This window comes from Talpa europaea (assembly GCF_964194135.1).
Source record: "Talpa europaea genome assembly, chromosome: 4".
Taxonomy (NCBI): Eukaryota; Metazoa; Chordata; class Mammalia; order Eulipotyphla; family Talpidae; genus Talpa; species Talpa europaea.
The window spans coordinates 80853476-80925564 of NC_140070.1; the positions used below are offsets into that span (position 1 = coordinate 80853476).

At 35.8% G+C, this 72089-nt stretch overlaps 1 protein-coding gene across 1 annotated transcript; it reads left to right on the forward strand.

Annotated features, from left to right (window-relative positions):
- Window positions 1–47494: 47494 nt before the first annotated feature.
- Window positions 47495–48595, forward strand: HTR1F (5-hydroxytryptamine receptor 1F; the record flags this gene model as incomplete). Its single annotated transcript, XM_084230972.1, has 1 exon — window positions 47495–48595. The coding sequence occupies one exon, from the start codon at window positions 47495–47497 to the stop codon at window positions 48593–48595; it is 1101 nt and encodes a 366-aa protein (XP_084087098.1).
- Window positions 48596–72089: the final 23494 nt, after the last annotated feature.

Genomic DNA, 72089 nt, shown 5'->3' on the forward strand with positions numbered 1-72089 from the left:
TTCTAATTAACTTGAATTTGTCTTTATTAATCCCTTTTGATTTGTTCTTTTTTCTAAACTGTTCATTTTTCATCTTCTTTAATAATTAGGACAATAATGGCTATCTCTTTGTTTCTGGATATAACTTTTGTTGATTTCCACTCATTTTCCACTCAACTTTTCTTAAAATTTAGTACCAGTTTGATTTCCTCTTCTATTTATGGGTTTTGTTCAGTGGTACATCTTTATTTCTAAATAATAAAGATCTGGAGAGACATGGTTCTAGTATATGTTTTTATTTTTATGACTTATTATAAAAAATAAACATTTATTGGCAATGGATGAAATTGAATCTACTCATTATACTATATTCTTTAATTTTTGCTCTGTGGTTTGTTATTGTTATTGTTTGCTTCTTGTATATTTTAAGTAGTTGTTACCATTGTTGTTTTTTAATTAGCGTGTGTGTGTGTGTGTGTGTGTGTGTGTTAATATCTTTTTAAGCAGTTCTGTTTCCTTAGGATGTTTTCCTGATTGATTCATTCTCTCTCTCTCTCTCTCTCTCTCTCTCTTTCCCTCTCCCCCTCCTCCCTGTTGCTCTTCCCCTTAGATATAGCATGCGGATGGCCCTACACTGTCTTTTCTTGTAGGCAGCACTCAGCCCTCAGCCTTTCAGTTTCCAGGACATCTGGAGAAGCTCTCCACTCCAGTTTCCATTATGTCTACAAACCTTAGGGGGTAGAGAGAATTCAGCTTATCTTGTCAGCTTTCACTGCTTCTGGCAATGCTTTCATAGAGTTACAGTCTGTATTACCCTTTTATTTCTCAAGATTCATTCATGTATTTTGTTTTGCTCTCTTCCTTTAAGTTATTGCTCTACCTGGAACTATTTTGTGAAGCTAAGAAATCATTTGATCTTATTCTCTTTTGCTGTATAATGCACACAGTTAGACAAAATGAAGACAAGAGGGGAAAACTGTCTTGATTTTTCAGAAATAAAACTTGTCAAATATTTTGATGTATCAAATTAAAGTATTTTCCAATAAACAGAGAAAATTCTAGGCAAACTTGTCTAGTTCTGGCAGGGAATCACTATAAATTACTACATCATTGTAATTTATAGTTCACATGCAGACTATGATGAATAGGAAGAATATAAATTACATTGTTTTTTTAAATTAATTTTCCTCTCTAAGTCCAGCCATAGATTTATAATATATGACAAATACTTACCAAAAGAAAGATCCTAGTGATTTTTCAGCCATAATAGCTAAACCAAAAGTAGAAAAATAGAGTAAAATTAATTTTGAAGGAGGTATCTTTCTACGTCTTTTAAATGCTCGTGATCTCCATGCTATTCAGAAGAAGGGAAAATCCCTATAGCTTTCCAAACTTATTCCTAAATGAGATAAAATAACTTGAATTTTGGACCTCAGAGTCTTTCAGATTTGGTTGTGATGTTGACTGTCGATAGTTCTGTAAATTTATCAATTTCTGGTCCACTATTCCATTTTCATTGGAATAGCTTTCCTTAGACTATTGTCACATACACTTTTCTTTTAGTATATTCTTTATTTTTTCCTTTTAATTGAGATAACATTATTTTACCACACTATTGGTTTTCAGTGTACAATTTCTCAACTCAGCAACTCTATGTATCACACAAAGCCTACCACTAAATGTCCAGTCATCATCCACCCCCAAGCAATAGGCTCACTCTACTTCTACCTATTTTCTCCCTCCTCTTTCTCTCTTACCTGCCATTCTATTGTCAGAGTCAACACTTTCTAGCTTATTCCATTCTAGATCTCATCTGGACATGATATCATTAAGAATTTTTCCAATCCTTAGACCCATATGAATTCTTTCTTAAATGTTATTTTCTTTATTTTGAAGTACTGTATTTGTGAATGTGGTTTCAGTTCTTTAAAGCACTCGCATTACCTTAATTTTTTATTTGAGAAAATTAGTTTTATCCAAGAAAAATAGATATTCTGTATTTTTGCAACAATGAGATATTTGTGTAGAGTGTCTCCTGTTTAGTAAAACCAAGTGTAATATCTTTACTAAGAATGACATAGTGATGCTTTACCATGAAAATCAACACTTTATAAAGGATCAAGCCACTTCTAGTCCCTTTGCCAATCCAGGCTACAAAAGTCACAGATCTGAGACAAGAGGTTACAACACTTACATTTCTGTGAATTTTCCTCTTCAAAAAAACATTTCCTTTGTTGAGTTTAAGAAGTTTTTCACAGGAATGTATTATTGCTATTGATTGTTCTAGCACATTAGCCTCACATAAATGGTCAGTCAGTCTAGAAAGGTACTGCATGTTAATTGGCTTGACTAAGGTTTCTGGAGATTAGCCAACCAGCCAGCTGATTTCTTGGTACACATTATGTCATTCCACAGACAACAGGAATGAAGTGCTAATAGAATTTTGCTTCTGTAGTAGAACCACATCTTTAGAGCCATATGGCACTGGTTGCATTTTAGAGCTATATAATCCCAAGGAATCACAGGGACAGCAAATTAAAGGAAGGAAATCTTTTTTTTCATATTCAGCAGCTAAAGAAGTGTATCATCTTTTGCTGTTGTATTTTTTTCCCTAAAATGTAAGGTCCTGCCTAAAACAATGCCATTGCTATCATGACAGGTAGCAATTTAACTTTCTCTGTGGGAGGAATAGGCTGGAATGGCATTGATATGTAAATTGCTCTAAAGTATGGTTTGTGGGCATCACCTGGGAGCATTATAAGCCCTGTAGAATCTCAGCTCTAAACCAGACCTGCAAAATCAAATTCTGTATTATAACAAGATCCTAAGGAGGTTGGTTCAGCACATTGAAATTTGACAAATATTGCTCTGGAAAGTATTGCTAGTTCTGCCATATATGTAGTCAGAGAAACCAGGCCTTTCTTCATGTGCATTTGTGTTACCTCTAGTTAAAACAGATATTTTAACATCAAGGACTCTTCTTTCTCCAAGCTCCTATAATCATTTCCTGCACAATTAATTTTGCAAATAAATCACATACTATTCTATGAGTGCTACTTACTTCATTTGTATATGATGGTCGTACCCAAAGTAGAATTTTACATATAGTTGATGAGATGATTGTACATTTAATTGACATAGTTTTCTTATATATAAATTCATTCTAATTTTAAAAATGTGCTATAACTAATGTCCCACTGTTACCTTGTATAGCAAGGCAGAAGCAGCTTGGGGATGGATACATCACTTTATCTTTCAGTATGCTTTGCCCATAATAAGTTAATATTTACCAAGCCAAATTTTATACAAATATCTATACAACAGAAGCATGTGAACTAGGCTATAACTGTTACTTTATTACCTGCATCCTCCACATGCTGCTTGTGGTCCAGCAGCGCTCAATAATTAAAAGTCGGCTGAAGATGTCACATCCAGCATGATTAGAATGCGAAAGCTCAGACTTATTGGGTAGAGCATATTTGCTATCCATAATGGCTCTGCCTTCTTCTTTCTGTCCTATTCCATTTACAAAGGCATATACCACTGTGTTTTAATTTATTTCTTTCAGCTGCAGCTTTTTCCTAATGAAAGTAAACAGATGCCAAATAAGCTCAACACCCATTCAAATTTCAAGTTTGGTCCTCAATGAAGCTGGAAAAAAAAGGGGGATAGGTATCTTACTGTGTTGTAAGATACCAGAGACCAAAATGAGTATTTATAATATCTTAGCCTAAATTAATAACTTACTAGAAAGTCAGTAGAGTCCGAAACAAATATGAAAACAACATAGAGAAATGTGGCCCTTTAATTTTCACTAAAAATGTGTTTCTGAAGAACTCAGTCTTTCACACTTGAGTATATCTGTGACACTGAAGATAATTTTAAAATGCACTGAATAACTATGGAACTTTGTTCAGATAATACATATAATGGGGGGCCTCCCCAGTGGCACAGCGGTTGAGCGCTGGGCTGCGAAACTGGGAGCGGCCTCTGCACCGGGGGAGGGTCCCACATGGTGTGCAGACCTCTCCTGCCGCTCACTGCTCCCCTCAGCAGTGTACTTCGGTCCTTCTGTCTGTTCTGCTCCCCGGTCTGGCTCTGGTGAATTCTCTCACCCTCCTGCGCTTCTGACTGTACCCAGTGCTTGCATAAATAAATAAATAAATAAATAAATAAATAAATAAATAAATAAATAAATCTTTAAAAAATACATATAATGGGAATTAATCTGAATTTATTATTCTGAATTGATACTATTTTAGGTAGTATGTCTTTTTTTTGAAGATTTATTTATGCATACAAGAACTGGGGTACAGGCCAGAGATAGGGGTGTGTGAAAGGATTCACCAGAGACAGAGCAGGGAGCAGAGCAGGCAGACTAAGTGAAATATACTGCTGAGGGGAGCAAGGGGTGAGTCATGAGAGGTCTGCTGCGCCATGTAGGTAGCTCCCTGGCCAGGGATTGAACTCATGCTGCAGTGGCTGCCAATAGCTTCGTAGGTTGCATCTGAACCCCTTGCGCCACCAGGGAGGCCCCAATAGTGTGCATTTTTTAAGTGAAAAATGGAAATATGTCTATGAAAGACAGGTAGTTGTGAAATCAACTCTCATCTAGATAAAAACTAGTCATTATACTTTTTAACTTATACCAATTTTAAGTACAAAGATACTTCTATAATACATAAATACATGGGTGCCATTAAAACCTGTGTGATAGATTTTGTAATTATCTAACTGAGGCATAACATATATCGGGTTGTAATTTTCAGAGAACATTAGGTTGAATTAGGAATTCTTCCATGTTTTTTCTCCTTGGAACGCCACCATCAGGCAACATCTGTACCAGACATTCCTCCTCCTTTGGCATCTGCCCTCCTCCCGTCTAGTGATTGTTATTATGTCCTAGATTTAGAGGCATTCTTCATTACTTCGAAATGGTACCCTGTAGATTGAATTTGATATTAAATTTTCTCATAATCTGTGATGTAATAAATATAGAGAAATACAGAGAATGAGATATTCATTTTTTTTCAGTTTTCTTAGAATCAGATCAGGATATTGAGTATGTCTCAATCACAATTCATTTGTTTGGTTGCATAAAGATATGGCATAAAATTATGATAAACTGTTATGCTTAGAAACATATAGATTCATAACAATATGAGACATTAAATAAATATCTAAAGAAAAGAAGCCAACGTAACTTATTTTGACATATAGGTAGAATGTTTGATTATCTGTTCAGAATCCATTGTACCGAAGGGTATGAATGTTTGGCTTTTGTTGTTGCGCAAAAATTTAGATGATAGATCCATTCATTTTACTAGGAATTAAGTTCATTTATTAAAAACATTTCTTAACTCTTTCCATCATTGTAAATAATAAATCTACTTTTAATGAAGGCTAAATATTTAAATTTTAAAATAAAGCCCCATATGTTAGGATGAAGATTTTTACCTCCTGGAAATAACATTAATTTTCAGTTAGAAGGAAAAACTCAAAATGATTGCCTTTATAAGGGCTGCATTTTCATTAAAATACCAGCAACTATTACTGGCTTTAACCTAAATAGTTACATAAGCCATTTTTTGTCCATTTTAGGAACAGCAATATTCAACATGCCTCACAGTCTTTATTATGCCAGATTTAAATTTCTCTTGCACATTTTAAGGCCATAGCACTCATAAATATTTTTAAGAATACAAAAATAGCTCTTTTCCATTACACTAGGAAAATTAGATGGTTTCTTTCCAAAGCTCTTCTTGATACATAAATTTGTGTTTTCCTAAGTCTTTTTTGGCATTCAAGTACACATTTTAGTTTGTCCGGTATACTTCTCTGAGTTGTTCTTATTTTCTTTACAACACTATATAATTTTGAGAGTATAGTTTCATACCTATGTATGTTTCACTCACCCACCACCAAAGTTCAAGTGCCTTTGTACAATCACATTAACCCCTTTTGCTCTTCCTTACCAACACCTTGCTCCTCCCCATATTTCTGAGTCTGAGTTATTTTTCCTGTATTTTGTCAGTTTGTTTTCTTTAGTCATTTATATAAGTTGTTTTCAGAAGAGTGTTCTGGGGATTACATATATTCCTTCCAGTATTTGTCTCCTTTTGAACACTTGTTAATTTTTTTTTTCAGAGAGAAAATATAGTTATCTTCAAGAAGGTTGGTATGAGGTTTAGTCTAAGCATTGATTTGAGCTCTCTAACCATACCAGAAGTATTGATATTCATTTTTTTAATTATTGATGACTTTATTTTTTATGTCAATATGTCAAATTCCAACAGAACAGTGATTCTTTATTTTAAATCATTACCTGTAATACTCATAAATATACTATTTCCTCATATCATCTACTATAAATAGTATACCTACAATATACTATTTCCTTGTATCTACTAATTCTTTCCTGCTGTCAGATACTTTCAAGAAAACATTTCCATTTAAATTCGACATATAATGAAAAATGCACATATCACAACTTACTGCTTGATGAATTTATATCAAAGTAAACATATTATGGTAACCAGATCAGGAAATAAAATCTGTTCTATAGAAAATAACTTTGTAGTAAAGCTAGTAATAATCTTGACTTCTGCCACCAATTGCTTTTGCTTGTTAGTCATAGAATTTTTCATAAATGGAAACACACAACATAAAGGAATTTTCTGTTTCTGTTTTTCACCCAACATTATATTTCTAAGAATCATCCATGTAACAGTAGCTCATTTATTTTTGTTATGTATTATATTCTCTTGTGTGAATAATTATAATTTATCAGTTTACTTTTGGTATATATTGTATTGTTTCCAGGCTACTTTGAACACTTGGGAGCATGACTTTAAGTTTTGATGTATATTAATTCTGGTTGCACATGTATCTAGGAATGGCACAGCTGGAACATGTGGTTTGTATATTTTCAAATTTCGTTGATGCTGACAAACAGTTTACCAAAATGTTGTTATCAATTACCAGCTGTGAATGAGAGTTTCCTTGCTCCATATACTTGCCAAAACTGATTCTTTTTATGATATAATCCAAGAAAATCTTTCTAATTAATATGTCTTATCCTAGCTTGTTCCATCTGGTAATTTTCTCACTATAATGAAGATGAAAACAGCTTTTTAAATGAATAAATCCAGGGCCTTGAAAATGGGTCAAATATTGTCTACTGTTTCTAACTAGACTATTCGAAATAGAGTCTCAAATGGAAAAACAGATATTTTGTATTGAGGTGTTATGAACATATATCCCATTTGAAACAAGGTTGAAATGTTTATGTATCTGGTAAAGATTTAAATCTGCTAGTTAGAACTTGATTTTGTACTTAAAGCCTTGCTGGGTAGACACTAGTCCAGGTAACTAATTTAGAATATACTATATCCATAAGCAAAAACATAAGTACTTTGAGCCAAAAAAAAAATCTTTAGAATGTCTTTTGAGCATATTAAAATATATCCTATCTGTAACAGAGGGCATGACCAGATTTTATCTGATACTATGATGTTCACATTATAAGGAATTTCAGAAGTTGACCTGAAATTTTGACTTCAAAAAACAAGGTATTTGCTAGTTTCATTGTTATTTCTACTATCTTGTTTCTTGTACTTAGTATTTCTCTCTGCACTTGTTTTTTAAAAAGCTTCCAGTTGTTTTATTGTAAAATATGAATCATTTCTTATAGGAACTGGTGTTCCTTTTATTTCCAAAGGGTGGTGAAATTGTTCTGATACACCAGAGGCATGGAATGTACACACTGTATGTTTGTGTGTCTGTCTATATGTGTGTATATGAGTGGTTTGTGTGTGTGTGTGTGGCTGTGTGGTCTCAGGGAGCAGGATTATTGAGGTGAAAGAATGGGGCCATAGTATGACTATTCTGAATTTCTTTACCCACATCCCACCCAATGTTTCTGTAAAGAACATTATCTGAACTCAAAGTCAAGTCAGTTTAGACATTTCATTTTATAAACAAAATATGGATGCAATATGATTGTTGTAAGAACTTGAACTGACTTAAGAGAAGTGTTTTAATATAAAAAATTGAATATACAATATTGAATATTATGTGCAATATAGAATGTTGAATACAAAGTGTTCTGATGCGAATATTGAAAACAATTTCAATACATGTCAAATATTTTTTCAAAAACTACATCTTGGACTCTTTTGTACTTCATAGGAAATTCATTTCTTTAAACTCAGTCTAAAGCTGCAAGCACGTTTGTGTGTGTGTGTGTATGTGTGTGTGTGTGTGTACTGGGGGCATAATATACTTTAACACATAACTTTAACACCTCATTCTCTCAAGAGAATGAGATCATAATAATATCAACTTCTTTGAGGACATAGAGCTATAAATTTTCTACCTCTGACTGCACATTAAAATGTTCTACCTTACTCTTTTCCTTTACATTTTCTCTCCTTTCATGCACTCTTGATAATAGTTAAAATAAGAGATAATGGTAATGGTAAAAATAAGAGATATTTTATTTGGCTACCATGGGACAAAACTTTTTAATGGGGAAAAAATGGAAAATGTTTATTCAAAAATCTGAAAGTAAAGTAGATACTATGGGAAGATGAAGCATGTACTCAATTTCAGAGTGACTCCTAAAAAACCAATATATATGTTCATTTTTCACTATAAGAAGTATGCATTATACACTTTAAGAAGTTAGAAATGTTTTATCCAATGAAAATCTGTTTATTCTTCTATGCAACATGGAGTTTCTTTGCTTAAATAATGTCAGATTGTTCTTTATTAATACTATCAGTGTCCTAGTTTTGTTCACTGGAAAAAATGCAGTATGGTTGAGATTAAAAATGGTGCAAATGTATAAAAAATAAGAGGGGTCTTGATTTAGTTTTATCAGAAAACATTTCCACATTTGGATTTTATTTCATAGCTTCTCTTTTGAGTGTGTGTGTGTGTGTGTAAATCACTAAACACATATTTCAATATTGGTTCTACTGCATAAATAGAAACTACAAGTCAGAGTATAGATATTTTGTTATGGTTTATGATCTGGTTTGCCTTAAAACTTTCATCAGTATTGTTTCCATTTGATATTTTCTTCTCTCTATTTCTGTAGCACTGCTAACATTTTTCTCTCCTTTTAACTACAAGGTTAACCAGCTACATCAATTTATCAAATAAAATATCTACAATTTCTGACACTTTCTTTAGAACATGATTTTGTTGCCATGGTGGCTTTTAGCTAGTAGATTTTTAACATTTGTTGTATTTTATTGTTTCTTCTAGCTCCTTTCACATTTTTTCATCTAAGTTTTGTTTAGATTAATATCAATAAATTCATGAATTTAATAGTCATATAAAACACTTGATAAATTTATAATTATAAAAACAAAATTCATAAAAAATAAATTTAATAAATTCATTTAATAAATAAAATTTGAAAAATTAATCAGATTGATTTTATAGTCTTTGATTAACATTTGGATTTACATGAATTTTTTTTTCATGTGTAACAGATTATACTCCTGTTAAAGAGTCTGCTTAGCAGAAATAGTTAACAAAGGATATGATTAGCTAGAAGTTAGTGCAACACAAACTTTGGTCAATTTTCTTAAAAATTTTTTAATCTTTGTCAACATTTGCTATTCTGATTATATGTTGTTTCCTTATGTGAAATATTATCTACCTTAATTATCATAAAGGGTTTAAATTTCTTAAAGCTTCAAAAATTGTGATATATACATTTTAGGTAATGATGAATAAAAAGAAATGCCAAAATAGATGGTGTTACCAGAGAATTAGAGAAAAACCACTGTCTGGTTTTAAGCCTATACTTACAAAGTTTGAACAAAGATTTTATTCTTTATGTTTTCTTTCAGTTTTGAAATTTTTGAAGTAAATAGTTGTAAAACTTAATCAGAGACTTATCAAATTTAACAAATTTGGCCACTGAAATTTTATTAACCTAGGACAAGGTAGCACTATGATTTCGAATGTATAATTTTGTAAGCAGGAAATTTTGCATAATTTTGGAAGCAGGAAATTATTAAATGCATTGAGAATGAGGGAAAGCACTGTGAAACAATGAGTATGGAGTTCGTGGCTTCCAAAAAATGTCCATCTACTCATAAAATTTTCTTAGGAACTCTGATTATTGAATTATTTTAGGTATAGTGTTACTAAGTAATTAATGGCTGTAAGTATAGCTATGCAACCTATTCTTTCTTGATCACTTACTAACTATATTACTTCCTTGAAAGAGAAAGAGAGTAAGTGAAAGGGAGAATAAAATTACCTCAAGAATGTAATTTATAGAGATTAAATGAAATAATAAACTAAGAATTTGGCCCAGTACTTAGTACAAATTAAGCCCTGAAGAAATATTAGCATCTATAATTACTATTATTTGAGAACTAAGGGAGATAAATTCAAAACTTTGTGAACGGCTAAATTTACAATACAAAAGAAATTCATATTTTCCATCCTACCATCTGTCATTCCCAATTATAATGGAAGACTACTTAATTTTTAGATTAAGTTGTTATAAGAAAACATTGAGGTTTCTAACATGCAAAAGATCTAATTATTCCAACGTAAAGCTAAAAAATCCTCTTTTTTCCCCCCCTCCAAATTAGGACAAGTTTTCTGACTGAGAAGATTTGGAGGAAAAAATGATGTCATATGGCTAGGATTGAAATAATACAAGAGAAATGTTAGGCAGTTAAACAGTTCTTTAAAAACAAGATTGTCCCATATAAAGATTTGAACTTTTTTCTTGTTTCCTTTAAATTAGCCCATGTTTGATCATTTGACATTTACCATTTGATTATTTAATAACTGGAAACCTATTGTGTTCAGTAATTGCCAGCCTGCTGAGTCTGACAAGTGAAATGCTGATATGAAAATAAGATTGATTTAACTGTGATTTAGACAGAATAGTCTTTGAATTTAGATCACAAGTTTTACACTAGGGACATCTGTTGAAAAATATAATTTGGTTTTTATTTAAGTAAAAGAAATATTTTTAAATTGCATTAAGATAGCTTATAATATTTCCCCTGTTTTCAAATTATCAAAGGACAACTACAACAAAAGCAATCTCAGCATTTTAACAAGAAGTGTAAAATGCTGTGGTATGTATGTGTGGTGGTGTGTGGCTGCAGGAAAGATATGATCCCCTAAACTAAGAAGGTAATTTGAATCCAAAGAATGAAGCAAGAATGTCCATTAATCACACTTAAAATTTATTCAAGACAACATATATATAATGTCCAGGGGAACATGACATGCTACAAGTGTCTTTGTTCTACTAAGATTAATAGAATTATTATAGGACATGAGTATGGGTGAATGCACATAAAAGAAGAGCTGAGTCATGGGCATAAGATACAAGATGGAGCCACTTTGGTTTCCTTGTTTCCTTACAACTTGTTATCTTATATGTACCCTGTAAATTGCCCAGCACAGGCCTGATATTCTACTGTAATCATAGCTAACAACTATGCAATATGCTCCTTTTGAAGAATTTGTGTCATCCAGCTGATAATTTAAATTCTGCCTGTCATGGATGAAGAGTTTGCTCTTTGTGGCAGCTCAAGGAACCAAAAATAATTCAATTTACTATAGCAGTTTCTTGAATAAGATCATTTGGTTCAATGTCATTTCGTAGGTTAATTTTGAAAAAAGGAAAAAAATCTCTGCTGCTGAATGAATAAAATTATTCAAGGACCTACTTTTGTTCTACACCTATTAAATGATGTCATGAGGACTTAGTGTACCTTAACACATTTAAATGAAATTTACTACTGTTTTAAAATATATACTTTATAACATGACCACAAAACATATATTCCATGAAATATAATTGCTTAAAACATTGCAGTTTCCTTAAAACTTCATATCTACTTCCTATGTCAATCCTCTCCATAATACTTTAAGGGACAAAGAACAAGTTATTTTATAGATTGGGGTTTTTAAGAGGTTAATAAATAAGTGGAGAGAAGAGATAAATTTTCCTTACAGGTTAACTCTAAATTAGATGGATGATACATAGATAGATAGATAGATAGATAGATAGATAGATAGATAGATAGATAGATAGATAGATACCTAGCCCCCTCCAGGAGGTAAAGCTTAGCCTCCCCCCCCCCCTTCCTTTTGAGTGTGTCCTGGGCAGATATTCATCTGGTTTTCAATTTATTATTAGCAAAACAGAAATTAAGGAACTGACTACCAAGAATAGATAAAGGTACACATTTTATAAGCTATGCTAACGAAAGCTGGTTTTTTGTTGTAGTCAAAGTAAAGTGAGCCTAAATATGGCATATTAATTAACTTAGGGTATTTTCTTCTTTGTGTCTGAGACTTAGAAAATAATTTATTTGGTTTTCTGAATGCATTATTTGACTTGAATAACATTGTTAAAGGGCAGTACTGATTCATATCATTTATGTTAATTTTGAGAAATGGAAAGTCATAAAGTAAAAGAGGGTCATAGAAGATAAAAATGAGTTCTGTAGCAGAAAATTAGTGTGCTTATTTCCTGGAGCATATTAAGTATATTCCACATTTTGTTTCTTATAGCAAAATCTTATTACAATAGCAGAACAAAGTTTCCTTATAAAGTGACTGATGGGAATTCTCAGATAGGGAAACACAAAGAGAAAATAAAATTTTTGCCATGAAATATACTGCTGAGTCAGGCTTTCAAGTATTCAAATAACGGTTGTTTTTTTTAAAGATTTATTTATTTATGCATCCAAGAGCTGGGGTACAGGCCAGAGATGCGGGGGATGAGAGGATTCACCAGACAGAGTGGGGAACAGAACAGGGAGATTGACCTAAGTACACTGATGAGGGGAGCAGCAGGCAGTCAGGAGAGGTCTGCAGCGCCATGTGGGTTGCTCCCTGGCCAGCTGGGGATCAAACTCATGCTGCAGAGGCTGCAAATTGCTTCATAGTGCGGTGCTTAACCACCAGGGAGGCTCTCAAATACCTGTTGTAAAATATTTTAATTTCTGTGAGTCATTAATAAGTAACATTTCTTATAAGAATAATTTCACCAGGTAAATAATTGTAACTCAGAGGAATAAATTAAAATATTCTGTTTACGTAAATCCAAAGTATTAAAAGAACAGGTGAAAGGAAATAACTCTCAAGAAAAAAAAATGGTGGTGAGCTATCATCTCAGTAGTTACACCATTCCAGCACATACTAGGTATTGATTTCATATTTTTAAATGAAAAAATAATTTCATCTTTCATATCAAATTAACATTTTTCTATTTAAACTATAATGTTAGAGAAGAACTGAATTGTGTTGAAATAACACCATTTTAATGGCACTAATAGCCTCCTGAGGCATGAATTATGATTTAACTTTGTGACATATACCAGCTTATTCCTGTTCCTCCAGTTCGTGCCAATAGGAAAAACTTCAGCATGAGCTGAGACTTATAAAGGTTAAGTGACTTACTCAAGGCCTCAAGTGATTTAATATACCTGGGCATCATTTTCTGTATCTTAAAATGAGAGGCTAGGACTAGAAGACCTAAGATGAATTCCAGGTGCTAGAATTCCACAATCCTAGAATACACAATTACCCCCTGGTATAGATTAGTATTAATCTCTCTCAAGGTTCTTATCACACTGTGTTGTAATTGGGGTTCTTTCACTTTTTATTTTATTTTTAGCACATCTGTTCCCTGGTAGGAATGCAAAGCAGCTTCTTTTGTCTAAATTCTCCTTGGGACTCTGAGTACCTGCAAGGACAGGACCACGTCTGACATGCATGTTTCTCCAGGGCTTGACCCACACCTAGTACATCAGAGGTATGTCATGTAGCAAAGTGTATTGGTTACTCTCTTAAATTGTTTATGCTTGGTTTTTCATTGTTTGCCTTAAGTATGGGAGATGTTACTAGAAAATTCTATTCCACTAGGTGTTTAAGGACAGATTCAATACTGCTGTGTGCATAGTACTGATGGGTGTATGGTAAATGCTGATCTACTGAAGTTTCTGCATTGGCATAAATAATTACTAATTCTGGAAACCCATTAGAATATAGATAATATTTATATATAATAATGCTGTTCTATGATATGATGTGATTATAATGAATATAGTATAATACAGTATAATATATAGTGATAGCATAATGGAAGTTATGAATACTGCATTTCCAGCATGTTTTTCCCTAATAAATGTACAAAACAGACTGCTACATATTTAATGATGCATATGATCATTTTTTCTTGAGTGATAATTAGATACAAGTATAAGCAGTTCATCTAAATGAATTCTCCAGGCATAAAATCGCCATGAATATTAACTTTTTTCTGATATTATTAAGCTTTTAGTGAATATGAAACTTCTACATGTTGCTTTGTATTTGGAGAGAAAGGCCTTGGAACTTATTAAATGGATGGGATTCCTTTGTCTCAGAGAGTTCCACTCTGTCTTTCTTATACCCACCAAGTTATGTATTTATTTCTTCATCTATCTATTCATTCAGTTCACTATGCACCATCATCTGTGTATTGATCTATCTCTTCATCAACTAATATGGAACATTTACTAGGCCAGATTTACAATAATGGAGACATATATTTGATCCAATTATAACATACTCAGCTAAGTATAATAAATAGATTGCTTATAACAATATGCATCACAAAGTTGGTTGAAGATAGGGAAAATTTCCAATGAGAGGTGCAAGTAAGAGCTTTAAGATGGTGTGGGATGATCAAATCAAAAAACAAATGGCATGATCAAATCAAAAAACAAATGGCATGCAGTAATGGAAAAGAACATGAAGAGAAGATACAGCAAATTTGTTGCTCCTGTGTGTCCATATGTGTGTGTTCTAGAGGAGGCAGGAAAAAGGAAGAGAACAGCAATTGAGACTATTCGAGGCTGTCAGATCACAAGAAGTTCTAGATGCCATAATGGGTACTAGTGAACTGAAGTAAATCTTTATAGGACAAGTGAATAAATGAGCTCAAAAGCTGCTATTTTTACAGGATCATTATGTCCATTACAAAATTGATTATGAATGCTTTGATAGAGGGTGTGGTGTGGTAACAAACATCTGATGAGATGTAAACCTATACTTCAAAATCGTATATAGTGTTGTAAACCAATGAAATATAATAGATTTTAAAAAATTAAAAGTGATTTTTCAATTTTATCTGAATAAGTCCCCTGACAAAGTTGAATTGATATGTGGTGTGTTAATTAAAGAAGTTATGTAAAATGGGGGAATTAAAGAAAAAAAGCTCACATATTAAGTTGAAAGATTTAACTAGCAAGAATAACCTGAGTATTGGGTCCAAAATACCAATTAACAATGATTATTTCTCTGGAAATAAATTAAAGGGGACTTTTAGATCCTATAATTCTTAATTGTACATCCCTATAGTATTTTTTTTTAAAGATTTATTTATTTATTTATTTATACAAGCACTGGGTACAGTCAGAAACGTGGGAGGGTGAGAGAATTCACCAGAGCCAGAGCGGGGAGCAGAGCAGGCAGAAGGACCGAAGTACACTGCTGAGGGGAGCAGCGGGCGGCAGGGGAGGTCTGTGCGCCATGCGGGACCCTCCTCCCGTGGCCGGGGAGCAGCCGGGGATCGAAATGCCGCTGCAGAGGTTGCAGGCAGCTTCGCAACCCAGCGCTCAACTGCTGCGCTACCGGGGAGGCCCATCTATCCCTATAGTATTAATAACTTTATACCAATGAAATAATAATGATTTAACAATTAAAAAGTGAAATTTTTGCTAATTTGAGATAAAGCTTGAAGCAAAATATTAAAATTGAAACAAACAAAAAAGAAAAATATTAATTACTATAGCAGGATAATCTAAACCTGATTCTTCGGGAACAGTTGAATTTGCTAATTTTTTTTTATTTGATGAAAGCTTTGTAGCCTTTATCAGTTTCAGCTGTGTTGCAATTATAAAGATGTCTCTTTGTAACAGAGCTATGAGCTTGATCATTTTGATTAAAGTTCATCTTAGAGAGCATTCAGTAATACTTGTTTTAGAAATAAGAACTTGGAAATCTAAAGGCACAACACAAATCCTTTCCTCAATTAAAATGATGATAGTAAACATCCACCAATATTATGAACTAGTGCAGGCAAACTAATTTAGATAACTCTTGTTAATGTCACAGAAAAAAATCAAAACTATTTTCAAGATCTCTTTCAAAAGAACAAACTGTTTCTGCAATATAATATTTTTAAATAAATGTGCAACAGATAGTGGAGAACAAATTTTAATATTACAAATTTGATGCCAAGAATTTTTATGTCATCTACAGAGTCCAGAAATTTAAGTTAAGTAGACTTGTTTTTAAATTTAAATCACTTAATGTTCTTTCATTGAATTGATTTGAATAAAGATGCAAGGGATGTTCTTTCTTAGACAACATGGAAAAGTGACGTCTAACATAGTGGTTGGCCCGCAACAGGCAATCAGACAAAATGACAGATGGACTGTAATCCTCTTCCTTGAGTCATGTTATGTTCAGGCCCCTCCTTATGCTTCAGGAGGATGCTCAGGCTGCTGCTAAGCAGGTTGAAACCCTGTTGGTTAATGGCTCTGGAGTGAAATGATCACCAGGTTAGTCCAAGAGGACCTAACTGAGCAGCACCAAGAGAAAGCAGCATTCAAAGACCAGTAAGCCATCCGTTACCCCCTAACGATGCCATTGTCCCAAAGTGAGGAAATCAATGATTCAAAAGTTCCTCTTTTCCATTCTTTCTTTTAAAGTATTTATAAGTTAGCAATAAGGTAATATTAAAGCACTCTGCTGATAAATACATCTTTTGGAAGCTCTTTAATGCATTGTTTCTCTACATTACTTACTCATATCCGCCAAAGTTTCTCTCCTTCACCCACCCAACTTTGTTGGTGCCAGGGCCATTAACTCTAATCTCACTTTTTTTTTAAACTTTTTTTTTTTTAGATTTATTTATTTGTTTATACAAGAACCGGGGTACAGGCCAGATTGTGCGGGAGGGTGAGAGGATTCACCAGAGACAGAGCGGGGAACAGAACAGGCAGACTGACGAAATACACTGCTGAGGGGAGCAGCGGGTGAGACAGGAAAGGTCTGCTGCGCCATGTGGGACCCTCCCCTGCCGGCCGGGATCGAACTGGCGTTGCAGAGTCTGCGAACAGCTTCACAGCGTTGCGCTCAACCGCCTGCGCCACCAGGGGAGGCCCAACCCTAATTTCACCTTAACCAAATTTTATGATCTGTTAGAAAAATGCAAAAATAATGTCTTCATTTTAAGGAATTTTAAAAAATGATGTTCTCACTAAATACAAAGATTTTAATCCACAAATAGGTTATATTCAACCACTGAATCTGGTAGATAACAAGAAATTTAAAGATCATAATTGAAAGCCAAGAGGAACAGAGAGTCTGGAAAGATATCCACACATATATAGTTCCCTGCAATCAATGCTACTGCAATATAAAAGAAGAAAATATTCTTTTCAACAATTTTTCTGAATCAAAATTATTTTCAAAAATGAATCATGAGCCCTGTCCCACAACTTTCACAAAAGTCAATTTCAAATGGGTCTATGTTCAAGGGACTCTGCTCCCAAGCTTAAGCCCAGGAAAGGGCTTTTGATACTCTTTATTTAAAGGGTAAAGAGGACTCTACTGACACTGTTGAGGGCAGGCAAGAAATCAGTGATTATTGACTGTAAAAGACAAGGAAAGAGAGTCCTGGGGAGATCTCTGTGGGCTCGAGAGATCTTCTGAGATGCTATATAAGGCTAGGGGCCTATATAGATTTTCAGGCTGGGGTTTTGAGAACAAATGAATCAAACTTTAATGACTGAGAAGACAAAGTCCTTTTGTCTTTCCAAGTGTGGTCCATTTATTGGTGCTAATTATAAACACTAATCAGCCAGCCACACCTTGGTGATCATGCAGGACTTTTGGCATCTCCAAAGTGAACATATCATGAAGGCAATATGCCTGTAGATCCAGTTTGAATGGGTCTGGCCTCAGGGTCTGTAACGCCTTTTTTATTTTCTTTTGCAACAGCCAACTTGATAAGTTATGAAAAGATAACTTAGGAAAATGCAGCCTGGGGGAAAATTAGTAATGAAACAAAGGACCAAGGAAATTTATGGCAGCCTGTACCTCTGCCAGATTTATTTAATCTCTTGGTTACCAGGCCAGTCAAAACAATTGGAGCACTAAAGTTCTGTCCTAGAGTCCTGTTCTGTTCCATCCCTGTCACATGACCTTCCTGTTTCAAGGAAGACTGTACTGCCCTATGCCTTGAAGTTAATCATGGCCACATAAATAGTTATGACAAATGGAATGTAAGGGGAGATGTATGTCACCATCAGTAAATCCTGTTGTTTAAGTGTCTAGCTTCGTCTTCCTTTTCTGTGCAAAGGGGATTTTATATGATGTGGGTGACTACATGGATGAGAGCGTCCCATCAACCTATGATGTGCATCATGAACCAGAAGTAAACCCTGTTGTTTAAAGCCACTGAAACATTGGTGGTGTTCATTGCCACAGTACAAGTTACTTCTTATACTTCAAGATATCTCTGGTTAATCTCTATATACAAAGACTTTTTTCAAAAGCACTCATACATTCACTGATAGTGAAAAAGAGTTGGTAAGTGCTCATATGTGTTATCTCCTTAATTTAAAAGTAGAGCAACTCATTGATACATGTTTTAAAAAGGTTCATTGCATCAAACCATAGGTTCCCTTTCTCTTCCCCTTTAGAAGCCTACTAATGGCATACATTTTTTAAAAGATTTATTTATTTATGTATACAAGAGCTGGGGTATAGGCCAGAGGTGTGGCGAGTGAGAGTATTCACCAGAGACAGGGTGGAGATTGACGGAAACACACTGCAGACTGATGGAAATACCCTGGCAGATTGATGGAAATACACTGCTGAGGGGAAAAGCGGGTGAGTCAGGAGAGGTCTGCTGAGCCATGTGGGTTGCTCCCTGGCCGGCCGGGGGATCGAACTCGTGCTACAGTGGCTGCGGATAGCTTCATAGGTTGTGTCTTAACCCCTTGCGCCACCAGGGAGGCTCTAATGGCATACATTTTGTAGAAATTCAAGGGCTTGGAGCTACAGAATCCGTCTTTATGAGAAGGATTAAGTTCAGCTGCATTTAACAGGAATGGGGGAAAAATTATTTCCTTAAACATGATAAAGTTTACTTTCTCTGTCATGTAAGAGAAGCTAAGTTCAAACTCTAGAGCTACTGTGGTAGATACACACACACACAGTGCCTTTAGAAATCTGGTTCCTATTTTTCTGTTCTACCTTCCTCAGTTCATAGTTTCATCTCTAAGTTCACCCTATTGGTCTAAGATAGCAACCATAGGTCCAGCCAGTGCACTGGCATCCAAATCTGCATCGAAGAAATGAAAATCCTATCCAGTTCTCTTTAGGCAGCCTTCATTTTTCTTCCTGGAAGTTTCCTACAACATATCCTTGTACACCTCACTTGCCAGATCTTGGTTACATTAACTCACCAACCTGGAAATGTGTCCTGGATATATAGTCACTCAGCTAAAATTGAGAGGAGGATGAATATTAGATGACAAGTATAATATGTTGTAGTGCTTACCAAGGAGTCTATCCTGGCTTGGCTATAATACTTTACTATAGAAATGTTCTTTTAACCCCTAAAAGCTAACTTCTCTCCCTGGTCTTCCTTCAAGTTGTAATGACATACTTCTTAAATTTTAAATATTTTTCTCCTCTCTGGATAAATTTAATTATCCTTTTTGTTCCAAATCCTTTTGGTAGCTGTTACAACTTGAAAATTTTCTAAAATGAAATAATGCTACTCCTCTCCTGCTTTTATGTCATCCCTTATATTTTCCTTGGGTTTTAATTTACTGTCTTATATGGTATCCTCCATAGCTCAAATATTTTGCCTTTGATGTAATTCTGCAAATTATATAAACAACTAAATTTTTCATGAAGCAGTACTCTTTTCTTTCATATTTGCAGAGATAACCATTCCTGAGGGTTTAGGGGAATCATAAAAATTAAGAATAAACCAATATATCAATATAATTCCATTTGTTATATTAATAGCCAATATCAAAATAGAAAATGGCAAAGCAGCTAGTGTGTCAATACATATTAATAGGATTTAAATGACACTCATGTAAAATTATAATTTATAGTGAGTTTGGTTTTTGTTGGAAATTTGCCACAAAGATAAGGCATAAAGTAGTATTTACTGTTTAATTTATTTACAAGGCAAATTCTAGAAGGTTGTGAACAGTTTAACTTGAAATATTTTTCTATTTCAAGAAGTAAATACATTCATTTTATATTTAAAGGCTTAAATATTTAAGCCTTTAAATATAAAATGAGTTTATATGATTTTCTTTCACAGCAATGGAATCATATTCTCATATTCACATTCCTTTGACATTACTGAGAGTGTGTAAGTGGATATAGTTGGCATCGATCATCCATTGGAGGTTCACCCATAGATGTTCTGTACAGAATTCCCTTAGAAGGTACTCTGTGCCGCCTCTCAAGTTTAATAGGGACTTCTGATTAACCAGATGCCATTGATTTCTCCTAGTAATGTACGTAATTAGCATTGTCACTTGGTATTGATATTACTAAGTTGTAGAAATAGAAAAAAGTTTGTGTCTCCTTGGAAAAGTATGGCTACCCATGCTTGTTTAACATTCAAGAAACAGGTGATAAAGTTATTTTCCTGGCATCTCCATCTCCACTTCTGAAGAATTCTCAGTAAAATATTTTTCCAAGATGTCTTCTAAGAAAAATGGGTTATTATCAATGATACAGACTTAAGTCCAACACAAAGATGCGAGGTGACAATTAGGTGACAGAGGAGAGGGGACAACTCTGACGATAACAGCAATTACTTCTATGTATTCTGCTTCTCATGCTTTTACTAGAAAATAAAAGAGAAATATGAGAGGAAGTGATGAAAATCCACCAGTTTAGGATTTTTTTAGAGAACACTTAGAAGTTCTCAAAGCCATTCTGATCTGTCAAACAGGAAACTGGTGCCAAAACAGAAAACTGGTGCCATGGTACAGCTCTCAACTCTAAGTGCAGTCATCATCAGTGAATCTGTAGAAGGTGTAGTTCGAGAAAATACTTGAAATAGAGCTGACAGATGAAAAGACAAATATCTCCTGCAACACAGCTAAGAGAAGATTATCAACACAAGATCCTTCATGTCTGTTGCAATAAAATATTTGCTCATCTTCGTTCTAAATGTGAAAATTCCTTACTGATAATTTTATTTTTTTACCTTACTGATAATTTTAAACTCTATATAATGACTAGAGTTCTTTTCGTGTATTTCAGTGAAAAGAATTGCATGTAAGTCATAGCTAGAGAATACTCACAGAAAACTCAGACTTTAAATCATCCCTGTGGTCACATTTGGATATACAAAATGATATGTTTTATTTGGAAATCTTAAATGCTATATTTTAGGGATACCATTCACTGGTGCAAAGTCAATCTGTTACAGGGCAGGGAGAGGGGCAGCCCAGACCCCGCAAACCTGCCTGTTTTAAATAGGTTCTGCCATCCGTCACATTAACACAAAACTTGAGACTTTAATGGGAAGGAACTTTAATACAGCTAGGAAACAATACAGGAAAGGCAACGAATTTGGTTTTTAAATCAAGCACCCAAAGTTACCCGTCCCCTCGTGGGTAAAACTCCATCCAAATGGGATTGGCCCAGAGCAAGGCCCCAAAGCCTGCCACAAGTCTAAAGCATATTCCAGTGGGGATCCAATGAAAAGGGTCAGAAACAACCAGACAAGCCCGGAAGGAAAAGAGCAAAATCAAAATCAAGATAAAAGCTGCCATTGTCACCTCCCCATGGGTCTCACCCACATTTGTGTCACCCAGTCCACGACCAAAAGGCAAGCGCAGTTTTTTCACGTGTCTCTAGGCTCCATGTGCCTCCTCCAAGTCTCCTTCTAGATCTCCATCCTGCTTCCTTCCTCAGTCTCCCCTGCAGCTTCTTCTCTCTGTTCAGCTCCACCCTCCATTTGGGTGGGGCAGGGAACCTGGAACCTCCCCCTTTCCTGGGGACCACCCTGTTACAAATCCATGTATCAAAACCAAGTTCTGCTGTTTGCCAGGGTGCATTGCATACGTCATCTTGCTACTCACTAGAAACATTGCTGCACTGTCTGCCTTCCATGAATTTCTTTTCCAGTTCTTCCATACACTTTGACTCCTCACTTTCTATTTATATTTCCATTTCAGTCCATTCCCTTTTCCATTTACCCATTTGTCTTTAATCAGCTGACTACATTCTACTAAAACAGGGCCTAGGCAGGAACAATGTTCAAGAGAAGGAAAGGAAAATACTAACTTGTAAAGAGGAAGAAGGAAATACACTTTTCGTGTATGAGATTACAACATATCAGTTCCAGGTGCCAAAAAAGCTATCAGTGAAAAAGAGCCATCTGAGTCTAACAGCTCTTCCAAGCAGCTCTATCGGTGATAATGTGGTGAAAACACATCTATTTTTATTTACAAGAATGCAATGTGTCAGTTCAGAGAAATGAGACGTGTTACTTTTTGTATTACCTTGTCAACAAGGTATACTGTGATAGGAGGCATGATAGATTTAGGTTCGAAGAATAAGAACTAGAGATTAATGGGAATCGGTTATGGTCTAGAAGCAAAGTTCAGGGATTAAGGTGTTTCTTGTTCAGATGATGTTGGTAGCTGCAATGAGTGCAGCAGTAACCAACAAGATTGGTAGAACGCACATGGCATGTAGCACTTTACAGGCAGAGGAAGTGGTATCCTCCACAACAAAACAGTGATAAAGCTCTGTAACAAGGCAGAGCTTCTTCCTGTTGCTAATTTTTTTTTTAAAGATAATAGATTTTTTTAGCAGATTTATTTATTTATTTATTTATTTATTTATTTATTTATTTATTTATACAAGCACTGGGTACAGTCAGAAGCACGGGAGGGTGAGAGAATTCACCAGAGCCAGAGTGGGGAACAGAGCAGGCAGAAGGACCGAAGTACACTGCTGAGGGGAGCAGCGGGCGGCAGGAGAGGTCTGTCGCGCCATGTGGGACCCTCACCTGGTGGCCAGGGATCAAACCGGCACTGCAGAGGCTGCGGGCAGCTTTGCAAGCCAGCGCTCAACCGCTGCACCACCGGGGAGGCCCCCTGTTGCTAATTTTGACTTGGCTGTGAAATGTGGTTCCAGGGACAGAAGGGGAGAGTCCCCCTGGTTGTCATTTGATTGGTCTTCCCAGCTCTTAAGGTCTTTCCAACATTTAGTGATACTCTATACTTGAACCAAGACATTCTGCTCACTCGGTATGCTTGCTCTTGCTCCAATATTCCATTGACTAAGGTTCTTTGGGTTTCAATTAGCAGAATCTAATTATAGCCATTTGACAATAAAGGCTATTTGGTTATTATGGAACTCAAGAATGACCACATCAGAAACTAAGACAGTCCTAGGGTCCTCATGAATCTATTCCCTAGAGCATTGCCATAAACAGGGTTCTGCTAGCAACCTGTTCTGGTCTCTGTATCCCTCATTTCAAATATTCAAATGTCCTGTAGAAGAGTATCTGATTCTGATTGGTGTGTCTTTTGTCATAAATCTGTCTCTAGACTATTCTGCTATCAGCCAGAGGGAAAATCAAGTATTATAAATATTGCTGCAGAAAGCTAATCCTTGTGAAAGGAGTGGTCAGTTTCCTATAGGTGTGCCCTACACAGAACTTACAGACTCTGATCTGAAATTTCAAATGAGCCATAGTCTTCAGCTAATATTATTATAATAGCCTATGAATATAAGCAGTTTTAGAGAGTCTCCTACCATAGGGATTATAAAATCTTGTTGGTACACTGACAATAAGGCTAGGTCCTGAAAATAAAAGTAGTCAGAAGCTTTTCCATAATGAAACTTAAAGTCAGTAAAGGTACAGAATCAGACATCTTGCTTTTTGAAGGTACTCAAAAATAAACTCATAAGCCAAAGATATTGCACTTACTAATTGTAGTAACTTAAGCAATTTATTTAACTTCCTTGAACCTCAGTTTCTTTTGATCTCTGTTTAAAACTGGTATTTCATCCATTTTTCTAAAATTCAAGTAAGATAACATATGAAAGAACATTGTAAACTACAAAGCATTGCAGTGATATCAATCATTAAAAGTCCTTTTATTTTGTAGTCCTACCTTATATTGACTTCAGACATCTCTAACCATCTGATAGATTGTGAGTTAATTCTTATGTGTGTCAAGTGTTTATTTCCAAAGTCCTCAGAAATCAGTGCTGTGTTTAATGAATTTTAGGATGACTGTTTTCATTGCTGCTTTCATTTTGCTAGGCCTGCTCCCAATTTTCAGAGCAACCTAGTTAATTATTATATCTTCTGTGAACTAAATGGATTTGAAAGACCAAAAGGCAACTACTCTTACTTAAAAAAGAAGAGGTCACTAGGGTAAAAAGCCTTCAAGCTACTGTAGTGTGTCTAAAAACTCATTTCTTTGTCCTTATAAAGTACTTCTTTATTAAATCCATTTATGTGTACGTTGTAAGTCCTAAGTAAAATGAAAACTTAAGGAAAGTCACATTTCAACTGGTATCTGTTTTTATATGCTGCTTTTTTTCATATTCCTACTTTAGTAAGTCCTCTTTTGTGAGGATTGAATTTTTAATGTTATGTTTTTTTGGTAACAGTATTGCTATTGATGTTTTAAAACATCCTTCAGAGGTACTTAATAAACCACAATAGTGACATTCTCAGTGTTGTTACAAGCGCTTCATTCTGAACATATTTTGTAAAGTCCTTAAAAGAGGAAATATATTTTTCAGATGAGTTACATAAACTATTTCATTTTCAACCAAAATTTGAGTGTCTTTAAAGTCAATCAGTGTTTACCTTAGAACTACTAATATTTTGGAAATAACATTTTTAAAAGATAATTTCCAAACCAGACTCCCAACTTTTTAAAGTATTCATGTGAATTTGTTACTCAGAGCCAAAGAGGTTGTGTACACGCAGACACACATGTCTGATAGATACTTTTTATCAGACAGAAAAAGTGTCCTTCTTCTGCTAATTTTCTGAGATTTTACCAAGAATGTGTGTTGAATTCTGTGTTTTTTCTTACTTCTTCAAAAATAGCTTGGTTTTCTCCTCTATTCCAATAATATTTTGAATTACATTAATTGATTTTTTAATGTTAATGTGACTTTTCATTCTTGAAATAAATCCCACTTGGTCATGATGTGTTATCATTTTTAATATTGTATGATTCAGTTAGTATTTAGATAAGAATGTTGATATCTCGGGGTCTCCCCGGTGGCGCAGCGGTTGAGCTCTGGGCTGCGAAGCTCTGCAACGCCAGATCGATCTCCTACCCCGGGGGAGGGTACCACATGGCGAGCAGACTTCTCCTGCCGCCCGCTGCTCCCCTCAGCAGTGTTCTTCGTCAGTCTGCCTGTTTTGCTCTCCTTTCTGGCTCTGGTGAATCCTCTTACCCTCCCGTGCTTCTGACTGTACCCAGTGCTTATATAAATAAATAAATAAATCTTTAAAAAAAAAAAAAGAATGTTGACATCTCGGTTAATGGGAATATTAAGGGTTTTTGTTTTTAACATTCTCCGTTTTGGGTGTCAGGATAATGTTGACTTCATGAAGCTGGTTGTAAATATACCTCCTGCCTCTTCTATTTATTGAAAGCACTTTTTTTAAAGATTTATTTATTTTTATATGATAGCTGGGGTATAGCGGGAGGCTGAGAGGATTCACCAAAGACAGAGCAGGGAGCAAAACAGGCAGATGACAGAAATACACTGCTGAGGGGAGCAGAGAGCAAGGCAGAAGAGGTCTGCTGCACCATGTGGACATCTCGCCCGCCAGCCAGGATCGAACTCGCATTACAGAGGCTGCGGACAGCTTCACAGCGCAGCGCTCAACCCTCTGCACTACAGGGGAGGCCCCAAAAGCATTTTTGTTGGGCTTTATAGGGTTGACATTTCGGGTTCTTCCTTGCCTGGCAGACACTAAGGTAAGGGAACTGAGAGTTACCCTGGGAAGCAGGCCCAGAGAGGCGAAGCAAATGATAGCTGCTGAAACAGGCCCATAACACCCACCGGTGGCCATTAAATGCTGCTGTGAATTTTAAAAAATAGAGGAACTAATCACAGTCTGGCACTTCAGTAGATAGCAGCCAGCACAGACCTGTATCCTAAATCTTAGATAGCCCAAAAAGTGTATCAAACTTCCGTGGCTGGGCAGATACTCGCCTTGCCCCCTATTTCTCTAGCAGCTTAATAGAAAAATATGCCATTTCTACTTTACATGAATTCTAGTGAATTCTTTCAGTGACCCACCACAATGACTCCCGCATCCCTTCATGGCCTTTTGATCTCCATCCCATGGCAATTTTTATTAAATTTACATTATTTCTTCTTTAAATATATAGTAAAATTCATTAGTTTTCCTTGTCAGAGGGTATTTAATGACTAATTAAATTACTTTCATTGAGACAGGGTTTATCAGGCTATTTTTTTCATGAAGGGGCTTTAATAACATGTATTTCAAGGGATTTGTCCATTTCACCTAAATTGTTTAGATTGCTGGCATTATTGTTCCTAATACTCTTTTACTATCTTTTTAATATCTGTCTGGTTTGTATGGAACCCCCTCTCTTATTTCAGATAGTGGTCATTTGTTTTTAATTTTTTATTTTTCTTGATAATCTAGCGTCTCATCATTCCTTGAGTTTTCAAAAAACATCTTCAATTTTCTTAATTTTTCTCTATGTCATTGTCTTATGCTCTTATCTTTATTATCACCTTCATTCTATATGCCTGGATTTATAAGTTATCCTCTTTCTGGATTACTGAAGTGGAACCTTAAGCTTTTACTTATAATTTGAGCAGTAAGTTCTAAATATTTCCCTAAGAATTGCTTGGTTATCTCGAAAATTTTGATATATAATTTTTTATTATTATTCAGTTCAAAATATTTTTAATTTCCTTGCAATTTCTTATTTGATCCATGAATTATTTCTTAGTATGTTGTTCAGTTTCCAAGTACTTGGGTTTACAAAACATGTAAAGGATATCCTATAAATATAAGTGAGACCAATGTAGAAAATTGTTCAGATTTTTCATGTCCTTTTTCTTTTTTTTTTTTTTGGTCATATTGTTTTATCAATTGCTGTGCTTTTAGTTTAGCTTCTATTAATTTGTCTACTTCTTCCTTTAATTCTCTAATTCTGTGTGCCTTTAAGCACACAGTATCCCCAAGTAGAGTTTAAAAGGATATAAAAATCATTCCTTTCAAGATTGCCAATAATTTGCTAACAGTCAAACCCAAGATCCCTTCACCTACAACTTGTTCTAATACATTTTTGCTGCATCTGACACTGCTACTAATCACCGTATCCTTAAAAAAATCTCTCTTTTTAGTTTCTGTTTTTCTTAGTTTCTCTATTTTGTCATCTCTTTCCAGTGTACTTGTTCTCTACCTGCTTCATAATAAGGGGTGTTCCCACAACGCAAGCCTCTCCTGATTTCCTTGTTTATTTTATCCATGACCACATTCATAACATACATATGGTAGCCCTTCTTCTCCAGCTCTGGACTGTCTCCTGAATTTGAGATCCATATTGTCAGCTGACTGATGAATATTACCTCAAGGTAAAACTCAAGCACCCCAAATTACATATATCTAAGTAGAAATTCTTTTCCTTGCCACCGACTCTGAAATATTTAATTGATTTGAATTACATGTCTATGTTGGTAGATATAACCAACCTCTCGGTCACTCAAACTGAAAACATTAAGACTTTGAGGAGAGAAATAGCATATACTGGTTAAAACTAAAGTTTCTAACTTATAAATATTATAAATTAGTACCTAAGGAAATGTTACTTTCTTAACCTAGTGATAAAAAAAATAAATAGTATCTAAAACAGCTGGAAGAAAGGAAGCAGACGACAAAATGCTACAGCTTCATTCTTTGTATTCAAAACTTACTTTCTGGAACCTCCCTGGTGACACAAGGTGTTGAGCACAGTGCTGTGAAGCTGTCCACAGCCTCTGCAGCACGAGTTCGATCCCTGGCCAGGGAGCTACCCACATGGTGCAGCAGACCTCTCCTGACTCGTCCATTGCTCCCCTCAGCAGTGTACTTCGGGCTGTCTGCCTGTTCTGTTCCCCGCTCTGTCTCTGGTGAATCCTCTCACCTCCCACACCTCTGGCTTATACCCCAGTTCCTGTAATCATAAATAAATAAATCTTTTTTAAAAAATTAAGAAAAAACATTAAAAAAAAAAAACCTTTCTGACACTCAATCCCACTATCTGTATAATTGGAATGGTCATAATGCCTAAATCTTAGTATTATTAAGAGAATTAAAGATTTTGACTGTAATGCAATTAGTGTACCATAAATTTTTCCAGCCTTATATCCAAATGCTTTTTGCTTATCACCCATGCAGTGTCATAGCCTGGCAATTCAAGTGCTTTGTCTTTTCAGTAAATTCCCATTATTATGGCCGCTGTTACTTTAACATTTGTTTTTAAAATAAAATTGCACTATGTTGTATCTAAATCAAATCTAACAACTATGTTTTCTTTGATTTTGCATATATATATAAAAAAAAAAACAAATTAACTCCCCAAATTAAAAAGTAGCTTGAAAAATGTTTTTGTTACATCAAGTAAGTGATAGTTTGCTAAGCTCACTTTATGAGACTTCTGACCAGGTTAGTATGAGACGTACAAATGCAAAGTGTGAAAAATGCATTAATAAAAGTTTTAAGACATTGCTATAGGGATATTTCATGCTGTTTTGATAATGCGATTTTCTTAGTATAATAATTAAATCTACACTGAGATGTGATGTGAAACCACCATGGTTTGGGAAGGATTATGAGTTTTACTGATTAAACAAGAATGACTCAGTTACCTAGCTAATGAAATATGAACATGTTTTATACCACAGTATCCCAATTGAATATAAATATTATTTAAATAGGAAACAATACCAAGTTTCAACTTGCATATATTACACGTGAATAATTATTTGACTCACCAACTGTTTTTTAAAAAATTGGTGTTAAATAAGCAATAACATGAACATATCTTCGTTGTCTTTATGGAATATTTACACATTCATCTTGGTCTCTAAAAACAGTGTTTCTTAGCCTGACTGCACATTAGAATCACTTAAGTAGTTTTTTAAATCCCTATGCCACACCCAGATCAATTAAATCAGAATTTCTGGGACTGAGATGAAGGCATCAATATTCTAAAAGTCCCCAAGTAATTTCAAAATGGCAGCCATCAAATTGAGAACAGATGCCTTTTCACTTCTTGATGAGTTTAATTTACCCCTGTGAGTGGTTACTGATCTGCAATTTGAAAACATTCTAAATTAATCACAAAAATGAAGTCACGGTAAGTAACCAGAAAGTAGTAGCTTTCTAGGATAAATAGTAGCTTTCTAGGTGATTAATAATAGTAGCTTTCTTGGTCATTTAGAGTAGTAATCTTTAAAACTGAAGGAGTACTCTGGAAAGTTCTAGGGATAGAAGAATTTGAAAACTAACATTAAGGAGATCCCCTAAGTAGGAAAGAACTATGAGTTTGATGCCTAAACTACCTGTATCAAATTCAAGTTGTGCCAACTTAACTGAATATGTGACAATAAAGGAATCACATGACTTCTCTGAGCCTTAGTTCATCTAAAAAAGGTTATAGCACTTCCGTTGGAAGAATAATAAGCATATATTATGATATATGATAATAAGCATATATGATAAGCATGTATGAGGCATCTTGAATGGTTCCTAGCATCATAGTCAGTACTCAGTAGAAGTTAGCTCTAATTTTCCCCTTCTCTGATCCCTGTGCCTCCTCTATTCCATATTTCATGTGTTAATTGAGTTTATTCAGTTTAAATTAAACCACCAATGATCAGAGTGAGACATTTGAAATCTGTCTTACTGATGCAGCCTGACTGATACTGTGGTAGATTGTAATTCTAATTTAATCCTCAAACCCACTGGTGATACAGAAATCAGATGAAAATGATCTGGAACCTTCTTCAGAATTCCCAAGCTAGAGCATCCTAGAACTCTTAGTATCTCACAAAATCATGTACAGAATTATAAGCAAATAATCAGAGATAGTTACACTATTTATGAAAAAGTATTACGTTTTGGAAAAAGTTTCTTCCACAGCTAGATGTAGAAACATTTCTTACACTATATTAGAATATTGGACAGGAAGAAGATGTTGACTTGTCCTGATGTCCCTAACTGCTTAGATTTGAAGAATTTAAAAAACTGAGAGTTACCATCATTAAATCTTACCCTTCCTTAATATGAAACCTGCAGAGAAGAAAACACTGAACCATTTTCTGCACTTTTGTACTTCCTTAAAACACTAAACCATCACCTTTCCCCTGCAGCCCTGCAAGGCTGCCCTTTTTGACACTCCATCAAAGTGTTACCTATTACATTGGTTCCTGTGTAAGAAATCCATGATTTTGTAATTCAAAACTAAGAACATTTGGATTTTTGACTCCGCAAATTCCCTGGAGTTGAACTGATTTAGAAGAAAGAATCTGTGACTCTGTGGAATGAGAAGTAAGCAGTCTGCAATAGAATCAAGAAAGTATCAGAGAATAGGGACCATGATCTGGGTCCACAAACAAGGGAAAGTCTCAAGGCATGTTCCACTAGGGTCAGAAAATGGTAACCTTTTAGTGTCAAGCAGGGAATAGTATGAGAGTGGGTTACTTGTTTTGAAATGTTTTGTTCTTAAGTTCATTTGTCATTTTATGATTCATTAACAAGATTCTTCAGACAGAAGGCTGGAATGTGGGGTCTTTTATAACAATAAGTAAATGGTCTCCTGTTTTTTTCATGGTCTTTAGTAGGGAGAAAACAGGTAGTTGGTGCAGCAGGCCAGCCTCAGCCATTCACCCAGAATTCTCAACATGACATTTAGAGACAAGATGAAGTCTGTTTCATTCAAAGTAGTTTCCATGCTTGCACCTCAGGGCTAGAAATCTTAACTTCCTCTAAATTCATGGAATATCATATCCAAACTTAGGTAGCAATACATGTGCTTTGTCATTCAGAGTGAGTTGTATGTTCTGAAAGGAATTTTGAAGACACTATAAACACAGGATTAACACAAATGTCAAGGATTATACACACAAAACACTAATTGTAGATGGTTTATGTAATAAAAAATTTATCCAGGAGAGATAGGGAAGGAAGATCCATGTATCCATAAATTATTCTTCAAATGTTATCGACTGCCTCCATCCAGCTTAGAGCACTCATCAGCAGAAACTGTACACACAGCACCCTTTCAATTAGCATCCCTGCTTCTCTGATGATCTTTTGAATTCTCCATTAAAAACTGCTTTTAGGGACTTTTAATTATACCTTCTTCCTCCTCCTCCTAGACATAGTAGGACACCAACAGAAGTATAGGAACTGTTGCATAATTAATTTCTGAATCATATTTTCTCCTATATCTGCGAGCATTTTCCATACAAAGGAGAAAATCGATAACTAAATGTGGTGTTTTATTTCTATTGCATGTTAAACTTCAGCTTTGATAGAAAAATAATGGTCTGTCATATGGACATCTTTTGCACTATAATTTCTTTTCATCATTTTATGATAATTGACATCTGACAGAAATGGTAAATGAGTACAATTTTAAGTTGATGACTCAACCAAAATGACAAAAAAACTTTCATTAGTGATCTAAGATTCAAAGTGTATATTTATTGTTTAATTAGATTATTTTGCATCCTTTTTAAAAGAATTGTTTAAAAAACAATTCTGCTTTGACTAGACAGAAAATCTTTCAATTACATTAATTTATTCTTTAACTCTTAATTAATTATTCTTCTTATGGAACCTACCAATGGGGTTTACTTCCAGAATTATTTCCATGATTCATTGACTCTAAAAGTTCCTATAAAGGACAGACAATGGAAATATTAACCCAAGTCTACCCTAATAGTAATAAAATTTAAATAGAAAATGGTTAAATGAACTTTGTTTTACTCTTGTTCATTACACTCATATTTGAGGTTTTTAAATCCTTTTGAGCAAAAATACTTTAATAATCAAAAGTTCTGAAAAAAACTATGTAAAAATAGCTAAATAAAAATTTTTAATGCATTTTTCCTGAGGTTATTACAGATATCCTATCATAGTAGAATATCACCATATGATACAAGTAAAATTTTTAAGAAAGATTATTATACTTTAGATGTGTGCAAATATAGATAAATGCTAAATAAGCAGTGACTGAGTAGACAGAGTCTGAAAGACAAGTTCAAATGTTTCTAAACACTTCAGACAGTATAAGACAACCAGAAATTAGAGACACGCTCACCTAGTCACATCCTCTCTCCCCTCTAAGCTTTTTCATCCCTCATTAAGCTCTACTTGGCAAGTAAACACTCTCTGAATTCTGAAACCCCCAAATTTCATGGCCACATGAGATTACTTATCTGTTCCCATAGAACCTCTTAGATTTGTTTTTAGGTAACACTTGTACTACATGAAAATTTGATTTTTTTCTTGATGTTCTTCTAACTGAACATCTTTTAAGTGTAGGAACTAAAAAAAAAAAAAAATAACCAAAATTGTGTTACCAGCATAGACTCTAGCATCTAGGAGGCACACAATAAAATGTTTGTCAAATTATTTGTTGCAAGTTTATAGACCAGATATGTTCCTGACACTTGAGTTACAGCATGAAACAAAAAATCTAGATCCTTACTCTTGTGAATCTTATCTTCTATTAGGGGAAATAGGTAACACACACACAAAAAAAAGTGAGAGTTTCAGATAATGATAAGTACTGTAAAGAAAAATAAGATAGTATGGCATCTGGAAATTTAATGGGGAAAAGAACAGTTTCTCTGGGAAAGAACTTTCCAAGCAGAGAGAATAGGAAACCCAAAGGCAATCCAGAAGGGAGTTTATTTTATCAAGTAAAAAACTAAGGCCTGTATGGCTGAAAGAACAGTGAACATATAATAGAATAACACCATACAAGACTGAAAGGTGACCACAGACCAATTCATACAGAAAAGGCCCCGTTAAACATTTAGACCTTATTCTTAATGCAATGAGAAGTCATTGAAGAATACTGGAGAGCAAAATTAAAAATCATCTAGTCATGTTTTTAATGTTTGCCTAGAGTATAAAGAATGGACAATAAAAGCGATGCAAGAAATCCATGTAACATACAATAAAAATGAAACATTCTGATTTTAACTAATGCCCCAAGAAAGTAGATGATTACCCCATATTCCAATACAAGTGCTACATTGAACCATGCTCTATTTGGAACTGAGAAAAGAGAAAGGGGAACCAAGTTTTATACCTCCTAGACTTTGGCCACCTCAAGATTATTACTATTCTGAAATTGAAGAGAGTGGGAATTGGAAAAGAGAGTGAAGATGATCTTTGGAGAAATTTGTAGATTTTTTGAGCATTTACCCCCTTTTCTATGAGGAAATGTGTTTGAAAGTGAGGATAGTTAGTATTGCTTCCTCATCTTAAACTGAGGGAGAGAAGAATCAATACTACTCATAGAGAAGGACTTATAATTCCTGGAGTCTGGGGAACAGGGGTTAGTGGGCGACCCACATCTGCAAAAGCCAGAGGTCAACAGATTACTGCCAGCCAGCTGCTTTGCCAACTAAGCAAAGGTGGTTGCTTTGATTCTGGCTTTTTATTGAGACAATGAACAAATATTCAGTCAACATATATTTACTGAGCTCCTACTATATGTACATCAGGCAATGTTCTGGGAACTTGGAATGTATCAATGAACAAAACAAAGATCCCTGCACTCGAGTTAACTATATCCTAAAAGTAGAGATAAACATCCTTATCAAGTCACTATATAGTAGAAGAGTTTATGAGAGCTAAGGAAAGAAAAAAATTAAACCTGTTTAGGAAAATGGAAAGAGAGGTACTCAAGGAGGAAGAGAGATAAAGGGGGGTTGAAAATTAAGTGGGATAGTGGGCATTTGAGTAAAGACTTAAAGAAGGAGGAGGTGATGGCATTAATTAACCAAGTGGTATCTTGGGTGAGACTATCTCTGGCAGTGGGAACAGCTCCAGCAATTGGTTCTAACTTGAACATGCATCAGCATCTCCTGGAAGGTTTTTTAAAAGTCACTGCTGGACACCACTGCCAAAATTCTTCATTCAGTGTCAGGGGTCGGGGTGAGAAATTGCATTTCCAAAGTTTCTAGTTCTTGTCTAGTTCTAGACTGCTTGTCCAAAAACAATGCTTTGAGACTCACTGAACTAGACAAAAAGATCCCTGATGGGAGTATGAAGGTATAGTCAAATGCTTCCTTGAGTGAGGGCAAACGAGGGAAGAGTTACTGGAGCCATGCTGAAAGAATTCAGTCCAGGGCCTCCCATGGTGGCGCAGTGGTTGAGCGCTGGGCTGCAAAGCTGCCCGCAGCCTCAGCAGTGGTGGTTCCATCCCCAGCCACCGGCGAGGGTCCCACTTGGCATGACAGACCTCTCCTGCCACATCTGCTGCTCCCCTCAGCAGTGTATTTTGTCGGTCTGCCTGTTCTGTTCCCCGCTCTGTCTCTGGTGAATTCTCTCATCCTCCTGCGCTTCTGACTGTACCCAGTGCTTGTATAAAAAGAGAAAAAGAAAAAAATTTAAAAAAAAATAAAGAATTCAGTCCAGAGGAACTACCTTCAGAGACTATGGGCTGAATTTCAGAAAACCATGGACCAAGAGAGAATTTTCATGACCCACAGGTGAAACTAAGAGTTCTACCTTCACTTTTGAGTATTTAAATTCACCCCATCTTTCAAGAGACCTCCTCCTCAGTTGCAATTTAAGCTTTATTTCCCAGCTGGTGTCTTTATTCACCATTTAACTTTAGATATCTTTTTGCTAATATCCTCTACTTCCTTACCACCTTGTGCTTCTCCCACAGCAAGATATGTAATCCAACATTGTTCATTTTCAACTCTTATATCAGGGCTGCAGAGCACTTCTAAAGAAAAAAAATGTGCTGTAGTAATTGATGCCTATACAGACTTAAACAATACAGGGTTCTTTTTTCTGCCTTTGATCATCTCCCTTCCTACTCTCTATAGCAACTGTGCTGAATGTTCATCTTACCCTTCATGATCCCTGCCTCCTCCTCCTCAACAGATGACATAATCTCCTATTCAAAGAGAAAAATAGAGTTTCTATGACACATGAAAACCTCTAAGTTCTTGCCATTTCCATCCATCCTCCCAAATACATACATACTCAAGTGATCACTAGCTTCAAAACTATTTCTTTCACTTACCTCCTCTTTCCTGGTCTCAAATAAAACCATGCAGACAAAATATTTAGGCAAGTGACACAAACTAGGGAGGTACTCAACAACTTTGATTGATTGCTTGGTTTTATTTTATTCTTTTTTTGCAAAACAGGTAACAGATGCATAAAGAGTATAAAAGTTTAGAGTCTCTTTCCAAGCCCTGTTCCCTAGCCACACATTTCTATCTGCCGGAGATAACTGGAGTTACCAGTTTCTTGTGTATCCTTCTAGAAGTATTCTGTGTACAAATAAGGATATGAATTCCTGAATATTGTTTAAGAAGAGTGATATACATTTTTGCACTCTAATTTTTCACTTTAAAATATATTTTGAAAGTCTGTATCAGTATATGAAAACATTTCTTACTCATTGTAAATGCAACATATATTTGTGCCTGTTGATGCACATACTCATTTACCATACATGGAAATATATCAGTAGATTAAATTCTTAGGAATAGAATGATTGTACCAAGATTATTGCCATATGGTCTCCATGAGTTTATACCAATATACATCAGCTATGAGTAAGAGCAAATGACTTACCTTATTCTCAGTTAACATAGCATGTTTTTTAATAGTTTATTCATCCACCAAATACTTTTTGAGTGACAATTATAAGCCAAATTTTTCCTAGCAACTAAAATCTCTGCTTGTATATAGCTTATATTCTGAGGAAGAAAGATATAGTAAACAGAGAAGCTACATTTATAATTTAATGTTTTATTTTTCCTGAGAAACTTAGGTCCTTTGTTACTTAAATATACCAAATTATCTTGTTATTTAAAAACATTGAATTTATCAACTTGGAATTTCTATTTTGGGCTTTTTAAAAAGATTCTAAATTTTAAGGTTTTTTTTATTATTATTTACCAATTTTTTTATATGAATACTGCACGTTGACTCCATTTTTCATTTTCTATTCATTCTTCAATGCATTGTCTTCATCATTTCTTGGTGATTTTACAGATATGTAGGATTTTACTTAATAATGTATGAATAAGAATTAAATTTCCAGCCCACATCTGCCTTCTAAACAACTCCTGATGGTATGTTTTTCATGTTAATCTAAATGTGTTTGAAAATATCTGTTAATTTAACTTTGATCCTACTCTTCTCCATCCCTTGCAACCTCCTTTTCCTATCTTGCCTGTCAAGTATAAGACATCATCCAACTGGTTGCCCATCACTGACATACAGTCACTCTAGACTCCTTTTCCGACCTTAAGGTTCACTGTCTTCCAAATCAAATTAACTGTTAAATCCTGTCATGCACTAAAAGGGGGGTTAAAATTGTTTTCTGTCCTTATACTCTTATTTTGTTTCTGGACTAAAGACTCATTGTCTCTCACCTCGACTTAATAATCTTTTATAATGCCCCTTACCTGCTCTGTTTCAAATTCTTCAATTGCTCTCCTTGGCCTCCAGGATTGGGGTATATAAAGCTCTTGCTTCCTGTCCAACTTTTCAGCTTCAGCTGTCACACCCATTCAAAGTATTCTACCATATTCTTCTTGATACTGTGCCTTTGTTCTCTCTCCCAAATGACTTTCTCCTCCCCCAAAATTAGGTGTAGCTTAATCCCTGCAACTATCAGTCAGCCTAGCAAACCGATTCTTCAAGTCTTAGTTTAAATTTAAACCCCAGTGTAAGGTCTTTCCTGTCTTCCCAGACAGAATTGCTGAAACCTCTCATGAATATCCATGGCTTCTTTTTCATATCTGTACCACACAGTACAATTAAAATTATAAATATTGGCTTTATTCTCAGGCTTCATTCAAAAGCATTTCTAGAGGCCCATGCTTAAATAATGACAACTATATATTCAGAGAAAAAAGGAACAAATACATGACCTTAAAAGTGTCAGTTCTAAGTACATTTAGTAAAACGCTTTTCATCTAGAAATAATGATAACCATTACTACCAAAGCAATCAAAGTAAAAGAAAGGTAGAATGAAGTTAGTATATGAAAACTTGTCATTTGTTATGAAAAGCTAGTCCAAAAATCTTGGAGAAGATAGAAACGATTGGTAGCAATTTCAGTATTCTCAGATGGAAAAAAACATTGTCAAAGAACATAAAGAGGAGTTCTTCAAATATAGACAGATTTCTCATAATTGTTTTGGGACTGAATCGCAAAACTTTACTAACTTAACCATGCTCTGTCCTTCAATTTTTATCTTGGCATTCTAGAATAAATTGTGTGTGAAACAGAGTCGGGCATGATGCAATATTCTACAGCATTAAAATAAGTATAAAGCCAAATAAGTATAATAAAAGCAGAAAGTTGTTCATGTTATTTTAAACTGGCTATTTTATAGCTTATACATATATAAAAGCTTCGTGTGTTTAGGCTAAAATTCAATCACTTCCTAATCTGATCCTTATTTAAAAGTTAAGTTTCTCTTCATATTTTAGTTAATAGTCTTGGTTAACTAGCAGACTGCAAGACCAGATTGTATTTAAGCAGAGCTCCAGATCTTGGCTATGCAACATCTGCCTTGTGTTCAGTGCTGAACATGCTATAATATAATTAATGGAAAATGAAAGATCAACTCCCCAATTTCAACTGACAGCAATTAAGCATTCACATTGTGTTACCAAACTTGAGCTTTGTATAGCAGTCCTACCAAACCAATAGTGCCCAATAAATGTATTTCATTTTGTTATTCTAGTAATAACAAAAACTATCAGATGAAAATATATACTTTATAAAGCATAGGAGGTCAAAAGAAAGTAGATTTAAGATGAAAGAAAATGAAAAATATGTCCCAATTTAACATATTTACAAAGTAAAAATAGAGCAAAATGCAAGAGGATACAGCTTAATTAATGAAATACCTTCATTTCATTAGAGACATTTACATAAAATATAAGCATAAATCTAATGCCTTTCAAATAATAGTAAAAAAAGACAACAAAATTAAAGAGAGATAAAAAGAGATTGTTGTGCATAAAATTGCTAAAAGTTTAGTTTGTTAATGACTCATTATGCTCTCTTTTGAAATCACAAGAGTTTTCATTGAGTTTGAACACATCATAAGATTTTTTCCAAATAATTTACCATGATTTTGTTATTCATGTTTAGGTAAACTTAGTTTCCATGTCTCCAAATTTTGAAAAAGACTTTGGTCCAATACAGTATTTTATTCTGTACTAAGAATAAAAATAAATATACAGATTAATGTTTATTAGATTGTCAATAATTAAGTTGAAAAGAAATTTTAAACACATCTTTCACACCCAATGTATAGCTAAATCTCAACTCCTCAGTCGTTTTCCAGTAAGAGTACAGAATTGTTTTCTAGTTGTTGCTTGTAATCTCTCACATAAGATTTCATTACATCCAGTGTCATTATGGAGTGAACTGTTTGTCTTACTGAACTCTCAAGGAGAGGGAACATTAGGTTAAGTGGAGAGAAAGATTATGAACGTGTTCTTTTAATATGTCCATCTCTTCTAGCTTGCTAACATATTACCTGTTTTCCATTTTAACTCAAATACAAGAATAGTGCATCATTCTTTATTTGTGCTAATTGTATGTTGTTTCCTCCCCCCATCACTCTCTTATAGTAGAATGAGAAAACTTGGTATTGAACAGTGGATGGTACTATAGATACTATAAAGTAAAGGCTGAGGTAAAAATAAAAATACTTTTACTCTGTTAGACACATGATTTTTCTACTGCTTGACAAACCTAAAGGTAGAGATGGTTAGTCCCGTACTACAATGACAAATACAAATATTGAGTGTGTTAGGTGACAAGCATCTAGGGGATATTATGTTTAATTTTCAATATGTTTACCCTTGTTATTATCACTTTACATAATGAAGGTGAGTCTTTGAAAGTTGAAGTGACTCTCCTGAGCTCACACTAGAAGTGGAGGAGATAGGCTTCAAATGAAAATGAAGTCTTCTTTAATTCTAACACTTATGGGTTTTATTCACAACACTTAATGATCTTAATAAACTGAAGTCCCAATCTCGGGAGTAAACATCAACTCTTAATTTATCTTCACAATCACACTCATCCTATACCCCTTATCTCTCTTCCGCCTACATATACACTGTTTCCTCCCTCTTGATGTTTTAACAACAGTCAAAGGAAATAATACAGCCCCTGATGCAGCTCCTGAGTTTGTACATCTGGTTTTTCTTACTTTTCCATAGCAGGTGCTCCTATAGCTGGTCTCACAGTGTCCATTGAATGTAGTGCAGTTTTGCTACTTTTTTTCATTGTTGTATTTTCCCAACTGTAGCAGACTACCAACCAGGTGTCTTTTGAAAACAATTACCAGGGTCATTTGAGCAATGTAATGTGTGAACAGATAAATTTCATTTAAAATCAGAATTACTCTCCTCTTTCTAGATATTTTAAAGATTTGTCTAAAGCTGCTTAAGCTTTACTGCCTGAAACTACTTTCATTAATTGTTTTAATTAAAATATTGCTTAACATTTTTAAGATTCAATTAAAGCTGCTTTGGCTATTAATTTCCAATAACCACTTAGCACTGTATCTGACTGCATCAGTGTGGAACAAGTCAGGTAGACAGAGTAACACTAAATATTCCTGAAATAAAGGAATTTAATAAAGGTATTAGATATTAATGTCTGAAAAACTGGGGGGGGGGGAAGGAAGGGGAAGAGGTCAAAGAAGTCAAAATTTAATTCCATCCAGTTGCTGCAGTAACTACAGTAGGCACTACAGCACCTTAGTATGAAACCCCAGAATAGGTGATTTTCAAAAGCTTGCTGGGTAACTGTTTTTTTCAAAATATCTGATAAAAACTCCCAACAACTGTCTCTAAGTGCATACAGAAGCTGCTGTCAGTGTCTGCCCACACATCTGGCTGCAACCACCTTCAGAGAGTCATCAACTCTCCTTTTCTGCCTCACAAACTTTGTGGGAATTTTTCTCACTGTCAAACTCAGACTATTTAGAGAAGGGCATTGTGGGAAATGTAGTTCCCTGCTTCTCCTTTACACTAGGGCCTGCAGCACATAGTAATGCTAAACTGTAACAAATAAATCAGCACATTTCATACTCTTCAACATTGTTATGACATTTGCTTTGGGACCAGATGGAAGGCAGATACTGACAAAAACAGTGAGGAGACAGTGAACAAACTTTTAGTGGAGGCTAGAAAGGAGGTGATAAAACTTTCTTGGAGACTAGAAAAGAGGGTAACCCGTGTTTTGCATTAACAAAACAATTTATAAGTGTGATGTCCAGTACTTGGAAGATAAAACATGGTTGATAAATTTGTGTATCTGGCGTTAAACATTTCCAGGTGGAATGTTTAAAGTGCTAATTGAGCATTTCTTTTAGCTGTGTATAATAAGGTATGGAAAGAAAGTGTTCAGTATGAAGAGACTTTCTATAGGTAGAAATAGGCTGAGCAGTCTACTTAGATGTAAATGAAGACTATTATAGAAATAAAGACAGAACCTCTCAGAGAATAGTCAAGAGGCCAGAGGTGGGATTCAAAACCTTTAATATACAGTAGGTTAAGGAAACAAATTAAGGAGCAGAAGTGGGCCTCATAAAGCTGTACTCCTAATCTTGGAGTAGAGCTCTCTGACAGCATTTGTCTGACTGGATTTCAGAAAGACCCGTGGCCAATATGTGCCTCCTGTTTTATCTTTTTGAAAGGGAGTGTTGATTACAATAATCCATCTGGACACACCATTAAATATTGAGGATTGGAGAACAAACTTGTGGTTTTAGTTCACAGGTCTCTAATTTAAGAGGCATACAGCCTTAAACTCTCATCTGTTTCTTAACCTGATGACAAGGCCATGGACTTTGAGTCTATTGACATAATTCTCTAGTTTCTAGGAACTAGAGAAAAGAGTAAATATATTTTGAGTGTGAGAGAAAGGGTAATCAATGAAGCCAGCAAACAAACTAAGGAAAAGAGAATCCACAGATGGAAAATAAGACACATATCTACGAATAAAAAGTGCATAATTTAAATTGGATGTGTACAGAAATGAAGCAAGAGGGAATGGGAAGCCATGAGAATCCAGTGTCAAATAGGTATTGACAGATCTGAGCTGGGTATATCAAGAGTCAGAATTCAAAAGACTTAAGGATCAGATTCAGCAAGTGGTGATAAACAGGAAAGGACAATTTGTATTTGGAAAATGTCAGCAACATTCCCTTGATTTCACAAGTGCTCTGAATGGGGTGGGGGAGTATGAGAGGATTAAAAACAAAGAGGAAGGGAATGCAGTGGTTTATGGTGGTGGATTTGGTTGTGGTTGCACTGTGGTGGCGATACCTGATGGGAGTATCCTAATACTACCTCAATTAAAAATATATTAATTTTAAAAAACGGAAGTGCTGTAAAGTCTTTGTGAAGAATTATATACCTCTCTGTAAGTCAGTCTCCACTGTTAGAGCAATTATTAACATTTTCTTTCCCTAACTTAGATCACTTCCTAAACTTGAAACCCCGCAGTCACAGGCTCTGAATGTAACTGCGGTCTTTCTCTCTTTTTTTTTCATCTTGGCAGATTGCTTGAGACTACCTGCTCCTAAACCATATAAAGTCTTCAAATTAATCAGCCATGGCTTGTTTCCTCAATTAATTGCCCTCTCTGATCTGCCCTTTAACTATCATCCATCCAGCATCAGCACAATCATCTTCCCTTGCCCTTTGATCCCAGTCTGCGTCCCGATTCCAGATGCAATCCTCAAACATTTTTTGGGGGGAGATACATACAATTCCTAGGTTTGGAGAATTAATGGAGGGCCACAAAAGCCTGAACCAGTTTTATTCCATTGACATTCTAAAGGCTCTGATTTCAGCTCATGCTCGTAAGCAATGTTTATGGCTTCTCCCTGAAGCAGTGGTACTACTCTTTCCAAGCCTTATCACTCTTCCTGCACACTTCACTCTGCCAGAGCCCATATCTAATCCTTTTACTAACCTTAAACATTTCAAAGACTTATTGCCTAGAAGATAAAATCCAGTGTCCCTATCATAACATGCAGCCTCTTCATTGTCTTCCTCCATTAACTTTCACCCCTCACCTCCACACTCTGCCCTAATGTGCCCTTGCAGTAACCACATTGTACCTACTTCACATATCTAAGTGCATAATGCATTGTTATGATTCTGCTTTTGTTCATACTTCTTCTTCTACCTGGAAAGACTTTCAGTGTTTTACCATAGCATGATTAATTCTCCCTCATCAGTATTTCTAGGACACTTTATGTATACTGCTTACCACATTGTTTCATTGTATCATAATTGTGTATTTAGTTGTTTCATTACCATTCTAGTTTCTTAGGGACAACAACAATGTTTTATTTTGTTATTTTATTTTGTTCAAGGGTAGGTAGGTTTGCTTGCTTATTTGTTGGTATCTTTTTGCACCAAACAGATTAATCAGAAAACAAATAGCGCTCAATAAATAGTTCTTAAAGGAATAAATGGCTGCAAAGAACTATACTAAGAGCTGAAAGCCTCAAGTTTGGAAATACTATGAACACATTCTTAATATTACAATTTGCACATTTAAACCTGGTCATTCTCTTAAACATTCCTGGCAAGAAATAAGAAATTTATTAGTTACTTTCCCCTATTTGAATACACCTCTTATCCTATAACATAAACTTCATTTTACAAAAAAAGTGTTCACTTTCTAGAGTAGATCTTATGACTAGAACAGCTATTAAGGAAAGTAACAAATCTCTCACACTTAGTAAAATGGTAATAAGATTAGACATATGAGAATATAAATCAACAGTAAATTAAAAACACTGAGAATGAACTGAGGAGTAATGCATCATGTGATTAGATGAGTAAACTGGCAAATACTCATGTTGAGTAAAATCTGGAAAATTTTTGCTCCTGTACTCTTATCAAGAATGCTACATGAGGGGCTCCCCAGTGGCGCAGTGGATGAGCGCTGGACTGCGAAGCTGCCCGCAGCTTCCCGCAGATCCCCAGCCACTGGGTGAGGGTCCCACATGGCGCGTAGACCTCTCCTGCCGCCCACTGCTCCCCTCAGCAGTGTACTTCGTAAGTCTGCCTGTTCTGTTTTCTGTTTCCTGTTCTGGCTCTGGTGAATTCTGTTACCCTCCCATGCTTCTGACTGTACCCAGTGCTTGTATAAATAAATAAATATATCTTTAAAAAAAAAAAAAAAGACTGCTACATGAGGGCCTCCCCTGGTGGCGCAGGCGGTTAAGGGCCGTGCTGTGAAGCTGTCTGCAACCTCTGCAGCGCCAGTTCAATACCAGCCGGCCGGCCAGCCGGTGAGGGTCCCACATGGTGCATCAGACCTCTCCTGTTGCACCCGCTGCTCCCCTCATCAGTGTATTTCATCAGTCTGCCTGCTCTGCTTCCCGTTCTGACTCTGGTGAATCCTCTCACCCTCCCTTGCATCTGGCCTGTACCCCGGTTCTTGTATAAATAAATAAATAAATCTTTTTAAAAAAATGTTACATGTAGTTGATGGGACTACAGATCCTATTTAAACAATCACCTTGATTATATACCAGTGAAAAGATTCAAAAACAGAGTTCTAAGAGTAGGAGATATCATCTATGTTCTGTAACCCTGGGATGTTCATAACACCAGAAAACTCACAGTGAAAATTTAAGATATAAAGGAATATGATAGTATCTGAAGAGAGACTATGTCTGAATTAATGAAGGTAAAAGGTTGATTGAAATTCTAATTATAAATGACAAAGAAAATAAAACAAAAGAAACAGGATTCCTGTAATGATCAAGTGCATTTGGTTTATATATTTTTTTTTATTTTCTATAACCACAACTATCAGGATGTTTACTAGTTTATAAAATTTCGATTTAGAAATCATGTTTGATTAAATCATGAGCATATTTCTTGCAAACTGCAATAGAACCTATTTGACACATGTCGGTTTTTTCCTTGCTATTAAGTACCATTTTACTGAGCCTAATTTAAATGCTGCAGTATGACACTTAGAGCCAATGGTTGAAATATTCAAGTAATCCACCTTCTAATTTTAAGCTGGCCCATATCCCTACAGAATTAAATTTTTGTCATGGAAACTCACATAATATTACCGAACAATTTCTTTTGCTTAATATTCTGCTCAAAATATAATTTCAGGATTCTCTCTTGAAGAGGCTCTTATGCCAAAACTTTATCAGGTAAATTAAAGTGGAGAGCTGCTTTTGCTTATAATATGGAAAATGTCAGTGCTTTTAAATCAATGAACATAAAGATTAATAAATACTGTTCCAAAGGAATTAACCAATTAAGAAAATAATTATTTTGTTATTGAATATATAGTGCAAATTGTATGACGAGGCAAAGTGGGAAGGTAGAAATTTATTAATGTACCATGTTTCTAATATATCTGATTGGATTTGCAGCGAGCATTTCATCTGTGACCATACACCCTCTTTAGTTGTTTCCAGGGAAAACAACTAGACTATGGGATCTACTGATATTGAAAGAACATATTGAAGATTTTGCTAATATTTCTGACAGTGCCTGCAAGTGTTACATTACATCTCGGGCACTGTGATCCAATATAGATTTAGAAAGTATAGTCATATGGATAATCCTTGTAACAGGCTGAAAAGAGTGGAATCAATGTCCAAAAAGTGGGGTTAATAGTCCTAGAGAAAGCAGTCCAAGAACTGCACAAAGACAGCAATAAAAATAGCCAGAGAAACAGCAGAAGGAAAACTAGAGTAATATCATTTATTTGAGGAACTCCAAGAAATTAAGTAAAATATGTGAGAAAGAGATGATGACAAAAGTATACAGCTGAGATATTAGAGCTTCCTTAGAGAGGAACTCAGAGATGTTAAAGCAGTGAAAGGATTGGACATACAGCTAAGGACTCCCCAGAACTCTCATTCCATGGACTAACAGCATAAGCATCCCTGGGAACTTGTTAAAAATGCAGGTGTGGGACCTCCCTGGTGGTGCAGGTGGTTGAGTGCAGTGCTGTGAAGCTGTCCACAGCCTCTGCAGCATGAGTTTGATTCCTGACCGCCAGGGAGAATTCCCACATGGTGCAGCAGACCTCTCCTGCCGCGCCCACTGCTCCCCTCAGCGTGCTTTCGGTCTGTCTGCCTATTCTGCTCCCCGCTCTGTCTCTGGTGAATCCTCTCACCCTCCTATGCCTCTTGCCTGTACCCCAGCTATTGTATAAATAAAAAATAAATCTTAAAAAAAATTAAATCTAGTACTGATAACCCAAACACAAGTGGGATATTGAGTATGCTGCATCCCAAGGTTTTATAATACAAAGCACTCACATTAAATTATTTAAATTATTGTTTCATCAGTTCCAACAAAGCATAAGCACTTCAAAGGTGTAAAGATAACTTAAGGAAAATGGAGGTACCATAATAATTATAACTAAGAAAAGTTCAGGTTTCTATCTTCTCTGTCTTTTCCTAAGATATAGGTAGCTGCTAAAAACTGTCTTATAAAAGCAATCTTATTCCATTACATTCCAATTACCTTATTTGATTTGTAATTAAGTAATAGCATGGATTGAGGGAAAATTTTAAGATGAATTTGGAAGGTCCTCCTTCAGAAGTAAGATAACATAGTCATTATAATAATGACTCATATAGAAGGATCTCCATTTCATGGTGAGTAAGTGTGGTCGTAAGCTCTCCTTTTTTTTTCTTTTAAAGATTTATTTATTTATGCAAACAAGAACTGGGGTATAGGCCAGAGGTATGGGGGGGGGTGCTTGAGAGGATTCACCAGAGACAGAGTGGGGAACAGAACAGGCAGATTGACTGAAATACACTGCTGAGAGGAGCAACAGGCAAGTCAGAAGAGGTCTGCTACGCCATGTGGGTAGCTCCTTGGCCAGGGATTGAACTCATGCTGCAGTGGCTGTGGATAGCTTCATAGTCTGTGTCTTAACCCCTTGTGCCACCAGGGAGGTCCAAGTTCCCTTCATTAAGTTTTTCATTTGGTCATATATGAAATTATAATAATGGGCAGTGTTGTTCATTTATTTGACTCCAACTAAGTTTATCTTTTTAAACCAAACTAACTACACATACACACACACACACACACACACACACACACATATATATATATATATGGGCTATTAAACACTCTGACATCTTCCTTGTTTTATTAAATGATTATGTGATACTATACATATACTAAAAATATTTTATTTTTGATTATTTCCCCTTTTATAACCTTTATGTCCTGACATGAAATACATTAAAAGTTCCTTTAGGGCCTCCCCAGTGGTGCAGTTGGTTGAGCACAGCGCTGTGAAGCTATCCACAGACTCTGTGTATGGGTTTGATTCCCAGCCAGCCAAGGAGATACCCACATGGCGTGGCAGACCTCTCCTGCCTCTCCCACTGCTACCCTCAGCAGTATCTTTGGTCCATCTGCCTGTTCTACTCCCCGCTCTGTCTCTAGTGAATCCTGTCACCCTCCCGCACCTCTGGACTATACCCCAATTCTTATATAAAAAAAAGTTTCTTTAGTCTCCATGAACCCAATAATATCCTTAATGTAACTTTGAATTTAGACCCAAATTGCTTATGATTTTTGAATACTGCCTTTAATATAATATTTTTGTATTATATAATGCACAAAGATATATTAATGATATGTGCTTTTAAGCTTTTTCTGCCATAGGAAAAAAAAAAGAAATAGATAGCTAGGTTAATATGGTTTTTAAACAAAATTCTATAATGTTGAAGATCTTACTGAGTAATACATTACTCAATAATGTAAAAATTGTTTTATTTTGAGCTGTATTTCAAGAAATGTTTTGAAGTTATGTTCATTACTGTTCTCATTGGATTTCTTAAATTAAATAAAAAAGAAAAAATCTGCAACCTGAAGTCAGTTTTTTAATCCATAAAAATATTCTGGTAATCTTGGAGGAGACAAAAGATCTCAGGCACAAGAACGCAAAGCAACCACCACCCTGGGATTAATCTTGGGTGCATTTGTTATATGCTGGTAAAACATTCACCTTTTTTTTTTAATTCTGAAAGGGAGAAAAAAGTCTGTGAAGCCTTCTCTGAAACTCTTTTTCCCCTCCTTTGTTACAGGTATCCATTTTTTCAGCTACATTAAACTTTTTTAAAAATGGATTTCTTAAACTCATCTGATCAAAACTTGACCTCAGAAGAAATGTTAAACAGAACGCCATCTAAAATTCTGGTGTCCCTGACTCTCTCCGGGCTGGCCCTGATGACAACGACTATCAACTCCCTTGTGATCGCCGCCATTATTGTGACCCGGAAGCTGCACCACCCAGCCAACTATTTAATTTGCTCCCTTGCAGTGACAGATTTTCTTGTAGCTGTCCTAGTGATGCCCTTCAGCATTGTGTATATTGTGAGAGAGAGCTGGATTATGGGGCAAGTGGTCTGTGACATTTGGCTGAGTGTTGACATTACTTGCTGCACATGTTCCATCTTACATCTGTCTGCTATAGCTTTGGATAGATACCGGGCAATCACAGATGCTGTCGAGTATGCCAGGAAAAGAACTCCCAAGCACGCTGGAATTATGATAACAATAGTTTGGATTATATCTATTTTTATCTCTATGCCTCCTTTAGTCTGGAGGCACCAAGGAACTAGCCGAGATGACGAATGTATCATCAAACATGACCACATTGTGTCCACTATTTACTCAACATTTGGGGCTTTCTACATACCACTAACATTGATTTTGATCCTCTACTACAAAATATATAAAGCAGCAAAGACGTTATACCACAAGAGACAGGCAAGTAGAATTGCCAAGGAAGAGCTGAATGGCCAAGTCCTTTTGGAGAGTGGTGAGAAAAGCACTAGACTGGTCTCCACATCCTACATGCTAGAAAAGTCTTTATCTGATCCTTCAACAGACTTCGATAAAATTCATAGCACAGTGAAGAGTCCCAAATCTCAATTAAAGCATGAGAAATCTTGGAGGAGACAAAAGATCTCAGGCACAAGAGAACGCAAAGCAGCCACCACTCTGGGATTAATCTTGGGTGCATTTGTTATATGCTGGCTTCCTTTTTTTGTAAAAGAATTGGTTGTGAATGTCTGTGAAAAGTGTAAGATTTCTGAAGAAATGTCAAATTTCTTGACATGGCTCGGATATCTCAATTCCCTTATAAATCCACTGATTTATACAATTTTTAATGAAGACTTCAAGAAAGCCTTCCAAAAACTTGTGCGCTGTCAATGTTAGTTTAAAGAAATTTACTTAAAAGATAGTGTGTGTGGAAGAAGGGGGGAGATTTTAGGTAAAATAACTAAATTAATGCTAAGTAATACAACATTTAAACTTTTAGGAAGAAATAAACTGCTAAAATAATTTCTATTTAATAGAAACATGATATAGAATTTATTGATTCAAACATACTACTTTTGACCATCATTTTAAAAATACACAAAACTGGAAAACATTTATTGTTTATAAAACTATGTTTTGCCTATGCAATGTTTCTAAGATATATATTTATATTTATTATTATTAAAATTATTTTCCAGGTTTATGTCTGAAAACAACTATAGAACAGTTTTCAATTAACAACATGCTTCCATTCATAATTTCTAAATAGTCCCATTGTTCTGGTATATGTTTCTATTATTTTATAGCAAAGATACACTTTACCACAAAGTACACATTTCTCCTATCTAAGAACTCTTGCCCCCTCTCCATTTTACCCTGTATAAAAGTATAGAAGGGGTGGGAGGATGAGGAGATAACAGCTCTTACTTTGTTTGACTAGAGGAAATAAATGTAAACATCAGAGACTGATAATATCTTTGTATTTAAATAGTAAAAAGTATTCGTGAAGTGAGTTGTACACAGCAAAATAATTCTAATACTAAATTTGCACATATTTAACATATTATTTTGATAGGGTAAATTACCAAAATATTTTCAACATTTGAAATCAAAGTCTTCCACCAGAAATAAGACTGTGGAGGGAGCCAGTGTTCTTATTGCCCCATGTTTATTTTGGAATCAAATTTTAGGCACTACGTACCCAAGATTATCCACCATAATAATTATGTTCTGAAAGTCTCTTTAAAAATACAAAGTATGTTTTATTTCTTTAATAATACTAAACTTAATCACTAACTAAATGCACTTCAGCAGCTTAGTATCTTTCTTTAAATATTAATTTCTTTTTAATTAGAGATAATGTGATAAGAACTCTCAGAACTTTCCATTGAGTTCAAAGTGTTTTCTAGTTTTCCAATTGGTAAAAATAAATAGGCAAAAACTCATCTCTCTCTCTTCATATATACATTTGGGAAAGCCTATCATCAATCAAGATCATTTGAAAAACAGTATTTTTTTGTAAAGCTGCACCTTTATGTACATTCTAAATACAGTTATGTGTCACTTAATGACAGGGATACCTCCTGAGAAATATGCTATAGGTGATGTCATTATTCTGCAAACATCACAGAGTGTACTTACCCAAACCTCGATGGTATGGCCTACTGCACCCCTAGGTTGTATATAGGGACCACCATCCTAAATACAGTCCATCATCGTCTGAAATATTCTTCCATGGTGCATGATTATATTCTTCCCTGGTAGTATGCTTAAGAGTATATTACATTAACTTTTTGTGTCTATGACACATTACTCACAATCTAACAAATATTTAGAGAGTCTTCATTTTATATAAGGCATTGAGATGTACTAGAGAGAGTACAAGAATTAAGTGTCTTTCCTTCCCATATTTACAAGCTTAAAGGTAAAACAAACAACCAATAAAGGACACTACAATAGAAAAGAAAAATAGAACTCTGGCATGAAAGTTGCTTACATAGTTATGATGGCTCAAAGGAAAAAAATTGATGACCTCTAGTTAAGGAAAATTTCATAAAGAATGTATCTAAAATGGATATTAAATAAACAGCATTTGAGCAAAGGAAGTGGAAGAGCATTCTCCAGGTGGTGCAACATCAAGAATTCAGATTGTTTCCTGCCAGTGTTTAGTAGGGCATGTTCATGAAATAGCAATGAATTTGGCAGCTATTCAGAACAATAGAAGGAGATATTAAAAGGGAATTGGCCATTATTGTGACTGACATTGAAAATCAGACAAAGAAGTTTGCAGTCAATTTGCTTGCTGTGAATGAGTAGGCATTCATGGCTTTTTTTAGTGGAAATATTACAAATTAAGGACAATTCAAGTGTGTGTGTGTGTGTGTGTAGAGAGAGAGAGAGAGAGATGTGAGCAACAGAGTTACCAGAGATAGTGACTTCTTAAAAAGCAGATCAATAATCCAAGTAAAAGTCCTGGACATGACTATAACAATGGGGTGAAAAATGAAGAAACAGAGGAGAGACAGTATAGAGACAGAACCAATAGCATTTAGAAAATGTGTTATTAAGATGGGGAGAAATGAGTAACTGAGATAACTTGTCCTGTTACTGAAATTAGGATCTCAAGAAGGATCTAAAATTGGTGAATGACTTCTTTGTGGGTATGTTAAGCATATAAAGACATGCCAGAGCTCAAAAAGAGTCTGGCACAAGCAAAATTAACAGATAGATGAGATTTACCTGAAGCTCCTGCCATTCTCCTGGCCTCCTCTCTCTTCTTGATCTCCTAGGGTCCAGCTGTACTGACAATCCAAAGCCTGTTTTAGTCCTTTTCATGTTCTGTTTATTTCTCTCTTTCTCACCAAAATTTAATTTTGTTCTCTAGTCATCTGCAGGCCTTGCTAAAATTGACATGCTACTTAATTTACACCTACCATGGAAATTTATGTATTTATATTAGAAACTAAGAGCATAGCCCATCAACCCAAAGGAATATCTCATGCAGAGGGAAGCTCACCCTAACATACATACTACCCTCTGGTCTGAGTTGGACTGAATCTCAAATCGAGGAAAGTCATCTATAAGAAAAAGTCAAAGTTTGCCTTCAGAGTTTAAGGTAGAATTAGAATCAAGTTCATTATTTCTGTGTGTATGAAGCATTTTTTAATTCAAAGGGGCCGCAGCATATTACAAAAACTATCACATCATCTCCGTGTTTCCACCACATGGTACCAATAATACAATAAATCATCAAGAATGAGTGATTTCTCATTATGTTTAAATCGTAGGTATCTGGGGCCTAATAATGTACAAATTACTCTTTCTTTGGAATTCGTAAAGAACAGATTACATAAAACATGATTCACTTCCCTGAATATAGTAGATTTATGTATTGAACTAAACTTATAATAAAAATTTCCAAGTTACTGAAAGTTGAGGATTTCTAAAGAAATAAATATATTTTCATATCTATAACAAAGGTAACACTATAAAGTATATATTTAACTGATAAGATAGAAGAAGAAAATATATATAATAGAAGTGGCTAAATATTAGATATCTAAGATTAACTTCCTGCTACATTTTTAAATATACCAGAATAGTAAGTGGAAGCTTTGTTTTTGCACTGCTTCTTCAAAATATTTTCAAATTAAAGATGTATAAAAGCCCAGGATAAAACACCAAAGAAAGATAGGAAATCGAACTACTAATACTTAATTCAGTCAAATCCTCTCATCATTTGGCGTGCTATGTACAAATCATGTTTGAAAAATCCACTTTTGCTTATGAAATGTTCTTTATGGTGAAACTAGTGTTAAGAATATGGATTGTAGACCTGTTTGCCTGTTTGTTTGCTAGTTTCTTTGTGTTATTGTTGTTTTATAATAGACTCAGTATCGAGCCCAGAGCACAGTTTACCCAGGACCCAGCAGTTTATGGGTTGGTCAATCCTTATGAAGGCCAGTTTCCATTTGAATCTCTAGTCTTCCTTTCTTTATTCTAGTGAACTTGAGTGCCTCCCTTCCCCCAGACGTGTGCTCGAGCATAAGCATGTTTGTTGCGTGCAAATGGAGAAAAACTTCTTTGGGGTCCATTTCCAAATTCTTGCTTGTGCCAGTTGTCAGATCCGAATTTTAAAATTCCCTTGGCCGAGAATAATCCCCACATTCTCAAGCTCGATTGTCAACGTGACCCCCTAGTTGCCCGGCTAGCTCAGTTGGTAAAGCATCAGACTCTGGAACATGACTCCCTACATCCAACAGTTTTGTGTAGAAAAGAAATGGAAAATTCATTAGATACTGACCAGGAGTATGTTAATTTGCTGTACCAAGTATCGTGAAGGTCAGGGAGTTATGTTTCTCGCTGATATGCTTTCTTTTTCTCCAAGAAATAAGCAGATTCCTCATGAATTTATACGAGACCTTTTTTGACTTTTAGTCAGAGAATCAGTTTTAGTGAATTGCAATAGAAAGGAAATTGGAAAGTTCTTTGCTTAATATATTCTAAATTCCTTCAAAAATAATCCTGCTCAATTCAAAACGTGTCCACATTAACTTGTTTCAGAAAATACATCTAGTAACTAAAATGATTATATTCACATCTTAATTTTGCCAGAAAATATTTCTAAAGGCAAGTTAATATTTTTGTCATGAACAAAGTAGTTTTTCTTATGACATTGTGAGCATTTCTTGGTCTTATAAATCAATACAGTTTCTCACATTATTTAAAATGAGGAAATTATTGTCGAGAGAATTACTCTCCAACATTACAATATATGTTCGATTACTGATATAGAATATCTTCTCCTTACAAAACTTCATTGAATTTGAGATCAACTTGGGAACAATAAAAAATTTTCAAAAATTTGTAGTCCCTACTTAGGCTGGAAATCATTAAAATGCTGAGCAAAAATATATATTCTCTTTATCAACAACAGCAACAATTATCTTGTCAAAGCCATCTTCCAAGAAACTTGTGTTTAGTCACAAGTCCAGTTTCTACCAGATTTTCCACCTCAACAAAGGCAATAAAATGATTTTATTAGTTTATGTAGGCACAGCAAAGCTTGCTGTGTCCTTCTTATGATCTCCAATAAATTTTTATTAAATGCCATTAATATTCCTAAACTATATGATTAATATGCATTCCTCCAATTATATTTATTATATCATTACATTGTATTTTATATGTTACACCATTATTAGTTATTACATAATTATACTGCATTTGCTCCCTTGGGATTCTCCCCCCCATGCAATAAAAAAATATTTTATTTGCCTCTACCCCTGACAAACACACTGACCATTTCCTCTTTGTATCAGTTGATTTGGTTAGGATTTGCGTGTATCTGTTACCCTAGTGTGTGTGTGTATATATATATATATATATATATATAGTGTTTCATTTTACAGACTTTTTTTTTTTAAGATTTATTTATTTATGCAAGCACTGGGTACAGTCAGAATCGCGGGAGAGTGAGAGAATTCACCAGAGCCAGCGCGGGGAGCAGAGCAGGCAGAGGGACCGAGGGACATTGCTGGGGGGAGCAGCGGGCGGCAGGGGAGGTCTGTGTGCCATGTGGGACCCTCCTCCGGTGGCCGGGGAGCAGCCGGGGATCGAACTGGCGCTGCAGAGGCTGCAGGCAGCTTCGCAAGCCAGCGATCAACCGCTGCGCCACCAGGGAGGCCCCATTTTACAGACGTTTAAAAGGGCTGAACTGGAAAAAAAAAAATCTCCTTAGCATAGCACACTGTTGAACTTGAGGTCAAAGGAAGAAAAAGAAAATGATATTTCTTCAACAGGAAGGATAATTAAAATTTCAGACTTTTAAAACCATTGTGCAGAAAAATCTCCTGAGATGCATGTTACAAAGGCAGATTCCAAAGGTCCTGATCCTGAGGCCAGAGTTGAGTGCCAGAATCAGTCTTCCTCAAGGTTCTCCAGTTACACTAATAAAGGTGGAGTTTGGAGCTTTTCCAGAGACGACTGAAAGTTCCTAGCTAGCTAATGAAATGTTTTAGGAGCATAGTCACAGCAAATGAAAATGAAATTGGTCATTTCAATGGCAAAAATTCCATTCAGAAACGAGAAAACCACTTTGTTACCACTTGAAAAGTGCCTAATGCTAAACTGAACAGAAGCAAAAATCACATCAGCATTGCTGATGCGCTTAGATTAAAAAAAAAAAAATCTGTTTAAATCTATTCTCAATCAACATACTATTTAAATTTAGTTAAGGCAACGAATAAAAGCTTTTCACCACATACCAAGCAGCAATTTAGAGGAGTAGAAAACTCTAATTTGAAATCAAAAAAGACTAAGTGGAAATCCTGATTTTGCTAATCATTAAATTGACCCTGAGTAAGCTCCATCTTTCTTGCTTGCCTCAGATTAGAGTTGAAGGACTAAAAAGATAGAGCCAAATAAAGCACATACTCTTGAAAAACACTAAAGAGAAATGAAAATTAGCATTATTCTTCTCCCTAGTAGGCCTGGTGTGAGTCAAAGAGCACTTCACACAGAACCTGGTGTTGCACATGGTACACTGTATTTTTCCAAGTCTGAAGAGAAGCCAGCAGTGAATGGCCTCCTGCTCTGGCCTCTCCTGAGCATCTCTAACCATGTTTTAGCAGTTTGCTCCAGCAACCCCAGCCATGGAACTAGAAATGGAGTCCTGCTGGGCACACCCCAGGCTCCTCCCTGCCTTTATCCCTCCACCCCCCATCTCTATTATTAAAAACCTGCAGTCACCAAAATTTGTTTAGATTTCTAGAAAGCTGCAATCCGTCTATGTTATTACAATCATTTTTCCAAGCAATTATTACAGCATCAATTTCTTCTATTGACAGATTTTAGGATTAGGATTTTAATTCTTTAAATACTAAAAAGGAAACTTCTTTCGTTTGATAAGAGAATTCTCAGTTGACAAAAACAAGCTTGGAGGCTGATTTTAGGCTCTATGGAATTTAAGAGAACTACTATTAATTTATATAAGAATATTAATATTTAAAGAAACTACACAATAATGACTCTTATTGCTTATTGTATTGTATCCAGTCTCCCTTGCTTGGCTTTTAGTGTCTTAACATTAATAACAAAATATAACGATCTTTAGAAAATCTTGCTTCTCATTTTTCCCTAGTCCGAACAAATGTTATTTCCTTCCATTTGGTCCCTCTCCTCACAGTATGCCTCACTCATGCTTGTCTCTATTTCTCTTCCTGCTGTTTGCCCTCCCACATGAAGGGTCCTCGACCTCCTTGATATTTCAGCACAGATCAGATTCCACCCCCTCCTTGAAACTGAATTCAGACTCAGTTTCAATATTGTCGAGACACAATATTGTCATCAACAATTTATTTGCATTTAGTATCATTAATTTTTTTATGGATGTTTGGTTTTTCTACCAATGAACAATGGTAATGTAAATCACTTAAAGGATTTTTTTTTTAATTCTTCATATTCCTTCCATACCTATCTCAAATACTTGAATACTAATCGTCCTCTCTTAGTAAACTTTGTCCATATCTTAGTAACAAAAAAAAGTGTTAAAACAATTTGGCTTTATATTCTCAAATTTAATAGAAATACAAGTGGATCATTACCAAAAAGGAAACTAAGAGGTAACATGTATTTGGCAAAAGTAAAATGCAAATCCTTATTTTTTTAATGATTAGGGAATATCTTACTGATAAGGAAAAACATAAAATTCATAGATTAATGATTATATGAAAATATCTATGCATAATGATAAATTTCAATTAACTGGTAAGTATAAATTATTAATGATATGTACATTATATAAAAATGCTTTAGATTGCCTATTTCTAATACGGTATTTTATTGCTATTCTAAGCAAATATAAATAAATTCACCTGGTCATATTAAAGTTAAGCTATTGGTTTCTAGTCCTCCTAATGTGAAATTACTCCTTTTCATATTCCTTCCCTGATCCCAGCCTCCTTTTGTTCCACAGTTTGTAAGTAGATGAACAGAAGATAGCATTTTGCAGGAGGAACTATCTCTACAGTGAAGTAGAAAATGCAATGTGTTCTTCAATCTGAAGGAACATTTCTTTCTTACTGGGGAATTCTAGAAATTATTCTGTAAAATTTTAAAAGCTGCAGGAAAAAAAAGAGGCATCAAGTACTTGGGTCTCCACATCCTATCTGATTATGGAACAAGCACATTAGGGTGACCAAAGAGACATGGCAGCTCTTTTAAACTGTCTAACTCCAAAGCAGCACCTGAGACGGCATGCTAACTCTGACCCACCTCAGCTCCCGGGGTCTACAAAGGGCTTGTCTCTCTTGGTGGCCCTTTCATCCACAAACTTGGGTTGTAATTACACACTCCCCAAAAGAGAAAATAAAAGCTGAACATATTTTGATTTATGCTGATATTTCAAAATATAAAACCTGAGCTCAACAATGACTTTTTGTGTTGTTTTATTTTCCTTTCTATCTTCCTATCAACCTAAATGCTTAAATAATATCTATTCTATTGCCATACTTATACCAAATAAAAGCGCCAATTATAAATGCATGCATGTGTAAAGGAATCTTCTCTCTTTTTCCCTCTTCTCCTAGGATGTCATAGGCATAATATCCAGAGGCGTCAGGTTGGGTAATTGACTTCCTGCGTTTGTATTTTCTGTTGAATAATATCTGAATAAGAATTGTATATATACACTATTAAACCTGAGTCCCAAACTTTAAATGTGTTTTCTTCCTCAAAAGCCTCCAATTGATGACAATATATATATATATAAATTATTATCTTTACTTAAAAAAATTGAAAAAAACCAATAACCTTATTTTAACAGTTTTATTAGCAACTGCCCAAACTATGGAAAATGTGCAAATATGAATTTTAGTAGTCTATGGAATATAAAAATCAACTTAGTTGTTGCTGTTGAGAAGGCAATAAAAATTAATGTATGCTGGAATTTGATGTTGCTTAGCCCCAAGCAGTGAAATAAACCATATTCTTCAAATAATGAGTGTTGGCTTTAACTTAATATTAAACTAAATATCCTATAATTTAATAAAAATACTATGAGAAGACTAAAATTATACAACAGATAAGGATTTTAAGTGTTCAGTTGTTTTTTCATAGTGTTTGTGGAAACAAGTTGTAAAACAAGACTATTTTATTTGACCATATAACCTACAATAACTTCACTTCTAGTCTTTCACCTCACTTAACTCAAAGAATTTACATTCTCATTTTTAAAACTCCATTTAGAACAAAGACAAATCATTTTAGTCTCCCGGATTAAAAAAAATTCAGTAAGAAAAATAGGTACTGAAATACTGCTACTAAATAACATCGAAGTGCAAATGGAAAAGAACGATGGACATTTTCTTCACCCCCTATGTTTTTTGTTTGTTTGTTTGTTTGCTTTTTGAAGATTTATTTATTTATGCATACAAGAACTGGGGTACAGGTCAGAGGTGTGGGGGGTGAGACGATTCACCAGAGACAAAGTGGGGAACAGAACAGGCAGACTAACTGAAGTACATTGCTGAGGGGAGCAGCAGGCTAGTCAGGAGAGGTCTGCTGCACCATGTGGGCTGCTCCCTGGCTGGCTGGGGATCGAACTTGTGCTGCAGTGGCTGTGGACAGCTTTATAGGTTGCATCTTAACCCCTTGCACCACCAGGGAGATCCCACCGCCCATGTTTTATTTTGAGTTCCAACTTTATGAGATACAGTTTGAGGTATAATCTCTTTGAATTATGTGGCAGCTCCTGCCTCCATGGTTGGCAATGCCACTGTTGCCACCATTGCTCGCCAGTAATTGGATGAAATAAAGAGTGGCTGTACTGTGGATGCTCACAAATAGAGTACGTAAGACCCTCTTCCCCTGTGTGCTGGACTGGACAGTCAATGACGGGTAAGATTGGGGGCAGACTAAAGAAGGCACTGGCCAGCCTCATGTCTGTGACTCCTGACGACCTAAGACAGGCGCAGTCCCCGAGGGGCTTCATCATAATAAACTTTGGCGTTCAGATCAAACAAGGCCTACAAGCCTATAAGCCCAATCTAGGCAATAAGCCTGCAGTAAAAAACCCCTTCTTTGCTTGAAAACAAGGCTGCTAAGAGCGTTGCCTACAAACAAGCCTGATGGAATTACCTACAAAGCAGTTTAACCATTAACCAGTTAATCATTGTTTCTGAATAAGTAGTAACTTAGCAACTTGTCCATAATTAATTTTCTTACCTGACTTTTTCTATATATGTAAAAATCAGTTTCAGGAAATGTAACCACATATGCTTAGCAACTGGTAAACTATTAGCTAGAAAATTGTATTCTATGCCTAGGTAACAAGAAACATTGTTATGCTGGGAAAATAGATTTTGTGTGACCTAATGCCTTTTGAAAATGTATAAATATGCGTAATGATTTGAGCAAATTACACTCAGATTTTCACTCTCCCTTGAGTGTGTCTGTGTGTCATTCTTTCTTGTCCCCCGCCCTTAATTCCTTTGACCACCTTTTGCTCGTTCTCACTCAACCCTGAGACTGTCTCGATCTCCTGCCACCGCTGAGCTGGTCTGTGGCAGAATTATATATTAGATTTTGAAAAACAGCTTTTTTCCAACGGTCCTTTCAGCATAAATCCTGATAGAGAGGAAGTGGAAAAAATGCTAGCACTTAAAGAGAATGAGAAGGAAAGATTACAGTGCTGGTTAAATAACATGTTTGTACAAATTTCATAGAGAAAGATACTTCTTTATTAGTTAAGGAAACTATGTTAAAAGGAAAATGTGTGTGGTTTTGGCAGGGTTGGGGGTTGGGGGGGAAGTGATTTGCAACTAGTCCCAAATATTCGAGCATGTACTGCCTGGAGAGATGTTAGTTTGTTTGATTTCATCTGGTTCTTTGTTTCTCCTTCTCCCCTCTCTCCTGCCTTCTCCTTTTGATTATAGAATGGATTTAGTGTACAGAACTACAATTTAGATCATGTTGCTTTGGAGAGTTTCTGTGACTTCATTGTTGAGCTTATAAATGGAATCTAGAACCAAGATCTGTTTTTCTTAGGCAAATACACACTGAGGACTACACTTTTGCCCTTGCTTTTATTTTGGGGTTTGATTCCATTCAAAGAACATGGGCTTGGATTTTCAGAACATGTTAATCCCAGGAGCCTCACTACTTGTGACCTCTGCATTTGCATCAGCTACTAGCCCCCACAGAACTAACTTGACTGTATTAAGACCCCGGTGTTTATTTCCTGATAAGCTTTTTGGTTAACCATTTCTGCCACACGGTGACTCTCTTTGTTGAATCTTCAGAGCCAATTTATCCTGTATTTTGTCAGTTTAAGTTAGCTCAGTGTAACTTTATGACACCAGCACAACTCCACAGAAACATGGAATAAATACCATGTTACCTGTTTGAAGACAGAACTACTCATGTAGCCGATTGACACTAGTCTTAGAAGCTCTTACAGGTGTCATCTAAAACAGAAACTTTTTAGTTGACATCTAAAAAGTTTTATTCAGTATAGGAAAACAAAACAAAGAGCCAGACAAAGCCAAGCCAATAACAGAACCTAGAAATCTCACTGTGGACTATAGGCTACAAGAGGGGGAGCGGGGAAGCACAGTGGGGAGGGGCCATGATTATTTTTGGTGCAAGACTACAGTTGCCCAGATGGTGGTGTAATAACATCTGCAGGATGTGATCCTATATCTCTAAATCATGTACAGAGTTGTAAAGCAATGGTACCTCAATTAGCAATAATAATAGCTCTTATTCTGGAAAAGAGTTGCATGAGTTTCTCTTTAATTTATTTATTTTTCCTTTCCTTTTTCTTCCTTTTTTCCTGTTCTTTAAATGATTTCCAAGTTAGCTATATGGGATCTTAAATTTGGATTTCTAAGGTATCTTCCTTGGGGTTCATTACAGTTCCTGGATCCAATGCTTGTTTTCTGAAAAGTTCTAAATCAGTGTCTTCAAATATGGCCCCTACCTTATGTTTATTCTCTTTCCTCCTCTTTGTCCCCCTCTCTTTTTCTTCTTCATCTACAATTCCAATTAGATATATGCTGACCAATCTTTTCCATGTCTTTTCATATTTTCTACTTCTTTGTATCTCTTGGCCTTAATTATCCAATTTGGTAAAAAATTTATACAATATGTATAAAACCATCCACTGAGCCTTGAATTTCTATTAATTTTTTTTCACTTATAGAAGTGTTGGGTTTTATAAACATGTATTTGTTCTTTGATAATGTTTTTTTTTTCTTTTTGAATCATTTTGAATAAACTTATTTTGTTTTTTTCTCTCTGACAATTCCAGTGTCTGAAACATTTGAGCTTCATGTGGTTTATGCTAATGTTCTCATTTCTGTGCTGATCCTGTGTATTTGTTGATTTTTTTTTCTTCTTAATTTTGAGCTGTCATTTAATTTGAACTTGATCTGTGGAAATGACTTAAGGTCAGGGATGAAGGTGAATCCCTTTCTGGGAGGAACTATGTTTGCTTCTGTTATGCATATGTGGGCATTACCTGTGTTTTATAAATTTAAATTATTGACCTGAGGGGGGTTTTGTGTGTGTATATACATGTGTATTTCATAATTCCAGCTGGTGTGAATTCAGGATACAAACTTGAATGGAAATCAGATCGATGTTTCAAATCCTCAGGAGAAATACTTCCCACCTCCTCTCTGAATCAATGAATAAATGTTCAAGTTTCAAAGGGGGCATTTTTTTTTTTCAGTTGCAAATTGGTGGCAGAGTGTATTTCCATTTCATTCTTAAATTAGAAATAGAATACTTTGGTGATCCTCTTTTATGTAAAAGTGTTGTCTTAATATATAATCTTTAACGTGAATGGGGTATGGACTTTATCTCCCATTCTTGAAACCTGAAAATTAAAACTTGAAATCATTTGAGATCAGCAAAATCCATTAAGGCAAAAAGTTAACTTCAGTGTTTTATATGCCTTTCAGAGGTCTTGCCTTAACTTTTTAGCCTAAGTAATATCTAATATTTTTGCTAGCATTTGCATGCATTTAAGATTTTTAAAATATTTCTCCTCAGCAGTTTTAGTTGTTTTCAGGAATAGGCTCAGATCAGGTACTTTGTTCAACATGTTACCAATAATAGAAGTAAAATTGCTTTAAATTTTCTTTTTCTATGTATTCACAGCAATCATCTCAAGCCTTTATTCCATTTTATTATTTATTTGCCCCCTGGTGTTTCTGATATTATGATTTACTTATAACATTTATAATAATGGATCAGTTCTTAGGTTGTTTTCTTATCTCTGAAATTTTACTTTAACCTTTTAATTCTGATCATCTTAATTTTAGCTCTTCTTTCATTAGATTATGTTTTGGGCTATTACATTATTACAAAGCCTGTAGTTAGAATTATGTTTACCTTCACACTTGTGCATATTATAACCCATAGGTTTTCCTCCCTCCCTTCCTTTTTCTTTCATTTACTCTACTATACTTTTGTAATTTCCATAGCATTTATTTTACCTTGATCACATTTATCATCAAGTATTACCATCTAGTTCAAAATAGTATATATCATTTTCCTTGAAATGCTGCTTATCTTTAACCAACTGCTTCAAGCATATGAGCAGTCAGAGGTGGCCAGATGCAGGCTAAGCTTGCAGGCATAGCAGGGCTGGAGCTGCCACGGAGGAAGAGTATTACCCTCGCTGGAGATCTGGCATCTGAGATATTTTCTGTGATTCTTATTATGGTTTCTTGGATTGACCATCATTGAAATGAAACCTATTGATCTTTCTTATCAGTGATCAATTCTCAAGTATGTAGTTAGAGAAATATTTTTGTAGGTTGCTCCTCATTTTTCTCAAGACTGCCTACTTAACTTCTCAACAGGTATATTTCCAAGTTAGATCTAACATTAGTGAAGATTTTCAGGATATTTTATACTCTTTTCCCATTAATTCTTCTGACAGGTGAAAGCAAAGCAAGATTAGAAAGTATAATACAATGTACTGGTAATTTCTGTTTCTTGCTTTGACTCCATGTCATTTATGGTATTAGGTTTTAACCCTTTATTTGTTTTGCATTGTTGCTGGTGGTAAGTCTTATCCACATTTTGTAGAGTTCTGTAATTATTTATTTGATTGTTGACTTAAGTTATGGCAAATCACTTCATTCTACAATCTTTAGACAACTAAAGCTTACTTTAAAAATACTATCCTACAATGAAATTTTTTATGAATAGCTTAATTTTAGATAATCAATTTTTAATAATATATATAGATCTGTGAAGAATAATGGGCATGTAACAAGAGCAGCTATTCTGTATAAATTATCACCACCTTTAGAAGAAACCATGTAGAAATGATATACAAAATAATTACTTGTATTGGAGGTGATACAATTCTGTCTACCAAATTTATGTGGGAGCCCATGGGAGAAGTAAGATCCCCATTGTCTGGAGGCTCAGAACAGATCCTGATTATCTGGTAGAACGATTCTGGAAGTTTCAGGGGAAGGAAGAACTACCAAAAAATGAGTTTGATTATTTTTCATTAAATTCCAGCCCAGAACTTGTTTTTAATTTTCTAAAGTAACCATTAAAATCTTCCTGATGCCAAAGAATCTTTGTGTTGATTTTAAATAATGTAAACTAGCTTTGGTGCTTTTGTCATAATCAACAGTTGCGGCATAAAGAACAGGGATTTGTATTACTATTTGCTGCCCTCTTCAGGCTAATTTAAGAGGAAACAGATAATATGGAATTCTGGAAAAAACAAAACAATACCCTCTATATTCCAAATGAGATGCACATTAGTGAACTTGGAAAGATAATAGAAAACCCAGAATGCATTAAGAGGATTTTGAGAGTGAAGGTTTTCTTTCTTTCTTTCTTTTTTTAAGATTTATTTTATTTATTTAAGCATACAAGACCTGGGGTGTAGGCCAGAGGTGTGGGGGGTGGCCGGGGTGGGGGGTGAGGGTAAGAGGATTCACCAGAAATAGAGTGGGGAGCAGAACAGGCAGGTTGACTGAAATACACTGCTGAGGGGAGCAGCGGGAGAGACAGGAGAGGTCTGCTGAGACATATGTAGGTTAGCTCCCTGGCCAGGCATGGAACTCAAGCAATAGTGGTGATACTGCTGGGACTTGACCCCTAGGCCACCAGGGAGGCCTGAGAGTGAAGATTTTCTGAGGCTACTTTGCTTTTGGAACCCTGAGCAGCTAAGAGCCTCCACAGATTTTTGTGTTCGAAAGAGTGCTATATCGTTCTCTTAAATATAATTGTATAGGATATGAGGCTAGATATAATTACATAGGATTTATATAGACACCGTGAGCAACCTATGGCCTTGAACTCTTCAAAAAACAAAGATAGAATTCAGAAGTTAGAGGCAGCTGCCACCCCAGAGATTGCTAGGGATGCAAGAAGACACCACTACAGACTACATAATGAATGCAATCACATCTTGATGTTGATGTCAGTATGGAAAGACAACTTCTAAAATTGCTTACATTTCAAAGATTACAACACAGCACTGAGACAGACCTAACAAGAGAAATAGATGTACTTTCCCAAACCTGGAGAGATTAGTGTAGAGGGCAGAACCTGAATTTGAGTAAAGCATGAAATGCTCAAAAATCCCTAGAGTGACTGAGGTTGTGGAAAGTAGTTCAGTTTTATTCCTCAGACAGAATTGACTGTTAAAACAGAGATTTCAGGGCCTCCCCGGTGGCGCAGCGGTTGAGCGCTGGGCTGCGAAGCTGCCCGCAGCCTCTGAAGCGCCGTTAGATCCCGGGCCTCCGGGCGAAGGTCCCACATGGCGTGACAGACTTCACCTGCCCCACCTGCTGCTCCCCTCAGCAGTGTATTTCTTAAGTCTGCCTGCTCTGTTCCCCGCTCTGGCGCTCTGGTGAATTTTCTCACCCTCCCGTGCTTCTGACTATACCCAGTGCTTGTATAAATAAATAAATAAATAAATCTTAAAAAAAAAAAAAAAAAAAACAGATTTCACTGAGAAATAAGTAGAACAAGTTATGTTGTTCACACAATGTTTATAACAGGGGAAAAGAACAGTGAAAGATTCCAAAGAGATTTCTGAAGAAATCTCACAAGTGCTAGAATTTGGCATTTGTCCATCCTTTCACTAGCATCTTACTCTCTACTGATGCTTAATAATCAGTTCTCCTCTCCTGTTCTACCCCTAGCTCCTCTCTGAGTTTGGCTCACCTTCCCCAACTAAAAAGGTAGCACCAGGAGGACAGATATCATATACACTTCATTTATCATTTGTCTCCAGTACCTAGAATGACTCCTGATTTATGGTACATGCTCCAAAAATATTCATTAAAATTAAATATCTTTTTAAAAACTAGATAACTAAAGCACCAGGTTTTTATAAAACTATAGCTTTATAACTGACAGAAACCAGTTTTTTGTTTTTACCCTTTCCTTCTCATTAATGGATTGTGAATAGTTTTTGTGGCTACTTAACTTGGTATGTGATGGTTACTAGGACCCAACTCAGAGAGTTTAACTCACCATTTGTCAACAAAAAAAGGACTAGCAGATTTTATCCTTTTCTTTGGATTGTATTCTAAATCTTACAATTTGTTCTCTTCCCTTTTGAATGTTCTTCTCCTCCTTTACTTTTAAGAGGTCAGAGATGTACTCACTAAGCTAAAGAATAAGAGGACAAGTTTCAAATTAACTTTTAAGTAAAAAATTTCATTTCTCAAACAAACATTGTTGTTTGCTGCCCCTTACTGGTAAGATAATAGAATTGCTAAATCATATTTTAGAAGAGATTAAGATTGTACTTTACAGGAAACAGTTCCTTCACCAGAACAAAAAAATTATGAGTGAATCATCTCAAATACTGAAGACCATATGGGAGGAGCCATTGAAAATAGTTTTCTACCCTTTGATTTGGATAATTGTAGAGAAAACTAGGAAAGATACTAAATCAAACCCCACATGTGTAAGGTATTCTCCCTGGCTTTAGAACTTAAGTTTTCATTGACAGCAAACACTGTGGGCATTATGTAATAACATAAATTTTGAAAGGGCGTGAATCTATATCCTTAAAATATACAGTGTTCTAAACAATTACCTCAATTAAAAAATAAATACATTTTTTAAAGTAAAAATTATCATTGGCAGCAAATACTTTCAGTCAATTGGTTTTCATGAAGTGACACTCTTATTTCATTCACTTGTGAGAAAATATCTGCCAAATGCCCATATCTAAATAACCATGACTCGTCTGCCAGTCAGTCTTCCAAATGCAAATGGCATTGCATGAAAAGTAGCAGTTAATTCAGGTTATAATTGAAACTAGAACCAAGTGCTTTTCTCACGATAACCATCTTTGTTGGTTATTGAACAAACCAATTCTTTGTTCATCAAGATGCTTTACATACATTTCCCATGTCATCACAGAGAACATTAGAAAGGAGCAGATTTAAGCTTCCAGGGAACTTCAACAGGTGCTAAAGAATGAGTGCAGGATTCTGAAGGCTTCCTGAACTATGGAGGTGGGGCTCTGACTGCAGAAACTGCAGACCTTTTCTTGTTTTAGTTAATGGTTAATGAGTCCAGAGAGTCCAGTTATTTAAGTAATGTTCTTCTGCCTTTACTGCCAGCTTGGTTATCCATGGAGAACTTTAATTTGGGCAAGGAATGGCCATGACTTTACCAAGAAGTTTATCCAGAACTGTGGGTTAACAACCTAATGTGTGACTTCCATCACCATATCAGTAACAGCATTGGTCCCAGTGTTAGTTCAAGATAAGTGACCCATGGCAGTACAGAAAAAACCAGTATATAAGATTGTGGATTAGAAAACAATGCTGAAAGTCTGGTCTAAAAGGTAAGGTAAGTGGTCCTCCCCGGAGGCGCAGCGGTTGAGCGCTGGGTTGCGAAGCTGCCCGCGGCCTCTGCGTCGCGGGTTCGATCCCCGGCTGCTCCCCGGTCACTGGAGGAGGGTCCCACATGGCATGCAGACCTCTCCTGCCACCCACTGCTCCCCTCAGCAGTGTACTTTGGTCCTTCTGCCTGCTCTGCTCCCTGCTCTGGCTCTGGTGAATTCTCTCACCCTCCCGCGCTTCTGACTGTACCCAGTGCATGTATAAACAAAACAAACAAACAAACATACATACATACATACATAAATAAATAAATAAATAAAACATGCCTCTATTTAATAAATAAATAAATAAATAAAAGGTAAGGTAAGTGAAGAACAAAGTCAGACGTCAGGCTATGGGGAGGAGAGAAGTAAGAAGCAACTGATAAATTAACTTTTGCAATATCTTAAGAAAGCCTCCAATACCACAGGAACTGGCAGTCCCTCCATGTGGTACTTGCTATGTAACGTGGGACTTAATGGAACTTCCCTACAGGAATTGTGCAGGGCCAAAGGAGACTAAGCAGGAAGAAAACTACCTGAAGCCAAAAGGAAACAGAATCATTAAAGTGGCCCCAGAAAGGGAGTTCCCATGCAGATGGTAATTCTAAGCATTGATATGATGGGTCCTCTTGTAGTTTAGATAGATATTGTGTCCTCCTTCACCCCAGGAAGAGAGCAACTACTATCTCTTTCCATTATGTTATAGGACAGGGAGAGGGGCAGCCCAAAACCCCGCAAACCTGCCTATTCTAAATGGGTTCTGCCATCCGCCGCATCAACACAAAACATAGGAGACTTTAATGGGAAGGAACTTTAATACAGCTAGGAAACAATACAGGTAAGGCCAAGAGTCTAGTTTCTAAATGAAGCACCCAAAGTTACCCGTCCCCTCGTGGGTAAAAGTCCATCCAAATGGGATTGGCCCAGAACAAGGCCCCAAAGCCTGCTACAAGTCTAAAGCATCTTCCAGTGGGGACCCACAGAAAAGGGTCACAAACAACTGGACAAGCCCGGAAGGAAAAGAGCAAAATCAACATCAAGATAAAAGCTGCCATGGTCACCTCCCCACGGGTCTCACCCACATCTGTGTCACCCAGTCCACGACCAAAAGACAAGCGCAGTTTCTTCACGTGTCTCTAGGCTCCATCCTGCTTCCTTCCTCAGTCTCTTCTGCAGCTTCTCCTCTTCCTGCTCAGCTCCACCCTCCCTTGGGTGGGGCAAGGAACCTGGAACTTCCCCCTTTCCTGGGGACCACCCTGTTACAGTTACAGTTATCAACTGTCATTTGTTCATTTGTTCATTTTCAGCCAGTGCACACAAACTTCATTCCAAACACTCCAATAAATGCAGTAGAGTCATTGATGGGTTCCTAACTGAAAAATCCTGTAGATATAGTTGTTTTGATACTCATTTTGCTATTTTGTTTCCTTCAAGTTTCTGCCCAAGTCTTCTCCAAATAGAAGCCTCTCTTAAATCCCTAATAAAGCAATCACTTTCCCTGATGTTATCCTCTTTTTACTTTATACATGTAAAATTTCAGATATATGAATGTAGACAGAATAGCTTTACAATTAACAAACTCATAGGCAACTTGTTTTATCTTACACAAACTCATTTCCTCTCCGATGTTATTTGAAAATAAATCCCAGACATCATGTCTTTTCATCCATGAGTATTTTTACATGTGTCTCTATAAGATAAGGACTCTTTGTTAAACAAACACAGTATTATCATAATTGAAAACAAGGTAATAATTCTTTAATATATCAAATATCCTATATAAGCTCAAGTTTCCAATTTAGTTGTGACTATTATTTTTGTCCTAGTTTGAATCGGTATCTTTTTCTTTTATTAAGGAAACATTGGTTTACAACACTGTACATATTTCAGGTGTAGTTTCTCACTTCACAGCTGTATACATCACCCCACCCCCACTGCCAAATATTCAGTCACCACCCACTGCCAACCAGCAGTCCCCTCTACCTACTTCCTCTCCCTTCCTCCCGCCTTGATAACCACCATTCAGTTGTCAGCACCTAAGCGTTTGTTTTGTTTTTCTTTTCCAACTCCTTTTTTTCCCTTTTTATTCCACAAATGGGTGAAATCATACTGTATTTGTCTTTCTACTTCTACTTATAATAATATATGTGACTGATTGGTTGAGAAGTTTATTTCTCTTTTTATTTCTATGTTTCCTCTCTGTATCCCCTCTTATTTACCCTGCAATCTATTCACTGAATTAAAAACTTACCATTTGTCCTATAGCGTTTTCCACAGTCTAGAATTTGCTGTAAATTTCATTACTAAGTTGCTCTGTATTCTGTATTTCCTGTGCAGGGCTGGTTGGATCATAGGAGGTTTGCTTGTGAAACTGCTTCATAGGGAATATGACAGTCTTCTAACAGAAAATATGTGTGATTTATTTGGTTTTTTTTTCCTAGTAAGTCTCAAATAATGAGTTTGTTGTAGAGCAACCCCGATACAAAACGGGGTGCCTGACTGTGGGTCCTCACCCACGCGCTTAAAAGGACTTATCAATGCTCTACTGCAGGCACACGTGAAAGGTTAATAAAAGGTTTATTTACAAGGGAAGGGGAAATGAGGAAATGTACAGCTCTGGGAGAAAAGTGGGAGACAAAGTTTTAAATGAGTCCTACCCGATCCGCCGATCAGGAAATCAAAATGGCGCTCTGAGAGCTGTCCGCCAGCCAGGAGAGGTGAAGCCGGGAGGCGAGCGATTGCGAGCCAGAGAGGGAGCAAGGCCCACGTGTTTGGTTTTTATATCCAACCTGGCTGCCCAACTCCACCCTCAGGTCCCAGCCACCCTCCCCTTGGTGGTGATGGGATTTGTCTTTCCCAATGTCCTGATGGCTTTAGTCTGGAGTGGGGGTGGAGTCCACAAAGCCTGTATGAGATTATCTCAGGACATCCTTTCCCCCTAACAATTCTCCCCTTTCACTTTTTGCCACCATTTCCATGGTGATGAAGATCAAACATATGGATGCTGGGATACAGTCTCAGATGAAAGTTTTCCAGGGTTCCAGTCTGAAAGAAAACAAATCCCTCCAGGTATTGTCCATTGTGGAAAGCAAAAGTCCTCCATTCCTGGAAAAACAGTTCATCAGTCCCAGCCGAAAGAAAACATCTGGAGGCATTAGCCAGAACAAGACAGCAGGTATGTCAAAATCACAGGAAAAAAAAATGTTAAAATGGTTCAACTTATGCAAAAATGAATTCTCTCAACCTTGATCCCAAACTTTAACAGCATAGCAAAAGTTTGCAATTAAGTCTACTTTTAAACCATTTTGCCTATTTTTGCATAAAATCACAGGGCAGAATAACTAAGCAGCAATTTTAGCTGGCTTTGTTGAAATACTCCATATAGGATCAGAGCGAACCATTGGCATCCGGTCGATGTAGGCTTAGGACATCCTTTCCCCCTAACAAGTTCACTATCATCCCATTATAGTTACCAATTAGTGCTATTATTTGGCACTTAGCTAGAATAAGTCAAGAAACTCCCTTACTCCACCCATACAAATTTAATGGTTAAAAACAGTAAAGCAATTCTTTGGCGAAACAAGGCCCAGATTCCCCTCCTGCCATAATACTTGTTTTTTATACGCAAAATACATTAAGCAACAGTTTGTAAAACATTGGCCATTAAGCAAGAAGGGACAGTTATCCCTAAGAGATGGGACATGAACAAGGTCAACCCAAAAAATTCCCCTAGCTGACCTGAAGGAATCGACATTCCACAACACAGAGAGGGGAAACTGAAACATATCCCATAGTAGTCCCTGACTTCAGGAGATGAAGCTAACATTCAAGAAAGTCTAAAAACCTGAGATTTTACAGCACAAGGTTGCAGAAAGGAGAATTGTTTATAGAGAAAACTCTGAAGATAAGCCAGAAGCACCGCTTCAAATATCCAGGTGAGGACTGACTGGTACATGCGGATGAGGAAATTGCCTGAGTTTGGAGAAAGGGTCATCTGAAAAGATTAGAGACCACAGGGCCCACTGGTCACAAAGGGCCAGGAATAAGGGCCCACCAGTCACAAAGGGCCAGGAATACTTGTCCCGACTAGTCAGACTAGAAAATCCCATGATTTATAAAGCATTGGAAATAGTACATGGAAGGATTTTATCTCAACAATAAGGATTACTTACAGACTTATTACTTAAAGATTACTTAGGAATTGATCTCACCTAAGAAATCTTAAATTCAAGAGTCAAAATGTAAGCTCTCTTCATATAACTATAATCCCAAATAAAAATGGACACACATGTTAGAATTAGCAAATAAGAGCCTTATAAAAGTTATTATAATTGTGTCTCACACATTTAAAAAGTTAAGCAGAGGGCCTCCCTGGTGGCGCAAGGGGTTAAGCACTGCACTATGAAGCAATCTGCAGCCTCTGCAGCACTAGTTCGATCCCCGGCTGGCCAGAGAGCAACCCACATGGCACAGTGCTGCACCTCCCCCTGCAGTGACCTTTAGGGCTAACCGTCCCTAGGTCCGGCTGGGCAACCAGCCCGCAGGGGGAGAACAGCAAAACACCCTGAAGCAGGGGAAGTACAGCGAAGTTCCCTGAAAAGACAGAAGCTTATCAAAAGATAACGACCACCAGGAACCACTACAAGAATGCTATAAAACCTTATCCCGTCTTTCTAGAACTACAAACTTTAATCCCTTAGTGTCTTTCTAAACTTCCTTCTTTCTTCTATAAAGGTCATTGCTTGTTAATTAAAAAATCATATGAAATCCTTAAAACAAGGCTGACTCAAATGAAACATTACTAAACCCTGTAATAATTAAAATATAGTTTAGGTAAAAAAGTAGTTAATAAAAAATACGATTTATAGTTTAAAAACAAAACTAATGGTCTATCTACTTAGGAATGAGGCTGAGTCCAGATGTAGATCACAGCCCTGTTGGTGATAGGCTGAGCCCATGAGCAAGCTGATTTCATTGATATTCATTGTTCCTGTGCTTTTGGAAAACATATATATACTGGTCACAAACTCAAAGAAAATTACACTCAGATTTTCACTCTTGAAGTGTGTCTGTTTGTCATTTCTTTCACCGACGCCCTGACCACCCTGCACGCTTCTCTCAACCCTGAGGTGGCCTCATCGTCTACTGCTGTGCTGGTCCGCGGCAGCACAGCAGACCTCTTCTGACTCACCCGCTGCTCCCCTCAGAGCATATTTCAGTCAGTCGGCCTGTTCTGTTCCCCACTCTCTCTCTGTCTCTGGTGAATCCTCTCACCACCCCCGCAATCTCTGGTTTGTATCCCAGCTCTTGCATGCATAAACAAATCTTTAAAAAAAATAAAAAGTTAAGTAGAGACACTACAGATATTAAGAAGACTCAAACTGAATTGTTAGAGATGAAAATGATACTGGTGAAGTGAAAATGTTGAATGTGGCTAAAAGCAGATTAGATAGTTCACAAGAAAAGATGAACAGATTAGTAAATTTGAAGTCCAAGCAATAACAATAGAACTTCCAAAATAAAACACACAGAGGAATACTAAATGAAATGAGCAAAGCTATGAACTGTGGCACAATTGAAACAGGCTAATCTACACATACTTATAGGGTAATCAAGGGTAATTAAAAGCAATTAGACAAAATAGACACAATGTATACAGAGAAAGACAAATTCAGATGATAGCAGATTATTTTGTCAGAAATAATGCGAGCAAGAAGATAATAGAGCAACAATTTTAAAGTGCTAAAAGAAAAAAATTCAATTCTATACCCAATAAAAATATTTTTTAAAAGGTGAAATAAAGATATCTTCAAGTATAGAGAAGCTGAAAGATATTCACACTATAAGAGATATTAATAGAAATCCTTCAGTTAAGAAGAAAAATGATGGAAATATGACCTATAATCAATAAATGAAGAACTCCAAAAAATGGCAAATTTGGGGCAAACATATGAGTGTTTCCTGTAATTTCAATCACTGAAAACATAATTGTTGCTTAAA